This window comes from Salvia hispanica, chromosome 5 (genome assembly GCF_029641045.1).
Source record: "Salvia hispanica isolate PSC_SH4W2 chromosome 5, Shi_PSC_v1, whole genome shotgun sequence".
Classification (NCBI taxonomy): Eukaryota; Viridiplantae; Streptophyta; class Magnoliopsida; order Lamiales; family Lamiaceae; genus Salvia; species Salvia hispanica.
In genome coordinates, this window is record NC_142696.1 from 2338771 (window position 1) to 2409971 (window position 71201).

Consider the following 71201-nt stretch of genomic DNA (forward strand, 5'->3'; position numbering starts at 1 on the left):
AGAGCATCTTTTCATACCTCCCCCATATTAAAAAAAATCTCTAAATGAACTACCACTACTTAACCTTTTCCTCCTTTTCCTTCATTTTTTAATGTAAACATCACTATTTTATTACTATTCATCATCCAAATTTCTTTTAGTGCCTCATTCATTGGGTTTAGTCAGAATCTCACCATTTGCCAACCTGGGATTCTCTCTCCCTCTCTCTCCACTAAGTAAATTCATTGAACATAAATTTTTAAAAAATTAGACAAACAAATATTGATAATTGTGGGAAATATATTTATTTAATTATTTGTTGGATTGGGAAGCTTCTAAAGTTTATGGTTAACCTGTAGAAAATTGCAGGGCCCTCTTCCTAGAAATGTGCCTGATTTTATTATAACTGATTACAGCCAAAGATTAATTGGAACCATTATTATTGATTTTAAGACTTTGAAATATGATAAATAGATAAATTAATAAAAGTGTTCCCTTCCTGACAGCTGGTTACAACATAAGTAACAATCATAACCACCAGAATTTTTTTTTTGATTTGATTACTGCACAATTTGACAATAAAACATAATTAAAAGTACAAGATTGATTGAAACACAAAGCACAATAAAATTAACAAAAGTCAATTGAGAAAAGAAAAAAGTGCAAGAGCTGTGAATTTCTTATTTTCCCGGAAACTATAATCATTAATAATTAATTACATCCTATATATTACTACATCATTACTCTGGAAATGAAATAGAATTACATAATTTTGTAAATAATAACAAAAACCCCTCAAAAAAGAGAAAAGATTCTTGGATTGGTTGTAAAAATTGATTAAAAATTCATCTCAGTTTATCTACAGCACAGCCTTTTTTCTTCCTGCTGGAATCGTGAGCTGTCATAGCTCCACTTTCATATTTGATGTTTGATTTTGAACTGCAAAATAAGTAAAAAAAATTACATTAAAATTTTGCCTTTTGCCATCATTTTTCAACATAGTAAATATTTTTTTTACTGCCACAATTAATTAATTACCAGAATTCTGGAGAAATCCCATTTGGACAATGCTGTGCAGATCATCTTCAGTGAAGGCTGGAAACTGCATCAAACATAATTACATTCATAAATGTGGTAACTTTTTTTAATCCCAAAATTTGAAATGAAGAATCTTTTTTACCTGGGGTAAATTTTCAGAGAATCCATCTAGTCCAATGCTAGGGAGAGGCTCCACGCTTGAGATGCTTGTACCTTGCAGCTGTTGGTGTTGTACATTCTGGTTATGGTAGATTGAGGAATCCAAAGGGTACATTTGTTGATGCTGGTACATCTGTGGAATCGAAATTGGACCCATCAAATCATTTCTCCCACAATTGGGTGTTCAATTAAGAGAGAGAAAATGAGAAAAATTACATCTTTGGAGAGAAGGTTTTCCATGTTGAAATCGAGGTCTGGATTCACTGATGCCAACTTCATTGACAAGAACTGTTGAGAAACATTAAAGAAACACAAAATTAGCCAAGAATTAATCTCTCTGACACCGACAGCTTTTCAATTTTAAGATTGGTAATAACTTGAGGTCAATTTATTTTTCACCTCGACTTGTCTCTGAAGTGATTGGACGTAATTTATGATTTCATCAAGCATTAGTGCTTTTCCGGTCACCTGAAAAAATCCCATTACACAAAATGACATCTTTAATCAACCCTTTTTTTAATTTCTCAAAATCTGAATTTAATTTGTACAAACCTTATTGCAACCTGGTACCAGATCTTGAAGCAGCTTCATTCTCTCACTAATTTTCTCTCTCCTAACCTGATAAATCAGACTGAGTTAAATTTCAAAATCATGTAAAAAAACAAGAAAAAAGGTGTTTTTTTTTACCCTTTCTGCTAAGCTATGGCTGTCAGTGGCTTGGCCTCTTCTGGCTCGGACATGAATGTAATCCTTCGGCGGCTCCGGCGGCTTTTGGTCGGATTTATTACATTCTTCCTCGTTTTCGCAGTTTTCCGATTGCTTCGATCGCTTTGAGCTCCCGTCGTCGGCGGCTTCCTACAAAAAATTGAATCTTTGAAGCTTTGATTCTTTGAATTTGATTGATTGATTGATAAATGAGAGTTGAATTCGGCAAAAAAATTGAATCTTTGAGTCTTTCATTCTTTGAATTTGATTGATTGATTGATAAAATGAGAGTTGAATTCGAACCTTTGCCGAATTCGATCTGTCTTCTTTGCTCTTGCCTCTGGAAATCCCCTTTCTTTTCCGGGAATTCACCTTCGCCGGAATCTGATCGGAGACGGAGGATTCTCCGCCGGAGCCGGGGAGTTCGCCGGAATTTTTCAGCGGCGGCGGCGAGGAGCGGCCGTTGAGGCTGCGGCTGCCGAAGCGGGAGAATTTCGCGGCGCGCTCCGCGAAGCCCGGATCGGCGGCGAGGGGCGGCGGGGCGACGGCGGCGGCGGCGGTGGAGGAGGGAATTGAGGTCCAAGATGAGTCAAAATGAGGGAATTGGTGGATTAGGGAGGAATTGGGGTTGAAGAAGGATTGATCGGAGCTCCATGGATTTGGCATTGGGGTTTCGAAGTGGAGTGGTTGGGGTGGTGGGATGCCTGAGCTCATCAAGTAGTCTTTGTCCATTTTTTCAAGATTTTTTTGAGCCCAAGAATTAAAAATGTAATCTTTTTGATTCCCAAATGGAAAAAATGGTGGCCAAGATTGAGTTTTTTTGGTCTTTAGGAATGTGGAGTCTTGATGTTCTTCTTGTTGAAAGACTATGTATGTGGGGAGAGAGATTGGGAAGGAAGAGGAAGGTTGAGGGGGAGGGGAAGGGGAAAGGAGGGTGGTGATGAAGTTATATAGAAGAAATGGAAAATACTTATTTTGACCTTTTCTATATTATAATGGAAAAACACATATATACACACGCACAAACAAACCAAGCTCATAAAAAAGAATTTTATGTATTTATATTTATACGAGTGAATATATATAGTAATAGTATTAATTAGATTGAATAGTAGTCAAGTCTTGGATACTAGTTGTATATAAGATATTTTCACTCTATGTCCCTCCCTTTTATATATACTCCATATCATATACTTGTCCTTATTTTTATGTGTTTTTAATTATCAAATTACAATCACTAATTTTTAGTACACAAATAAGTAAAGTCGTTCGTACCAAAAGATTAATAAGCAAAGACAATTATAAAGTTCAAGAATAAAATCCAACAAAAATTAATACAACAATCTACTAACAACACGACAGATAATCAACCGTTGACTCCATCATATATAAAGAAAGAGGCACAATAAAAGCATATGATTTGCATGAGTTAGAAATCAAAATTCATAGCCAGAGATGGACAAGAAACTGATAATCAAAGATCAACAAAGCAAAGATAGCAAGCAAAAAACAACTAGATCAAACCCATCGAGGATGAGAGGGAAACATACAAGGTCCAACTAGCTCGAGTGTGATTATGTCTCTTCATTGATTCTTATAATCGATTTAAACTCTTATATAGATTCACTCATCATTCATCTTTTCTAGTGAGAAAGAGAAATCTAAGCACCGATATCTACTACACGTGCTTAGGCATGAGAAGTGACAATTCTTTTCGAACTCCCAATTAGACTTAAAGTCTTTTGAAAATGATTTTATTCTGAATGTTGATATGGTTTGGCTTTGCAACCTTATTCATTACCATGACAAACACGTACATACAGAAAATTATCAAATCATGAAAATAATACTCTCTCCGTCCCAATTTAAGCAATTGATTTCTTTTTTGCCGTTGTTTTGTGAAGATGATACTAAGAAACAATTAAAGTGGAGAGAAAGTAAAGTAAAAAGGAGAATAATATTAAAGAGAATTGTATTTATATTATTCCCGTACTTACTTTACTTTTTCTCCACTTAAAATATTTATTATCATTTCCTCACATGTGTCGAAATGCGGTCAATCACTTGAGATGGAATGGAGTGAGTAGTAGGTGGATTAGGAAAAGTTTTATATATATTCTCAACTTTTAAAATAGAATACTCACTAGGGAGTAAGAAAAATAGGTGGATTAGGAAAAGTTTTATATGTACTCTTAACTTTCAAAAACTATATAAGTTTGTTTATTTTTATTTAGAAATTTGAGTGAACATTGCAGGCGTTAAAAGCGGTGGAAGAACTAGGAAAGGTTAAATGCCGGGCCTTCAACGTCAAACCACCAAACTTTCCACACTTTCTTGAAATTACCACTTTTTTAAAGATGATTTGGAACATATTAATTGGAAATTAAGAGAAAGATTTCAATTAATTTTTTGGTAATCTTATTTTTCTTAAACGCATTGCTTCTAACTTGGTGGCATAGGGATCACGAATGTTGCGTTTTGATACTTTCACTATTTGTGGGTGCTACTTCTACCTTTTATTTTATTATAGTTTGTTGGTTTAAAAATAATATGCACATTTGACACTTTAGTGATTTTATTTCTAAAAGGGTCTCTTTCCCAAAGATTGCTTTTGTAACTTTGTTGATGAAAAAGGTTAAATTTATTTGTGATGTGTCATATTACAAAATAAAGTTAAAGAATGAAGTGAAAACTTTTAAGGGAAAAGATGGAGAAATAATTTTTTGACTATTTGGGAAAATTTGTAACTTTGTTGATTATAAAACACTACCATCTAGTTTGGGATCATGCAGAGGCAGGGTGTCAAAATAGGTAGCTGCAATTTGAATAAAATATTTTTTACAAAAATTAATAACGCAAATAGATGGTAAACATAATTTAGAAAAAAGAAAAAAGAAGAAAACAAACAGTTTGTGAGACTTTTGTCATGATATTAAAATTCTACTTTATGGATTTTGTAGAATCTTATATATGTATATAGAAATGTAATTGTGTCATTTGAAAATGACCTAATTTTTACATTTATATGAATTGTTGGAAAAAGTAGCTCAATCCTTTTCGTATAAAAAAAAATACTATTATCAAGTATCAAGATTCAAGATTATGATCATTACAAATAGAATTAAATTAGCAAATTGATGAAAATTTTGCAGCATTTAATTAACCTTATTTGATAATACATGTAGCAAATAGTAAGTTCCATTATATCATGTTTGACGACATGCTTACGTTATTAAGAGTAGTTAAAAATCAAGAATCATTTTTTAGTTTAATACTAATGTACATTCTTGTTTAGCCAAAGGCAAGATCAAAGTTGAAATTAAGTAGAAAAAGAATAATTTGATTTCGAAGTTCGAGATTTTATTTATTAAAATAAATTTATAGATATTTCTATAATTTATTAGAAGGTGGCCTGCAGAAATTTGGGCCTCGAAAATCACATAATTTTTGCAGCTTTTGATTCGGCCACAGCCCACTAATTTCATTGGTCAGTTTCTGTTTTAATATTTCTCAATGATTGGAGTCAACAGAAGCTGTCTCACTTGAGGTTAAAGTCAAAGGTGGTTAAAAAACTAGACGCGAAATAAAATTAAAATATTTTCAGTTATCTCGTTTAGCTAAATTTGGAAAACTTGAGGCTAAGTTGAAAACCAAAATGTATATAGACATCAACATGATGGAATGTGTAGATTAGAGAAAGAAAATGAAGGGATGAAGTTGAGTAATAGTCGTTTAATAAGCTTAAAATGATGTTGCTTAGTTTTTAGTATCGTCACATTAATAGACGGTTGTGCTGCTATTCATCTACATCATCAAAATTGTATAAGCATGCGCTAACTCAACATCAAATTTGTTCAAAAAATCATTGTGGACAATTACAAATTTTCTAATTACATGAATTTTTGTTAAGATTCTGATAGTTGCAAGATAAATTAGAATTTGACAAAATTTTATAGTAATTTTCATATAATTAGCTAAATGTCCCAAATTTGTATGGCTACCAATTCATTTCAGTCAAAATCATCCTCTCTTCATAATAGTATTTGAGCATAAGAAAAGATCATTAACTTTCTCATTCAAAATACTACCACAACTTTTTTATTTCTCATTTAAATTAATATACTTTTAAAAATAAAAACATTTAATGACTAATGTGGCGGGTAAAATAATCTAATAAATTTATCGTTGAAAAGTGTGTTAGCCGATTATTTATTTACTACTCATACTTCTTGTTTAATATTTTAAATGTTTACATTTATTTAATAGTAGTACTATTTGGCATAGTAGAAAAACGTTAACGTGTTTGTGCAGGTCAATGATTGTAATAAATTCTAACCTGTATCCGGCTAAATCGGGTTTGGTCGGATTCCCATGCCTAAAGGGAAATACAAATTTACTTAGTTAATTTTCTTTTGTAAAATTTTTATATTAAATGTGTGACTATTTACATCTTGCTTTTATTTTATTCAAACTAAAACTTGTTGACTCTACGGTGGCTTCGTCGGTGCGGTGATCAAAATTCATCAATAGTAGTTTTTAATATTTTTATAAATTGAATCTAGTTTTGGTTATTTTGGTGTAACTTGCAAGTAATTGCATAAATAAATTTATTCAGTTACGAATCATTGTTATTTTTCATAGTCATATAAAAGAAAAGAAAAGAAAATAATGTGTGAATTATATATGATATGCTAATTTTAGATAAGTTGGGGTGGTGGTAGGTGGGTAGAGTTTAATTTAGGTGCTACATTAATATGTTAGGCCCATTTCACCAATAACAAGAAAATAAAAACCGACTTATATGCTTTGATTTGGGATTATATGCAATCGCGGGTTCGGGTCGAGTCGGGGTTCGTTAAGTCATGAAAGCCGAAATACTTCATTAAATATGATAATTAGAGATACCATCGATATTAGATTGTGATTCATTTCGGTTATTAGTTAGACATCTGTTATTAGCGACGATATTTTCTGTGTCTACATTTACAGAGTTTTTTTTTTTATCGTAGATCCGCAGTAGTTTTGTAGGTGTCCTATTAATTATAAATCCATAAATGTACATTTCGATTTTCAAGTAATGTACTGACAAGGATACATGATAATTAATTTATCTCCATATACTACATTCGGAATACATAAATATAAGTTATGTAGCTAGTTTAATAATATTCCAATTTGTCACGGATTCATTATCCCTAGCCACATATATACAATCATGACAATTTATTTGAGGGTGAATTGAAGATATATGTCAGAGAGAAATTATTGATCCAAGCCTTTTTATTTCTTTTGTCCAATCATTATTATGCAAGATTGTTCTTTTATAAAAAGATGGAAGAGTGATAATGTATCATAATTATATAAGTTCGTATGCATGAATTTTGCAAGTAATCTTGGTGATGTGATGAAATTCTAAATTTCTTTCGTTGGCCAATTGTCATAGAAATTTGGCTAAATATTGGTTCAGTCAATGACTTTAAAAATCGATTGAGAAAATGATGAAGTTGTTCAATTATTACATCAAAATATTACTAGGTCGTTTACATGTAATATTTTGATTTACATCATGTCTTTCTCAAATTTTGACTGTCACATCGGAGTATAATTTCATGCAAATCAAAGTTTGTGGTGTAAATTGTATATAATTTTCACTTCATAGTTTTTCCTAACTAATTTTAAAATTGTGTTAGTATATACTAGTATGAGTATTAAAATTTAGAGTAAAGATCAATTTTAGTTCTACGAATTTGGTCTAAATTATTTACTTTTTAGAAAACAGGTTCATAACAAATAAAAGACTTGTCGGAGTGGTCCTTTTTTGACGGATCAGTAAAAAGCTGATGGTCATGCCACTGTGCAATTAGGGTTGATCCTTTTGACAGGATCGTAAAATAAAGGACTACTTCGGCGACATTTACATTTATTATAGACCTATTTTTCAAAAAATGGATATTTTAGATTAAATTTGTATTTTCGTCATATGTTTAAGATCAAAATTGACTTTTTCTATTACATTTAACTAAATTTCTTATTTTATAATATTTAATATACCCATACGCACCAGTGTAATTCAGTTATTATGGGCTGAAAAATAAACATACTGAAGAAAAAATAAATAAAATTATAAAATGTGACAGATAAATTCAAAATTGGAGTTTGCATGTCTGACCCGGCATGGTGCATTAAATTGCTCTCTGCAAAGTGCAAACTCTATAGTATTATCCAATAATATTTATTTAAACACATATGCACTTTTGGATTTATGATACATCAACAATTAATATTTGCCGACCTCGTGAATTAAATTGACCCATATTTATCATGAATTTCGCGTTATTGACTATACTACTATATCATAACCTTAAAACCTAGCTAACCCATAATTTCATAGATACATACGGTATTATTGGATGAAAAATAAAATAAAATGAATATTTGATGAAGGAAATAATATGTATATAGACGTGTTGATTGTTTTGTGTAAAATCATACAAGTTGGGAATGATAAATAAACTTTTTTTTAGCATTTAATAACAATATATGAATATAGATATTAATTTGTACACACATGTGTGTATGAAAAGTGATATTTAATGTAGGATTTAATCATTTAAAAATGTATAAAGCTTCGATGGGTATATTAAATATGGATGCCATTGGTCAAAATGTAACCAATAATAAGTATTAATGGTGATTGAAATTAGCTAAGTGCATATATCTACTTTGCATTGCTGACAGGGCACCGGCACATTCAATTTTATTTTATTTTTTCAATGTACTCCCTCCGTTCCGTTTTAGCAGTTTCATTAACTTTTCTGTCATCTTTTTGTAAAAATGATAAAAAAATAAATAAAGAGAAGAAATGATAAATTAAGAGAGAAAATAATAAAGAGAAGAGTCTTATCTACGTTATTGTCTCTTTTACTTTGTCATTTCTTCACTATAACTATTTTTTTTATCATTTTTACAAAAAGAGTACAGAAAAGTCAATAGGACTGCTAAAGCGGGACGAATGAAGTATTAAATAAAATTATTCTACTCTTTTAATGTGTTTTATAAAATCTTTTAAATCATGACATTAGTAACACCCTTTTCTACTATATTTTGTACCAAAGTAACGTCGTGTGTGTGCATTTTGCTACAAATTTAAAAATGATTATTATTAAAACAATTCAAAAAAGGTCAATTACCAATATGGGGGCGATAAATCCATAAAAGTGCTATAAATGACACCATTTTACATGATAATTCGGTATTGTTTGTATAAAATCAAAATATTTAGGGTATATGTTTTTTTACTCAAGACAAGATGGTTTAATTATACTAAAATTATTATAAATAAACCGGACAATGAAAGTGACTTAAATAACAAGCCAAACATTTTTGCAGTTTGTCAACTTGAGATGGAGTTATAAATCTTAAATAAATCATCAATGTTCCCTTTGCCTATGTCACATTAAGACAAAACTATAGTTTTAAGTGACGGAGTGAGTGAATTTCTAAAATTGAAAGAATAAATTGATACACATTAGTAAGATGAGAGTGAAATTCATAAATTAGAAAATGGATGCAAATTATTAGGGTGAGATTATAATTGAGAAAACAGATTTATTTTTAATGAATAATCCAAAAGTGGTGGCAAAATATATAAAAGCTAACTCTTTTCTTTTGTATTTTGCATAGAAAAATAGAAGCTGGAATCGTGACAACAGAAGACAAAAAATTATTATTCCATAAATAAAATAACATAATTGGCGTCCTAAGTTTCATTTAAATTAATAAGTGTGACAGTGTCGTGTCTTTATATACATGATCATACTATTATATTAATATAATAATGAGAAAGTACTAAAGTTGTTTAAAATTCCCGACAAATTATCTTATATTAATCACGAAAGCAAGCTAGTTTAATTAGGTAATCTTAGACACTAATTAGTAATTAACCCCCAAAATCGGGTGTTTTTAGCTTAATGCTGAGCTGGCGAGTTTATTTTAATGCGAAAAAGAAAAGCATAATTGTTGCATAAAGTAATTATTATCACCACTCTATTATTTCTTTCTTATTATATTTTGTGTATTATTGAAATAATTTAATCAATGGTCGGTGATTGTTTTGTGAAAACCGGGGGCGGTGTAGTATAAACCGTTGTTTAACAAAAAAATTAATTTATATTCCATATAGGTTTGCGTTAAAACGACAACACCTCTTAAAGTTAAAGTGACACTGTGACACCACATATCCAGCAATATTATAAATGCTACATAATAATATTATAAACGCTACGCAGCAATTTATAGAAAAAATTGTTATATACAGTGTTGTATATTGCCATATGACAGCTTATTATTCGTCCACGTGTACAAATAATTGACTAAAAATGGTGGTATGATGTTATTTTAAGTGGTATTGTCATTTTAACGCATCCCTCCATATATAACATAAAGTAAATTAGTTTACTGCGTATTTTTGTGAACTTAATGAGTAGGAATTATTATAATATACTACGTATTATGTAAATTTAACTTATCATCTAAAACAAACAATATGGAGAAATTCAAAGACGTAAAAAATGGATACGAATTCCTCCACTTTTATTTCTTCGTCTTAGAGGAAATTTCTAAAATCAGAAAGCAGTGGAATAAAATAAAATTTCTAAAAACACAAAAAAATATTACTTTTTTGGATAAATTTTGGGAAAAATTTGTCATTTTGTCGTCGATTGCGTAACTTAATTGTGATTATATTAGTATAAATTTGGCATTTTTTTTCAATTGTCTCATCGTCTCAGAGTTGGGGAAATTATGTTTGATGTAGTAGACAAAGCATACTATGTGGAATATATGTTTGATTACTTAAAAACGTTTAATACATATAATGAGCGTCGTCGACTTTAAAGCAATTAATTAATTGAGACGATTCTATAATAAGTAACTGGGCCGGATCTTTGCAATTCGGGTTCGGGCAAGATCTGCCTATTTGGGTCAGATCTCTGTGACACAGATTGGGCCGGATCTTCAAAATCTGAACTTGGGCTTAATTTTTATTTGATTTTTAATGAATTGTTGTGAAAAATAACAGCTACTATGATAATGAATGATTAGTCAATATCTTGACAAAATTTAACAATATTACGAAAAATGTGACCATCGACTAATTTGACATGTCAAGGGGGGTGATAATTTACCATATTGAAAATTTAAATATGTAGCTCAATTTATATACAATCCACCAAAATATGATACTCACTCCGTCCCATAAAGATTGTCCCATTTTTTCATTTCCGTCCCACAAAATTTGTCCCATTTCACTTTTACCATATTTCACTTTTACCATTTTTGATAATGGACCTCATATTCTACCAACTCATTCTTACTCACATTTTATTATAAAACTAATACTTTAAAAGTAGGACCCACATCTCACCAACTTTTTCAACTCACTTTTCATTACATTTCTTAAAACTCGTGCCGGATCAAAGTAGGACTATCTTTGTGGGACGGAGAGAGTACTAAACTACATTTTGAAATCAATCTATCCTATCATCCAAAGTAAACGCTCATCTACATCGAACGGAGCTCTTTCTGAAGCTCCTTGGCATGGCCCGTCATCCCGTTCATCGAGAACGCCTTGATCATCGTTCGATACGTGACCTTATCGAGTCTGCAGCCCCGTCTCTTCATCATCTCGGGCACCACCTTCATCTCTGCGATGCATCCCATCAGGCCGTAGGCGTCGATCAAGCAGTTGAAGAAAACGGTATCGAGGGTGATGTCGGAGTTCTCGACGAAGCGCAGAACAGCCGCGATCTTTTCGAGCTTCCCTGCGTTCCCATAGGCTCGCACGAGCGAACACAGAGTCACGCAGTTGGGCTTGATCCTCTCGGACTGCATCAGCCGGAACAAGAACTCCATCTGCTTGACGTCGCCGCCTCTCCCGAACGCATCTATGACGATGTTGTAGGTGACGAGCGTCCACGTGTAGTGGTACCGCTGCATGTACTGCATCACGGCGCTCATCTTCTCGTAGTTCTCTGTTTTGCCGTAGGCGTCGAGGAGGATGTTGAACGTCTTGATGGTGGGGTCGATTCCGGCTTTCTGGAACTTTTCGTAGCACTTCTCCATCATATCTATCTGCCCGCTGCCCCCGAAAGCCCTGAGCGTCGAGTTCATGGTCCAGACATCGGGTTCGCAGTGGGGCTGCCTGAGCATCTGCACGAGCACGGATTCCATCTCCACGAACCTGTTAGTAGCAAACGACTGAAACGATGTTTTCACATCTCAGACCAAATGTAGAGAAGGGAAGAGAGAATTACTTCTTTGCTTTTCCATACGCATCGATGAGAGTATTATACGTGACCGTGGATGGTCTGATCCCGTGTACTTCCATTTCCGAGAGGAGAGAGTTAACTGCGTCAAAGTCATAAACGTGCAGGCAAGACTTTATGAGGATGGAGTACGTGTACACATCGGGTTGACAGTCGGGGATCTTCTTCATCTGCTCGAGAATGGAATACGCTCTATCGAAAAGGCCACTCCGGCTGTAGGCAGACATAAGAGCAGTGTAAGCTTCTCGGTCCGCCACACACCCTTCATCAATCATTGCCTGAAACAAGGTATGAGCTATCTCGGGTTGCTTACATTTTCCGAGCATGGTGATGAGCTTCACATATATACCAGCGTACGGCTTGTACCAGACTTGCTCGCGCAGGAGTTCAAAAACCTGAAACATCACGAAGAGTCAGATCAATCAAATTTCTCGTCCTCAAATTCATGAATGACTCGAGGTAAATGAATCACTCTTAACACCTCACAGACCGTCCCAGCTCACTTCTTCACTCAATTCTCGAATCACACTTCAAACTAACAAACATCATCAGATTGCAGTATTTCCCACCTAAGGCGACCCGAATGCAATACATACAACACTCTATCCAGCTGAAACACTTCAATCTCTCACAGTTTCAAACTCAAATACTACAATATCTCAAATATGACACACATATCCTGCCGCAAGCCATTTATATCACTCATTTCTTGAATCATCGGAATCAATATTTCACACCAAAGAAAACTCTTCTATCTCCTATTGTCCACACTCGATATCTGACACACACTACCACAAAACAGATAATGAAGAAACAAATCGCACCCGCCATATAACATTCAAGTTAGCACAATTCATCAATTCTTCACTAAAAACTCTTCAACAGCATGAATCAAACAAAAATGTAGAGACTTTACGCCAAAGAACAAGCCTAGAATCGAAATCAAATCAAGGGCAGTTCTGAAATCAGGAAAAAAACATCCATAATACGATTGCAGTATTTCCCACCAAAGGCAACCCGAATGCAATGCAAACGGCACTCTATCCAGCCGAAACACTTCCATCCACACTGAAATAGTACTACATACATTCTTGAATCACACTCTGTTTCACACCAACTGCATCCAAACTAGCTAAGCTCTAGCCATTTGTATCACTTCGATTGTTGAATCACCAGAATCCATATTTCACACCAAAGAAAACTACATTCAAAACTTTCCTATCTCCAATTCACTAATTCTTCACCAATAAATCTTCAAAAACCATGAAACAAACGAAAAGGTAGATACTTTAATGCCAAACAACAAAACCAAAATCGAAATCAAACAACGTTGAGTTCTGAAATCACACAACAGACCTTGAGAGCAGACTCCCAACGCAAAGCAGTGATCCTCTCATGAAGGGCATCGAGAACAGATTTCGGCAACAGCCTCTTGGATCCCCCCTTCTTCTTCTCGATCACCGCTTTCGTAGCTTCTCTCCTGAGAATAATCGAAATGGCCTTTTTCGACGCTATCTTCCTGTTGGTTTCCTCCTTCCTCTCTCGATTTTCCACCTCCTTCATCTTGGCTTGCCCCAATCTCCTCTCAGCCGTAGTGACCATGTTTCCACCAGCATTTGACGGCTGCGGGTCGGGTTTCATGCTGATACTGATCCGGGATCGGGCATGGTTCGGCCGGCTGAACGACGGCGGGAAGGGATTGGTGGGGCCCGGGAGAGACGCCATGGCTGATGAAACTCAAAAATTCAGAATTCCAAATTCTAATCAGCAACAACAACAATCGAAAGGAGTAAAACTCAAAATTTCTAATTTCCTAATTCTAATTAGCTACAACAATAATTGGAAGGAGTGAAACTCAAAATTTCTAAATTCCAAATTCTAATTATCAACAACAACAATTGAAAGGAGTGAAACCCAAAATTTCTGAATTCCAAATTCTAATTAGCAACAACAAAAATTGAAAGGAGTGAAACTCAAAATTTCTGAATTCCAAATTCTAATTAGCAACAACAACAATTGAAAGGAGTGAAACTCAAAATTTCTGAATTCCAAATTCTACTTGGCAACAACAAGAATTGAAAGGAGTGAAACTCAAAATTTCTGAATTCCAAATTCTAATTAGCAACAACAACAATCGAAAGGAGCGAAACTCAAAATTTTTAAATTCCTAAATCTAATTAGCTAGAACAATAATCGAAAGGAGTGAAACTCAAAATTTCTGAATTCCACAGCAACACCAACAATCGGAAGGAGTGAAACTCGATTAATATTCAAACAATAGCTACAATCGGAAGGAGTGCAATCATCGGGTATTTTCTCGAATCCCTTACCAACATCTAATTCCAACGTCGCAGCCTCAATAGACAATATCACAAAAGAAAAAAAAAAAAAAAACAAATGCTACAACAAGATAAAAACCCCTGTTTCAAACTATAGCAACATGAAAAAGCCTAATTCAAAAAGGAAAAGTCTGATTCAAATAACAAGAGTAGAGTGGAAGAGGTGAGCATAATTCAAATTCATACGGATTGAGCAGATTTACCAGCTGAAATTGAGTGAAGAAGACGACGCAAATTGCCAACTAAGGAAATTTTGATGCATATTTAATTTGTTCTAATATTAATTTATTTTAAATTATAGAATTTGATTTTTATAAAATTAAAATTTTTAATGTATTAAAATAATATTAAATATCTAAATCGAAATATGCAACACTAAATATGCGTAAAGTGAGAGAGATGCTCACGTCAGGAAAGAGTGACATATATTAGTAAGAAATTAATTTATTTACACGTTGATTTCATTTGGCCAATATCGGAGGTATGTATTTTTTGGAGTAAAGGCCAAAATTGGTACTAAACATATGATCATTTTACGTTTTTGGTCTTAAACATTATCTTTTGAATTTTGTGGTCCTGAACATATGGGAATTGGATCATTTTGGTCCTCCCATCAACATTTCCGTTAAAAACTAACGGTCAACGGATTTAATCCTGATTTTAATTAAATTAGATTTTTAATTCTGATTTTTACTCCCTAATTAATTCTCTAATTATTTTACTAAATTAGCCCCATTTCTTGACCCTCTGCCGCCACCTCCCTCCGCTCGCTCTACTCCATCTTCCCATTCCTCCACACCTCCCCTCCCTCCTTCTCCATCTTCCCCTTCTCCTTCCTCGTCTCTCTCCTCACATTCTTCCTCACCCTCTCCTTCTCTATCTTTGCCTCTGTTTTCGGCTTAGATTCTCACACTAGAAAGTCCCAGCGCCCCCGCCGCCAAATCACTCCTCCTCGCCGTCATTTTCCTGCTCAGATTCTGACCAAAACATTTTTATCAACATCACCTCACACATATCATAGCAAATATAGCACTTTTGGAGAAATCCAATTATTCCATGAGAATTAAACGGCCAACACAAGATTTTCCTTTCCACAAAATCACTGAGGCCATGATCTGCACTACCTGAAAATTAGGAACCAAATCAGTTTCAGCGAACCCTAGCAATTATCTATTACTTTCACGTTACACATTCCCTCAAGAGAGTGGGCAGAAGTTCAGATTATCAAAGGCAGATTCTTCACCACACAAGAAGGCGACGCCGCTGCCTGTGCGTGTCCGGCAGTGGCGGCGAGGGCGAGCAGCGAGGGGGAGCAGGGGCTGACCGCGACGACAGCGGCGGCTTCAGTCTACATCGCGACCGCACAGCAGCGGCAGCGCCGGATGATCGTGGCTGACCGCAGCTGCTCGTACCAAACTCGGCGGCGACGGAGAATCAGTGGCAGCAACGGCGGACGGCAGCTGCGTGGGTGACGGAGACTGCGAGAGAGAAAGAAGAGAGTGAGATGGAGAAGGAGGGTGGCTTGCGCTCGCTGGCGACGGTGAGAAGAGGGCGGACTAATTGGGTTTTCTCCAAAAGTGCATTTTGCTAATTGGGTTTCTTCAAATTAGAGAATTGATTAGGGAGTAAAAAATTAGAATTAAAAATCTAATTCGGTCAAAATCGGAATTAAACTCGTTGACCGTTAGTTTTTAACGGAAATATTGACGGATGATTAAAATGATCAAATTTCCATATGTGCAGGACCAAAAAATCAAAAAGATAAAGTTTAGGACCAAAATCATAAAATGACCATATGTCCAGGACCAGTTTTGGCCTTTACTCTATTTTTTATTGCCACAAAATAATTTATTATCTGATTCCTTAAAATAATGGCAATAATAATAATGATAATTATGTTAATATTAAGCTAATCTTTATTTGATAGTTCGTTGTTGATGAATATGTCTAAAGCAGTGCGCGGCGTTCAAATTTAATTACAACTAATACCCCATCAATCTAAGAAGAAAATGATGATCAAATTTTAATCTTTTGGGGGAACTAGCCAAGTATAAATAGATAAAATAATTGTGAATAATAAGAGCATCTGCAATGGTGAGAAATTCGTCCGGACGAGGCCTCCTCGTGTCCTCGCGCTCCTCTGACCACTGCAAGTCGACGAACGACGTCACGGACGAACGGGTCGAACGAAAGTTCAACCACAGACGATGCGTCGCCCGACTAATTGTTCGGTGCCTTGTCCGCCCATTTTAGGCCCACGGACAAGGACTAGCAACGCATTTTCTCTTTTTTTTATATATATTTTTTGTTCAAATGTCACTCACTCACTCTTCCAAAAGGATTCCCTGCGAGGACCCAAATCGGGCTACGGAGCGGATGATGATTACTTTAGCGGACTAGATTCTCATTGGTATTTGTGCAATGCAAGAGCAGGCTAAAGAGCAGGTCCCGAGGCCCACCCACCGCCGGACATACGTCCGCCAAGAGCATGACGTAGCTCATGACCGGTCGTGCAACCCCGCCGGTCACTCGAGGTTTACCGTATGGAGTCAATGAGAGATTACGGGAGCGGAGAACATGCGCAACCAACAAGTCCATCATGCACTCATGTCCGACATGGTCGAAAAAGTTCGGGCACGTAGTCGTCATTGAAATTGTATGTCTTTTATTTCTTTTTACTATCTATAATATGTGAAAATTAAAAAAATTAATAAAAATTGATAGGGCGGACACTAATCCGAACCACTGCACGAGGATTATCCGGACTAAAAAAATCCCACCGCACGAGGACCATTCGGACTAAAAAATGCTGATGTGGCAACTAACAACTACTAGTCATCCGGACACTAGTCTAGACCATTGGGGATGCTCTAATAACAATACAATGCCATGAAATAAGAAGTATAGTATTAGTCATAAATTAGTAGTTATGTAAAAATCAGAGAAAATTGGATACCCTTACTTTGAAATTACAATGAAAATTCAAGAGATGTGATATCGCCGCCTTCTAAAATCATAGTTTACACATGTGACAGGTTCCTTCTTTAAGTAAAAAAGTTCAAGATATCCTTAGTTTTAATATTGTTTGATGAGTACTGATGATTTGGCATTTTGGCTATTAACAGACAAATTAAATGTGAAAATTCAAATCGTTACACTTTATACGTCATTGAATTTGTTGTGCATACAACAACAAAATATTCTATATCACTTCTTTGTTTTTCTACGTAACTTATATACTCCCTACTTATATTTGATTTTCAACCCACAAGAATTATATATGATTTTGTTGTGCCTCTTTTTTAATGGCCAGCTTTTATAGTAGTATGTTTTTGTTGGATCTTTGTTCTTTTTATATTTTGAAGCTCCGATCCTACCTAGTCAATTTGTTGGCTTCATCGACTTTACTTATTTACCAAGAATTTGAATTTTAATATTCCATTAAAATCGCAGGCCAGAGTGCATTTAAAAAATATATATGAGCGTTTGGATTTAATTAATTCATATAATCTTGTGCTACCACGGTCATATGATATCGATTTAATAAATGGATTATATAAAAAACAAAAATAATTTCCAAGCAAAGAGTACAATTTCCATTTTCATTAATCAATTCATGAAATAGGTAGTTTAGTAAATTAATTTACGTTGTGTGTGTTTTTATTAAGCAAATAGTACAATTTGCACCGCCCATTGTTTTTCAGAAAACCATAGGTCCATGACCACTACAGTCTACAAATGTTCAAAACCATTTCACACTAAAAATGTTAGTAATTCTGATTGAGTGTAAATGAATGTGCATGTGCCAATAGTACCTAAAGAGTTAAAAACAACCAAAGTAGCTTATTAGTGACAGCCAACGAAATTCATTCCAAAAATATGGTGTGCATCTGCTGTAGTCTAAAAAACATTGCATTTTCATTACACGGATTATAAATTACAATTTCAACATCAACCAGCCATTTTCTCAAGAGTTGAATTGTGACGACAACCGGGATGAAAGAAGCCGATGATACGAAAGAATCCGATATGATCCGGGACGAGGAGGTGCCGGAGGAATTCAAGTGCCCCATCTCCAAAAAACTTATGAGAGATCCCGTCATTCTGCCAAGCGGACTGGTTTGTTCTCAATTACAACTGTGAATTAAATATTTATGGTTCTGTTCCTAATATATTTTGTCATTTCCCTTTGATATTTTAATGTTGTGCTATTTTGCAAGTAATTTCTATGTTTCTTCATTTCTTTGTGAGGTACTTGAATTTTTTTTTTGCTGTTACTGAATGTGGGATAATTGACATGTGTGCCATCGTTGTTGTTGTTGTTGTTTTTTTTTTTTCTTAAATTTATATAATTGCATTTTCTTGAATTTGGATATTTACTTAATTTTGGTAGACATATGATCGTCCGTTCATCGAAGATTGGCTTAAAAATGAGAGTCCCTTAATTAGAGATTGGGATGAATGCAGAGGGTGCAGTCACGCCTCTAATCCCAAATCTAGTGATTCGTGACATGATATCTAGCTGGTGCCGGAATCGGGCAATTACTACATATGACAACAACGAAGGAGAAGATTATGTGGAAGATCTTGTGTGCGCTCTAAGAGAAGCCAAAGACGAAGATGTGCGTAAGAGCACTATTGGCATCTTCAAGAACATATGCGTTGATGATAAAGTGAACAAGCGTGTTGGAGAGGCTAGTGATGCGATTGTCGATGCCACAAGGCGTGGATCCGGGAGTCAGGAGTTGAGGATGCTCGCTGTTGCAACGCTCAACATATTGGCCACACTCGAGTCGAACAAGCTGCTCATTGTCAGATGTGGAGTCTTTTGGCACCTCACGGATCTATTGCAAAGTCAGAAAGAGACGGAAGCGACAGAGGCTGCACAATTGATTCAAAAACTGTGTACCGTCCCGAGCAACAAAGTTAGAGCAGTAGATGAAGATTTGATCCAAGTCCTCATGGGTGCTATTGATCATTATGTGTTTGAGGACACGTACCCCGTGGTTGTGGACATTATACTTGATGTTCTTAAGTTACTTGTCCACGAAAGTTCGGCAAGATATAAGATGGAAGAGCTCGATGGAGTGCATTGGTTGTTCCAGAACATAGATTATACTGCCAATCCGCTCACTAAGGAGCATTGTGTGGCCATCCTGGACACGGCCTTATTTGCTGATGAATACGTGAGTTCGTGGGGGGTGGCGATGTACAACGAGGAAACCAAGTATCGTACGCTGGCACGCCTCGTGGAACAGGGAACTCCTGCAGCCCAGTCAATGGCTAGCATACTTCTAAACAAGTTGAACACTGAATATCCATATGTGCGAGTATTCAGTTTTAATAAGCATACGTGCTATTATGATTTTAGGAACAGGTAGTTGGCGTGTTAGACTACTTTCTTTGCTACATATTCTGATGCATTGAACATGATTGTATTGTGATGCATTGAACATGATTGATTTGGTTGAATTGTTATTAGTAGTACAATTTTTTTAATCTTTGGCCACACAAATAGACTTGTCAAGTAGGCCGGGCTTTTTCTAATTTTGCTAAGTCCGGCCTGAGCCCACTTGCCATGTGGGCCCGGGCCGGGCTTTGTTTAAATTTTTTGTTTTTGTATTTTAAAGATATCCTACGCAAAAATAAAACACATAAGTTGTAGTTATACCTCATTAACTAAATCTAAACACAAATAATGTGTTTAAGTCCATTTATTGACTTTGTATATATTAACAATATTTTTCTTGTTTTTCATTCTATTTAAAAGTAAGTGTATAACTAAAGGAATAACTAGACCTGCCCAAGGTTTACCGAACCGGCGGTTAAAACCGAAACCGTAACCGTCGGTTACGGTTCCGAACCGAAACCGTCGATTTTTTGAAATGTGGTTCGGTTCAGGTTCAAAATTTTTTGAACCAAAACCGTGTCGGAACGGCCGGTTCCAAATCGGAACTGCAAAAAACCGTCGGAAAACCGTGATATCAAGCCAGAACCGCAAAAAACCGCAACAAAACCGGCGGTTCGGAACCGTGAAAAACCGTAAAAAACTGCCGGAAAACCGCCGGTTCTGAACCGAAACCGAAATCGTAACCGTAAAACACCCTCGCGGTTCGGTTCCGGTTCAACAATTTCCAAAACCGGAACCGGCGGTTCCCAATTGTAACCGCCGGTTCCTGAACCGTGGGCACCTCTAGGAATAACCAATATTGTTGGTTTTGTTAGTTGATGATGACATATAGGTTGATCGATGCTATATTTTTAAAACTACAAGTAGGCCTGTCAAATTGGGTACCCGCGGATACCCGATCTGAAATTTTCGGGTCCCGATCCCGAAATTCCCAAAATCCAATACCCGATACCCGACTCGAATTTGATTTCGGGTACCCAGATACCCGACTCGGGTACCCAGTCCCGAAAAATCGGGTATCCAGTCCCGAAAAATCGGGTATCCAGTCCCAATTGTGATTTTGATTTTTTTTTTTTAAATTAACTATAAACTTTTAGAATTTATTTAATATTATTTAATTTAAATTTAATACAAAGTTGAAGTACTAATATTCAAATTAAAACAACTACAAACTTTTAGATATACAAAATTCTAATAGTAGCTCGAATTTAAGAGAAAATAACTACAAACTTTTAGAAATACAAAATTCTTGTAGTAGTTCGAATTTAAAAGAAAATAACTACAAACTTTGAAAATACAAAACTCATAAGTTATACTCCATATTAACATGTTTCATCCATCCACAATAAGTCAATAACATAAAAAAATTCATCTATAAATATCACAATTCAATAATTCACAAGAATCAAGATCTAACAATAACATCATCAAACATTTCAAAATTATAAATATCACAAGTCAATGAAATTAAAATGTAATTAAAAAATTAAATTATATATCTTATATACTAACTATTAAGTATTAATTAAATTATAGTTAAGAAATTAAATTATATTTAATTATAAAAAAATATAATTTATTAATTTTAGAAAATGAATCGGATAAATCGGATAATTCGGGTATACCCGATTGGATATCGGGTAACCCGATACCCGATAATCTAAAATTCTCACTACCCGATCCCGATCCGATACCCGAAAAATCGGGTTTCGAGTATAAAATTATCCGACTTTTTCGGGTTTGGATATCGGGTATTGGATACCCGATATCCATTTTGACAGGCCTAACTACAAGTATAAGAACTTACTAACAAATTTAAAGAATTCTATAATTATTCATCAAATATTAAGGTTTGAATATGTAATATTCTTAAAGTTAAACTTCATAACATCTTTTTTTCATCGTGGATAAAAAAATATAAGAAAAAATTAGATGTAATTAAGATTAAATGTTGTAGTCCCGATTTAGTTGAAAACTTATGTTGATATTAAACTATTACTATTTTAGTTCATTCGGAGAAATCTAAAAAATTGGAATGATACAGACAAAATTAACATGTCTCGTGCACAAGATGACATGCATAAATAGAGAATTATACTACTGATATTAGTGATTAACCAATTTGTTGGCTTCATTGATTTTACTTATTTACCAAGAATTTGAATTTTAATATTTCATTAAAATCGCATGCCAGAGTGCAATTTTTTTTTTGAGTGAACTTCAAAAATGGTCCCTGGACTATGGGTTTATCTCGAAAATGGTCCCTGGACTTTAAAAATATCACCAGTAGTCCCTGGACTAAGGGTTAATATCAAAAACGGTATTTTGAGACGAAAATGCCCTTTTGAGGGGTTTTGAGGGGTTTGGGCAATTTGGTCTTTTTACACTTTTAACATTTTAAATCTGATATTATTTTAGTTATGTACTAAATCTGATATTATTTCAAAATTATCATTCTTCTTCCCTTTTGTCATCCTTTACTTTGTTTCTTTATTTCAATATTAGATTTAATTTTACAAAATTAAATTTTAAATTTCAATTTTTAAATATCAATAAAAATTTTTAATTAAAACTATTAATTCATGGACACTATAAATATTGATTAAAACTATTAACTTTTGTTATTTAATATAATATTAAGCTGAATTGAAGAAGTACAGAAAAATAATATTAATCGTGATGGAAAAATAAGAGCTATTCTATTTAGCCTTCGGTTGTTATAATTGCTTGTGATTGAATATTATGAAGTCGACTAAAAATTTTGTATAGGAGTATTTTTGTTGAAATTTTCTAGTCATTTTGATTGATTGTTTTCAAATTAATAAACGAAAATTATATTAGTCTTACAGTAGACGCATATTTATTTCAGAATAAATCGTGTTATATTGTCTATTTATGATTAAAGCTATTAAATATTGATTAAAACTAAGACGTTATTATATCTTATTGATTAAATATTAGACACTATCAAATATTGATTATGACTAATAATTTTTGTTATTTAATAATTTTTATAATTAAAAAAATTTATTGATATTTAAAAACTGAAATTTAAAATTTAATTTTGTAAAATTAAATCTAATATTAAAATAAAGAAACAAAGTGAAGGATGACAAAAGGGAAGAAGAATGATAATTTTAAAATAATATCAGATTTAGTACATAACTAAAATAATATCAGATTTAAAATGTTAAAAGTGTAAAAAGACCAAATTGCCCAAACCCCCAAAACCCCTCAAAAGGGCATTTTCGTCTCAAAATACCGTTTTTGATATTAACCCTTAGTCCAGGGACTACTGGTGATATTTTTAAAGTCCAGGGACCATTTTCGAGATAAACCCATAGTCCAGGGACCATTTTTGAAGTTCACTCTTTTTTTTTTTAAAGTATGAGCGTTTGGATTTAAATAATTCATATAATCTTATGCTACCACGGTCGTATGATATCGATTTAATAAATGGATTATATAAAAAACAAAATAATTTCCAAACAATTTCAAAACTGTTGAAAAGTAAAATGCGGAAAATAAAACTCAAGAACTCTTGAAGGCTACATTTTGATTGATTTTGAATTGTTCTTTGTGATACATTGTACATCTCTATTTATAAGACTAGAGAAGTAAATGTGTCTAGGAACTTATGAACTTGAGACTCTACCATAATAACTATATATTCCCTTGAGACCTCAAAGGTACTCTTTCCCACAATCTTGAGACTCTCAAAAACTATTTCCAACACTCCCCCTCAAGTTAAGTATCGAGTTTTTCGACACTTAACTTGCACGATCTTCACTTTGATAAATAGTTTAAACTCATATTTAGGAGTTCTTCCATTTTTCTGATGACAGTTTAGCTCGTGTCTAGAGCCATCTTCGGCAGTTTTAGCTCATGCCATTAGGAGCCATCTTGGCAGTTTTAGCTCGTGCCATTAGGAGCCATTCTGTCAGTTTTGACTCATGTCGAGGAGTTACGCTTTTGGATTGTAGCATCCCAACATGGAAAGATTTGAATCTCACACCTTCAACCCGTCACTAGGAATCTCCGGACCACCTTCCACCGTGAGCTCTTCACGATGGCCTCTGCCTTCTTCTTAGCGGCCTATATACTGCCAATAGATGGCGACCGCAGCTTTCTGAATGACATCGGCTCCACAACAGCATCGCCATTTTTGACGGCCCATACTCTACGGCGACGGGCTGCTTTCGCTTCTCTCTCGAACTTCCAACAACGGCTCCCTCCCTTTCCTGCATCCGACTCCGCCTATCTCCGGCTCCATTCCTGGTGGGATTCCCTTCACTGGTGGTGCTCCTGTTTTGAGGACGAGTGGTCCAGTACTTGGGTCAATTTGTCACCCTCTGGATAACTCGTCGTCTTTTCCGTGGCAATCTTCACCCTGAAATAGGCGACCACCTATGCCGAACTCTGCGGGGCCTCTGCTCCTTAGATCCTTCTTCTCCGGCTAATATTCTTTTCTTGGTTACACCTCAAGATTCTTTGCTGCTTACTTTATTGGCTAATGGCTATGGATGTAGGTTCAATAGCTCCCCATTCAATTCTGCATCAGCAACAATGCGACGCTTCTCCTTCTCCGGTCGTGCTCAGAGTGCAACACTGCTTTCCCTCACAGGCCTATCTGACTTTGCCGGCAGCAGCTTCCTTTCCGGCAGCTATTATGGCCAGTGATACTTTCTTTTCTCCAAGACTCTTCTCAGTCGTAGCAACGTGCTGCTACGGATCGATCTTCTCCGGTTTTCATTCCCACCAAGGCCTTCATAACAACGGTGTGGCGACGCTATCTCTCTCCCCCTCGCCACGCAGATGTTGGCTGCTCTGCCTCTTCCTCAGCAATTCTCTCCTTGATTCAGAGATGAATCGTTTGACAGTAGCTGCTCCTCCATTCCTCCGATATCAAATCGGTCTTCTCTGCTCTCTCTCGTGTGTTTTAGCTCTTCTCCCACCGGCAGATCTTTGGCCTTCTTGGCCAACATAGATTTGGGAGGAATTGTTTGGTCGGATACTTCCTCTCCCCCTCGGCCGGACAAACCGAGGACTCCTCTGTTTTCTTCTCCGGCGGTGTTGTCGCTCGATCTAGCCGTTACCTCGCCATGGTCAGGCTTCGCCATTGATGCCCGTTTGAAATTTAACTGCCGAGAACTCACTGTCATCGTCTCAGTTCAGCCAAGCGCCAGCACCGCCAGCTTCAGACGCGGTTGCTGCCGCTGCCGTCGTGACGCCGTTCCTGTTGGGTCTTGCTATGGTATTTTATCCGTAGCTTTTTCCAATCTCTTTACCTTCATTTGTTCTTCTCTGGGTGAACAACAGTGATGCCTTCTCAGACCCCTTTCTGGTAACCTTGATCCTCCTTTCGCGACAGTGTTCAGTGTTCTGCCACTCCTCTCATCTCCTCCGGCCGGTTATTGTGGTTGGAGAGGAAACGTCCAATAGAGTGTACTTTCTCCCCCTCTCTGGTTGGACGACTCCTATCTTGTTTGAGGGAGATTTGGCTAATGGTGTGATTTTGGAGTAGAGCTGAGTAGCGTGGGTTGAAGGCAAAAGATTATCTAGTTTGGCGCTGAAAAGTTGATTTCTTTGGTAGGCAGAAACTTGTTGGTGCAAATATATTTTTTTTTTTTTTTTTTTTTAGATTTTGCGGTTTAGGCTGAACACAGATTCAACCAAACCTCTCTTTTTTTTTTCTTTTTTTTTTTGGTTTTGAACAAACTAACGAAGGATCGTTAGCTGCTCTGATACCATGTTGAAAAGTAAAATGCGGAAAATAAAACTCAAGAACTCTTGAAGACTACATTTTGATTGATTTTGAATTGTTCATTGTGATACATTGTACATCTCTATTTATAGGACTAGAGAAGTAAATGTGTCTAGAAACTTATGAACTTGAGACTCTACCATAATAACTATATATTCCCTTGAGACCTCAAAGGTACTCTTTCCCACGATCTTAGACTCTCAAAAACTATTTCCAACAAAAACTAGCTACACAGTAAACAATAGTGTAATACTAATATAGGAGTATATTTTTAAAATCTAAAAGTGAACATAAATATGAGTAGTATTCTACTGCAATCACCACGTCAGTGATTACTATTAGGGCATGCATCAATCTAGTTGGAGTTAAGTGTTAGGTACATATCTCGTGAATTATTGTTAAGTCAGTAAAATTCCGCCAGTCAAATCTTATGTGTCCAAGTTAAGTGTTGGGTACGTGTCTCGTGAATTGAAACCTGTCAACGCAGAAAAACGAAGATATTTAGGCCATTCGCAATGCTATCTTTTATCCGTCTCTTAACCGTCTCATCTCTTCATTATTCATGGGTCTCACTGTACATTTCAGCTCACCTCTTAACTAAGAGACAACACCTGCAACCCTCCATCTCTTAACCATCTCTTAACTATTCATTCAATTTCATTTTTTATTTTTAATTCCAACAAATTCAATTAATAAAAACACACTTCATTAAAATAAAATAAATATTACAACTTAAAAGCCTAAAAAATAGAAAAAAATAGAAAAAAATACATAATTTAAAATCCTAAAAAATAAAAAAAGTACATAATTTAAAATCCTAAAAAATAAAAAAAAATACATAATTAAAATACTCTAAATGAAACTATAAAAACTATTCCGCCGGCGAATCATCATCCCCCGAAGTCGGCGATGCAGCTATACCAAGTTGAGCTCTCATATACTCAATTCCGGCCATATGGGCTGCAACTTGGCCAGGATTCATTTTTGAGAGGTCCGCCATCGTGGCGACTAGGTACATATTAGGGTGTGCGAGCCCGTGCCCGTGCCCGTGCCGGAGCCCGAGCCCTCGCCCGCCTGGCTTGGTCCGCCGCGGCCCATCCCTCTCGCTCTCGCTCTCCCCCTGGCTCTAGCCGCCTTCGCCGCCTTAGTCCCTTGCGGCCAACGTCGTGCACCGGAAGAAGACCCCCCTACATCATCGGTTGGCGTGCCCTCACGTGAGGTGTTGCCTTCGCCGCCATCACTAGACGAGTAGTGGCCACGCGCCGTGCGCTTCGTGCGTTTCGAGCCCGACTCGACACCGCCAGCCCACCTGTCAAGGTGGTGGACTTGCGACCAAACATCGACAAGCTTGAAATCTTTGCCGACGTCGTCTTTGAAGACCCGCAACGCCGCTCTTAGAATGTCGGCTCCACTGGCTCCGCTCTGATAATTCGCCTCTTCTCCCCTGTATATCGCGCAATTTTTTTTGACATCTCTGTCGCTTCGCTCCCAATGACTGCGGAGCATCTTCACGTTGTGGAGAACGGTATTTGTCGGCCTTCGTGCGTTGTAAACTTCAGTGACTTTTAGCCAAAAACACTTGTGGGTTTGTTGATTCCCGACGACAGGATCGTACGAGACGCTGATCCAAGCGTCGTACAAAGCCAACGTCTCGGCTTGGCTGTATGCATGACGGCTGCCGTCTCTCACAACCTCTGTATCCGCTGCCTCCTCTTCCTCCTCGGCATTGACGCCGAGACTGAGGCTGATCCTGCCAGAGCCGGAGCCTCCACCAATTGGCCAGTCGGGCAAACTGCGTTCAGGCGCCAAAAAATTCTACGGAATTTGGGATAATCCCGGCGATTGCCCGTACCTCTGGGGGAGGGGAGGGACGATAGTATGCATCCACATCAAAATGTGGTGTTTGGTACGCCGGCGGGGTGGTCGAGCCTTGGGTGCCCGGCGACGAACCGGGAGTACCCAAACAGTTGTACATGCTCGCCCAATCGTCGAACGAGTTCAAGTCGAACCCGACGGAGCGCCGCCTGCCGGAGCCTCCGGAGCCGCCGCCGCTGGAGTTTCCATCGCCGGACATTTTTTCAACAATTTGAGAGTAGTGGGCCGGCGAGTGGGCGTCACGCAATGCTCCAGCGCGCGCCACGTGGGCGCGTGCGTCGTCTCGCCGGCTCGAGGCCGGCCTCGCCGGGTCGCGTCGCGCGACGAGATGTCTCGTCTCGTCGAGACGAGACCGAGCCTGCATCGAGCCCGCGTTGCGGATGCTCTTATCATTTGAATGTTGCATTACATTAGATGAAAATAATAATTAAAAAAAGGAAAATCGATCTGCAAATTCAGCATAATGTTTGTTTGTTTTAGCCTTTTAGGTGATATAAATTAAAGTTTCATAAAATATAATATATAAAGAATTATACTAGTACTAATGCAATAATTCCATTTTCATTAATCAATTCATGAAAATAGGTAGTTTAGTAAATTAAATTACTTTGTGTGTGTTTTTATTAAGTAAATACCCGCCCATTGTTTTTCAGAAAACCATAGGTCCATGACCAACTACAGTCTACAAATGTTCAAAACCATTTCACACTAAAAATGTTAGTAATTCTGATTGAGTGTAATTGAATGTTCATGTGCCAATAGTACCTAAAGAGTTAAAAACAACCAAAGTAGCTTATTAAGTGACAGCCAACGAAATTCATTCCAAAAATATGGTGTGCATCTGCTGTAGTCTTAAAAACATTGCATTTTCATTACACGGATTATAAATTACAATTTCAACATCAACCAGCCATTTTCTTAAGAGTTGAATTGTGACGACAACCGGGATGAAAGAAGCCGATGACACGAAAGAATCCGATATGATCCCGGACGCGGAGGTGCCGGAGGAATTCAAGTGATACGGGATGAATTGAGGGAGAGTTTGATTGGCACTTTTACAAACGTAGCCATCCACAGTGATGCGGTCAAGATGCTGGTTACACACAATTTAGTTAGGATTTTTACTATTACTGACCCGATGGATACTTTGAAGATAAGCTATCGGATTGCTTCCACGATGGATACTAGGAGGGATCTAAGCCTTCGGATAGCTGAAGCGAGGGATACTAGGATGAATATAAGCCTCCAGATAGCTGCTGCAACCACTCTCGACAAAATTAAGGAGTGGGTTCTTTTTGTCGATTCTCATCCCAAAACTGGTAACAAAATCATGAACTACCTCGATGAAATGTTGAAGGCACGCGATGCTCGGGCAGTGGAAGAGAGCATCGGCGCAATACTGAATCTGTGTTCCCTCTCGGGTAACATAGAGCATGCCGTTGAAAAAGGTATGGTGGAGACGTTGTTGGGAAACATCAGGAGCAATGTGTTTGGGGATGATATGCTACGAATTCTTGCTGTGTTTTCGACCTGCAGGAGTGCGGTTATTGAGATGGCCGAGCGCCAGGCCATCACCCACTTGTCCACATTCATGAGGAGAAATTCTAGTCCGCAAAACGAAGAGAATTTCGTGACCATCCTTCATGAGATCTGCTGCATCTGTCCTGGCACGTGGTACGAAATGACATCACTAGAAGATGATCGTTGTTTGTTCCGTCCCCCCGGTCGTTTCTTCTCTCGCCTCGTTGAAAAAGGCTCTCCAACCTCCAGATTCAAAGCTAATGGCATACTGGCCAGGATATATCAGGACGAGTGAACCAGATTCGATTCAACAAAGGTACTAGTTAACTTAGCCTTTTCATTTTCAATTCAACAACACTCCTATTGCTTTTGAAACTTGAAAATGGATTCACTTATACTGGCAGCTACATGGACAAGAGGCAGAGTTGTCATTGCTCCCGTTATAATTAATTATTTTGGTTGAACACTAAATGTTGATGTTTTAGTTATTTAAGTACTGGTGCTACTTTCTTATCATTTTCTCCTCTGTCCCTATCCAAATACAATGGTGCTTTAGTTATTCAATTCCTTTGCGTTTATCATCGGTTATCATCAATCTATGTATATGCTCAGGGCAAATCTATAGATATAATGAGTTAGTTGGCTTTGTTTTAGTCTAAATAAAGGCCCAATAAATATAATACTACTAATTAGTTTTAGTAATTAGGACTAATTGACGACTTAGATACAAAATCCAATTTCTTACTACACCGTCATTAAGTCTTAATACATGGAGTAGTATATTTATTCTTCAACCAATTCATAGCAAAACCATATATAGAGAAGCAAGTCCTTTGACATTTTGGTAGTTAATTTAAATGGATCAATAAATAGGTAAATGTTCAAAAATAATCAACATAAGTAAATTACACCCCCTTTTTTCGATGAGAGAAAAACGTCCAACAAAAAACAAAACAACACAACAAAAACAAAACTAACCAACGTTCTACATCAAGCACAGAGACACTATACTCTAATCCAACAAGAAAACAACATCAAGTGATCGACTAAAATCGGAGGTTTATGATAAGAAAAAATGAAATATACTCCCTCCATCCCAGATAATTCGTCCCAGTTTTCCATTTCGGTCCGTCCCACATAATTTGTCCCACTTCACTTTTACCATTTTTGGTAGTGGACCTCATATTCCACTAACTCATTCCTACCCACGTTTTATTATAAAACTAATATATAAAGGTAGGGCCCACATTCCACTAACTTTTTCAACTCACTTTTCATTACAATTCTTAAAACCCGTGTCCAGTCAAAATGATCCGAATTATCCGGGACGGAGGGAGTATAAAACAAACTAAAATGGGATTACATTCTTATACCCTAATCTCTTTTGAGTGACTTTTCATTCTTCGTACCCAAATTTCTTGCATTCTCCATACCCAAATTTCTCTTGAGTGAAAGAAAAGTGGGAGTGAAAAAAATGGAGCTGAAATATGAACAATCATCATCTACTTTCCCATATAAATTAACTAATTCTCTAACAGTTCTCTTCTCCTTGGAATAGTAAAAAAAGCGCTTATCATGTGATAACATCAACATGCCACCATTTTCATAAATTTTCATAGGTTGACAACCCATTTTGTAAGCATAATTATAACCACGAGAATGCATGCCATATTCTTCATAATAAGGCTTCATCTCAAACAATTTTACCTTGATCCAACATTTCTCCATTTGTTCATATTCCCTCAGCAACCATATCTCATTAATATATGGTTTATTACTATGATAACACAGGCAATCCCCCAAACCATACAACTTCCCATCACCTGGACTCAAACCACACACTTCCCCTTCACATGTAAATGTGATTTTATTAAGAGGTGCGGGAAAGGTGCTAACACGTTCTGTTTCAAGATCAAAACAACAAACATAAGGAATCCACGTCCGACTTTCAACTAACCAATGGAGATTGCCTCTAAAAAATGCACCACAAATGGAGGAGTTGCAATAACCACCATACAAGGGGAGAGCGGCTTCAACGACTCTCCACATTGATCCTGCTTTAAGAGTGTATACATGAAATCCGGATTCAAGGTCAAGATAGACAACTTTATGTTGTCCGCTTATTTTGCTCACTCCAAATCCAAAACGATCTCTCTCCCGAACCACACGCCCATGGAGCTCAACAAAGTCACGGGTCATGGGATTACACACGCAAAGATGATCATCCATAAAAGCATTTTTTACAAGAAGCAGAAGCAGACCATTGGCAGAACATTGTATTATTGATTCTCGACGAAAATCAAACTTGGTGATTGGACCATGCTCAGTAAGAAGATTACTTGAAAATGGCTTGAACTCGTCGTCCAATTTGAAAACATGAAACCAATTTGAACCCCGCTTGGTAGTGGAAACCGCTAGGGCGGGGCTGAATCTAGAAAAATAAGACGTGACAAAAACGTCGTTCTCAATGAGATTAAGCCATGATTTACAAATGCATTTGCAAACGGCAATGCTTCGAAAAGAGAGTCTCAAGAGGATATTTGTGATGATTTCTAATGGTAGGTATGGCTTCATATTTTAATGGATGAATTTGGTCTTTCTTTAGAGATCACTCTCTATTTTTCTGTAAAAAAAATAAACAATATATATAAGCAGAGATTTACGAACACTAAAGAAATCTTAAAAAATTGTACTATCATTATTAACTTCAACCAACATATAAGTGCTACTCCCATTCTAATAGGAGACGTTTTAGGAAGCATTCCAAAAACAATATTACTGAAGACACAATATCATACTAATATGAAGTTCGAGTGTGCATCACTGAATCCTCATAATTGAAGCCTTGGTTCGGGTCGGGCTCTGTGGCTAAGAGTTCAATCGATAGCTCTGCACATTTTGTGTGAGCTCGATCAAAACCTCTGATGTTATGTGATTTGCAAGGTGCAAAACACATCCCCATATAAAATTATAGAAGAGATATGTTTGAAATAAAATTCAAATTTATAACGAAAGTTTACAGTGATTAAAATTGTACACCACCGCTCTCTTTCTCTCCACCAATTTTGATTATTCTCACCAAAGATAATGTCATATTTATAAGATTTATGGGCTAATTATGTATCTTGTTCCTTATTAGTATGATATTACATATGGATAGACATAATATGTTGTGTGAATTAGTGTGGTTATATTTTCTAAAGCGTGTTATGCATTTTGAGAATATGTTACTAACTATGCATTTCGGAAACGTGTATCATGTTTCATATTCTCCAAAGTTATAAGACTTATTTCGAGATGTAAAAAATGTGGCACATTTACTCAATTTTGCAATTTAATTTTCAGATTTTTATTGTATTTTTATGATATTTTGGATTCTTCGGATCAAATTTCATAGTAGTTTGGATTTTTGGCCAACTCGGATCGGATCATTCATGTTCATAAAATTTGGAATTTTTTGGATCGGATTGGGCCATCGGATTGGGCCAATAATAAATTCCCAAAAGGGATTAGGCATTTAATCAAACAATTCAGTCAAGAACAAATTCAATAGCACAAATATTTTGGCTATATAAAAACCAGTCTATGCCCAAGGCATCACCACCTTAATTTTTTTTTTCTGAAATCAAATCATCAAAGATATGAGAAGAAGCTTTTAGATATACACACTCATACGCAGTGGCGTATCCAGAATATTTAATTCGGGGGTGCGAAATATATAATAAATAATTATATAACTCTTAAATAATTGTACATCTTAAAAGACTATTCAATTTTTAAATTGCATGTTTTAAAATACAAATAACACTTATTTTATAATACAATTATACTAACAATTTACGACAAATTCACTCGATGTGAATATATAAATTGAGATAATTATATGTTGTTTACCTAAACAAAGTACTCCTTAAATAATCTTCAAAATAAAATTCTATAATAAATACTACGTGTAATACAATTTATTTAGCAATATATGTTACAATAATCATTCGATATGATATAATCCTATATTGTTTATCTAAATAAAAACTAAATTATCAAAAGAATTGTATATTTATATCAAAAGATAATAGGATAGAAAGAAGAAGGATTGACAACTTATTCAGTCTTATAAATTATTTAGCCAAAACACAGAGTACAAATTTAGATTAAAAAATACAAACTATTCATTAATACTTCCTCCGTCGGCGAATAAAAGTCTCATTTTTTCATTTTAGTCCGTCCGCGAATAAGAGTCCCAGTTCACTTTTACCATAAATGGTAATAGGGTCTCACCTTCTACTAACTCATTCCACTGACATTTCATTTAAAACTAATATATACAAGTGAGACCCCTATTCCACTAACTTTTTTCCACCCACTTTTCTTAATATTTTTTAAAACCCGTGTCACCCATGAATGAGACTCCTAATGGCGGACGGATGGAGTATAAATTAAAATTGTGATAAAGAAATAAGTGTATAAATTGAGATAAAAAAGAAAAATAGACATAAACCACAAATAGAGTAAAAGAACTTGATGTCATGTTGAACCTAGAAATGAGAGTGGTAGGACTCGACATGCCTACCAAATGAAAATTTTGTTGCTCTACCACCTGATCTCATGCAATTATAGTGACTTATACCTCAATATTAATACTACTACTATTAACTACGAAGTTATGTTGTACCCCCAAATCACCCCCTGAATACGCCACTGCTCACGCTACACTAATAGAAAACCATTCTCTCAAATGGAATAAGACACAGAATGTAAGTTTGTAATATTTCTAATCATGTTTAAAGTTTGAAATATCATAATTTTGAGCCAAAGTTCGTAATTTTAGGATCAATATCCCAAAAAATAATGACTAAGTATGGAAAATTCCTTTGCATTTCATTCTTAAAATATTGTCTGTGTGTGTGTGTTCACCTCAATCTCAATAGTCTAGACATGATCTAGAAAATACTCCATGCGATGAAGCATTTGAAACTCAAAAAGAGTAATTTGGAGCTATGTTGTGAAGATACAATCTCCTTCAAGGTGCCAGGGAGGTTCAAATGTCCGCTCGCCAAAAAACTCATGAGCACCTTGCAGGAGATCGCATGAGTATTGTCTTAAATCTTAATCATGTCTTGATTATCTAGTTTGAGGTCGTAGGATGAATACAAGTCATATTCCAGCCCAATCTTTTTAACTGCAGAAATTAATTTTAATTATTTTAAATAATGTATCCAATTATATTAAATTTTAATCTAATAAAATAATTTTAACTAAAATCAACTCGTTCTTCGTATTGCTGTATTGTGTTTATTTTCTTAGTACTTTCTACTAATTTTGAGTTTATTTGCAGACTCTTCCTCATTTTTTTAGGGTTGATTTTTTCTTTTTAATCAAGAAATATTAAATTTTTATTTTATATAATTGAATTTTTTTTCTCATCCATTTTAATTCAATTACAGCTACATACTTCAATCATTTAAAATATGTGTAAATGACCAAATTAAATAAACGGCCAACTAAAAATTGTCGCCACACTATATATCATTGCACATAAAGCCAATTTTATCTCATTCATTAAATTTTTTATATTATCCATTGTACTTCGATGGACCTACTCACACACACACACACACACACATTTTTTATTCATAGTATCATGTTTAATTATAGTAATAAACTATTGTTTAGATTAGTATACCACCATTAAACAAATTTTCGATAATATTACAAAATCAATTTTTCTACGTCACATTTCAGATACACCACGGAATATTAAATCTGTTCTTGAAACTTGATCTCGTTTCATTATTGAAAAAATAAATATTTTAGAATTGTATTAGTACCAGTTTATTACTAATACATTTAAACTCCATATAAATTATATAATATTCCACTTCGTAAAATATTGAGCCAGAAATATTACTTCTAATATTTATCATATGTCACATCAAAAAACCCTTATTAAACCGGGTACTTATGATTCATATCAATCAATCTGCACTATTTATTGTCCTACCATTTAATCCATCACAGACATTTTAAAATTTAATCAAGTACTACTATTATGTGGGTGTTTCTTTTAATGAAAAGTATTTTACCCAAAGTTAATTGTACTTTATTTCGAGACAAAAATAAAGTTGATTGTACTAACATTATCCCGACATTATGAGAAAGAACTAGGTTAGGAGGAGATAAGATTTGCTCAACTTATGAATTTTTAAATTTTATACTTTATGTCCAATACTTCACTCTAACTTTAACATTCCACAACTTAAAGACACAGTGCCATCACATCACTCAATTTTAATATATATACTAAGATTTAGAAAAATAATTTATCAAGCAAACAAAGTTTATGGTGTTTAAAATACAAATATCATTTTCTATTTTATTCTATTTTTTATTTTATTTCATCTTCATCAAAATTTCATCAAAATTCTTTGAAACCAACAAATGGGAAGGATCTCATTGCAATTTTCTACATTAAGAATTTAAATATGGGCAAATAACTGAAAAATCCATAGCCAAATTTTTTTGTCCTACAATTTTATGTTAATTTATTATTTTTCCCATATTAATTATCTATTGCTCATTTGTGATATGTTGTAAATTCAGCTCGCATTCGAAATTGATGACATTACTATATGCTCTATATTATGTGCTATGTTGACAAAAAATTGAAAATTCATAAAAACAAACAAAAATTTGGAAAAATATGAACCGTTGGATTTAACTCATAATATATTTTCTGTCGTACTACCTCTGTCCACCAAAATTTGTCTCACTTTTCCATTTCCGTCCGTCCCCCAAAATTTGTCCCATTTCACTTTTACCATTTTTGTTAGTGGATCTCATATTCCACTAACTCATTCATATTCACATTTTATTACTCCCTCCGTCCCACTTTAGGAGTCCCGGTTGAGTTTGGCACGGATTTTAAGAAATACAAAGGAAAGTTGGTGAAAAAAATAGTGGAATGCGGGTCCTACTTTTATATATTAGTTTTATAATAAAATGTGAGTGGAAAAAGGTAAGTGGAATGTGAAGCCTATTACCAATTATGGAATATTTCAACCGGGACTCCTAAAGTGGAACACCCAAAAGTAGTAAACCGGAACTCCTAAAATGGGACGGAGGGAGTATAAAACTAATATACTCCCTCCGTCCCAGATTAAGAGTCACTTTTTGCCATAAAAGTCCGTCCCAGTTTAAGAGTCACATTTAGTTTTATCCATATTTGATCATTCAATTTTACCCCATTATTCATCAAAATTACATCAAAATGTCATTATCTATACTTAAATAAACCAAAACAAAAATTAAAAGTCAAAAGAGACCCACCTTCAACCAACTTTACCATCTCACTTCATTTATTACACACTCTACCATCTCACTTCATTTATTACACACTTCAACTCTTTCTTAAAACCCGAGCCATAACAATAAGTGACTCCAAATATGGGACGGAGGGAGTATAAAAGTAGGATCCACAAATCCACTAACTTTTTCCACTCACTCTCCATTACATTTCTTAAAAACCGCGTCCGGTGAAACCGGGACGAATTTTCGTGGACGGGAAGAGTATCTATCTGACGGTCCATCCAAAACACACAATTGCACGTGGGATAAAGCTAATGTGCGCCGTCACACTCACGAAGTGCATTTGCCGCGTATGTTATCGATTTCACCAAATGGATAACGCTTCCACAAAATAAACAAGGGCTCCTCCATCACTACACGACAACACCTAAACTAAAAAACAAAAATTAAATATTTTAAAATACTCTCAAAAAATACAGGAATATTATATTATATTAATATTCCCCTGCAATTAATCATCTCGTACGGGCTGCGGAGGGCGCAATCAACCGTCCGGCGTCAAATCCGACGGCCCGGCACTTAACGCCGTAACCTGCGTCGACCGCGAGCGCTTTCGACGGAAACGACGCCGTCGCGGCGTTGGTCGTCCGCCGGTACGGTCCGAGCCACTTGCTCTGCATGAAGCGGTGCTTCCTCCACGGCGGCAGGTGGAGCCCCCGGCTCTTCAGCGACCGTTTCGCGGCGTCGCTCGCCGATCTCAGGATCTGCTTCAGATCGTCGATTTTTCCGACGAAAACCCTCGGCAGGAGCTGCAGCATCCGCTCGTAGGCGATCGTCGGCCGCGCGATCTCAAATTCCGCCGCGAAATCCAGATCGACGAAGTACCGCGCCGGCGACGGATCCGCTGTCAGGACGTCGATGAATTCGTAGCTGCCGGCGGTGAGTCCGCCGCAGCTCGGCCACTTCGTCTTGCAAATCGCCGCATTGTAGCCACAATTCCTCAGAAACAACATCACATTCCTCCGCAGGATCTGCTTCTCCGGCGATCCAGCGCCGCAGGAGTAGATCTGAACCGCACTCGCCGCGCGAGCAGCGAGCGCGTTCCTGAACTCGTCCGTCCGATCCACCGCGATCGGAGTGATCGGATCTGAATTCCGGCAGCTCGGCGATTCGGAGGGAAAATCGGTCTCCGAATCGGAGCCGCAGCAGCAGTCCGGCGACGATTTGAAGCCGAAGAAGAGCTCGGAGAGGCTGTCGCCGTCGTCGTCGGCGGCGGCGCTGTGCTCGCTTCCGCTGCTGAATCCGACGATCCGCGCCTTCACCTTCTCATCCAACGGATCAGTGACTCTCTTCATCCTCGTCAAACTGTACATTTTTGAAGGGAGAAAGCTAGGGATTTGGGATAATAAATGGGGATTAAGCAGGGGAATTTGGGGGGAATATTCGAAGCATGAAAATAGGGAGAGAGGAAATGAGGTTTTATATTGATGGTGGTGGAAGAGGATATACTGGGTGTATGCGAGTCCATTCGCGTGCTGAATTTTAGTGGTTGGAGCATCAAGCATATCCGTTTCATTGTTCTCCCTCGGCACGTTGTCAGGCCCTGATTGGCCCACGTGGCGACCACATGACTTATCTGGCACGAGCGATCCACGTGTTTGCACGAGGGCGGAGCGAATTGGGATGGGTGTTTGATTTGTTGCATGGAAATTTTGTAAATTATTTACGATTTTTATAAGAATAATTTAATTATATGTGTATTTATCTTGGACATATGTATATGCACGTAATCGAGCTAGCTCATTTTCTTATTTTAAGAAAGTCCAAAGAATGTTTTGTAACCGAGTAGTTAGTGAGTGAGTTTACGTGATGGCATTAATGATTAATAAAGGGTAGGTGTTGCAAGGTAATAAGGATAAGAAAAATTAAATGTTTTGATGTGACATTGATAATTGATATCGATAAGTATTAATCATGTGTAGGGTTAATTTGGCTATGTTTATAGCATTGTCTAACACAACAAGTAAGTAACATAAAAGAAGGATGTGTACTTAATTTAATGACTTACTACTAACATTTTATTTTGTTTGCATTTGTATATCTCTATAGGTTCGCGACAGTGTCATAGGCAGAAGCCACTTTTTTCCCACATGCGTTACTAGTTAAAATAAAAATAAAAATAAAAATTCAAAGTAAATAAATGTACTAATTAGAATAGCACATAATGAAGTCATGACATTGTTAGTTTAAATTAAAATAAAAGTACAAAGTAAATAAGTGTACTAATTAGATGAGCACATAATGAAGTCATGAATAGGGGCCCGCTGCTGATACAGGATATGGATAAAATTACTTAGCTTCGAGGAATAGGACATGAGAAATTTGTCTTATATGTGGAGAGATGTTGTATTTTTCAAGTCCTGAAAAATAGGAAAATTCATTTTTTTTTTGCTATTTGAACTAATCAATGCTACTGATATTTTATACTCAGACACACCAAAATTTGATCAAAATCAAAAATTTTCAGACAATTTAACATTGATTTTATCTTACATACTTTTTACTTATAATTTGTTTAATTTGTTAATCATAACGTCTGGATTTGGATGGGAGATAGTGATATACTACTAAACATGGATATTGGATAATGCAAATAAATATATATGGACTGAATCTTGGTCCCATTATCCATCTCATCATAGTTATTCTTCTTCATAAAAAATAGAGGATAACGATTTCGAGAGATGATGAACATGGCTCTTGGTGAAAGCTAAGGGTTAGCAGAAACTAGAGAGAGAGAGAGAGAGAGATAACTTGAAAGACAATTTGGAATAAGATAGACGTGTTGCTCGTGGAGGTGTGACACCATCTTAGATATTAATTAGAGGATTGTATTTTGGAATTAATAAGATTATTACATTCGCTTACGTGTTCAAGATCTTTCCATTAAAAAAAAGAAGAAGAAAGGCGTGGAGTTATATAGTATTGTGATGTACAAAGTTCCTATTGTTGAATTTTATGTGGACTGATATATTTAGTTATGTTGGGCTGACTCAATTATAATAAATGTGAGGCCCAACAATTATGTGTAAGCAGCCCAATGCTTACTCCAGCCCGTCACTCTCTTGTCTCAACGATGGCCGCCACGTGTCCTTGCTCACTCGGATCACGAGCCACAATCGTTGGATCTGTGGTTATGTTAGTTTGTGAGAGAAATAGAGGAGCCGACTCCTCATCTCTCTATTCTAATTTCTTTACTCTCTCTTTCACTCAAAAGTGTGATTCTCTCTTCCTTCTTTCACATGGCCTAGTTAGTCGTTGTTGCGACCTGAGCCATTCTCTGACTTGCTTTGCCTTAGTGTCTTTCTATTGTTACTTAGATCCGAGAGGATCTTGTGTTGTTGTTCTAACCTCTCTATCTTAAGTGTGCAGGTTCCTATTGGCAAGAGCTTGGATTCCAGATTGGTCAAGAATCAATAGAATCAACTAGGATCCCAATTAGGGCTTACAATCTGTAATAGATAGTTAGTTAGCTTTGTAGATTACTTGTAATCTTGTATTGATTGCATTGTAATTGGCTTGTAACTCTGAGATTAGCCATCTCAGATCATTTGCAATAAAAGAGGTTCCGGTAATTAGTGAATCCCGAGTGATCTGATCCGAATAAACTTAATATAGATTGATATTCCTATATATAGATATATCTGCATAAACAATGTGAGAATATAGACGACTTTAATCTATAATACATCTTTGATTGATATTCTCCTACCGATATTCTTAGAATACTTTATATGATTGAATTACTTTTTAGTATAGCGTGTATAATTTAGAATCTATCTAGAATTTTGCATCACTCTTGATACTCACATTTTTGCATCTATGAGTGATTCTGAGCAATCTTCATAGAAATTGGAATACGTTCTTTATTACTTCTCGGCAGCGAGTTGTTATTCAATTGGACAACATTTCATTTCAAAGTATCCGAATTAGACTCTTAGCTATTGTGATATACTAGTATGTCTTGTTATCAACTTTCTATTGTTGAGTTTTCTAGTTTGTAGTTCTTCCAATCTTCTTTTTAGTCATATAGCTTTACATGTGGTGACTTACTCAGTATGCGGTCGACTGACCCACCGCGGGCCAACGAGAGCCGGGAAACACCATTAGTTTAGGTAGTGTGTAATGAGAGCTGATAGAAAGAAATACTAGCATGTACTTGTTGGCTAAATTATTGTATTGTCACCTTGTGTGCTATATATCGCGCATCACAATTGGGGTCCGATTGAAGCCCTTGCGTGGGCGACCTTGATATATGAGACACGTGTCTATGTTCTGTATAATTTCATGAGTTGTTCGAGCGAGTAAGGTAAAAAAGACGTTGCATAGCATTTTTGGAAATTTTTGGAAATCCACTTCTTAGCTAAAGTAGCTCTTTCCATTTGATTCTTTATTTTGTCATCAAATTAGAGTTTTAACCTTTGCCACTATTATATTCTGCATTTTGTGGACAGTTTCTTGGATCTCATGATTTTGAATTTAATAAAAGACATACATTACCCAGATGAATGTCCTTTCAAAATAAATAAGTTCATTATTTATTGGCTATGAGATCTTTTTTCTTTTTTATTAGTTTTACTATTATCTATAAAAAAAATTGTCTGAAGAGTCGAATCTTTGTAACTCGAATTTGGGCACTTTTATTTTGTTTTTTAAAGTAGTAATATATACATATTGAAATTGTGAGATAAAAATAATAGTCACTACGGTGTTCAATAGTATGATTTAATGATTAGTGATCAGTCTTAGACTATATTCACCCATAATGCAATAAAAAAGATTAGATTGACTACTTTTACATGTAAACAATCAAATTTAAATTTATCTGCAAATAGTGCATAAAAAAAAAGTGACGAATTTATTATAGGTCGTTCATCCACAGATAACTCAACGAGTTGGATGAAAAAAAAATCTTTTTTAAGCATAAAGTGGAGTAGTTCACAAATTTGGGTTTAGCTTAGTTTGGGCCTCAAGATGATGGCCCAACCAAATTGGATCACCGAAACAAATAGGGCTAACTATATGTTTATATATACAAATTGCAATAACTAATTTTCATTTTTGGCTATTATTTTTTAATGAATAGCAATGTTAATATAATAGCTAAATATATAAAAATAATCAATATAAGTAACTTACAACCTCTATAGACTGAGATTGAGATTTCTGTTTTTTATTTTATTCTCTCTCCACTTTAACTACTATTATATTTTTTAAAATAAGTGTAAAAAAAAGCCCAGCTAAAAATGGAAGGATAGGAGTACAACATACATGTGTTACAAAATAATATATGCATCTCTCCACCTATCTTTGTACCAACCATTTGCGTCAAATTAATTTAAACATCTTAATTCATCAAGTCAATTTAATTTTGGGCTAGCCCTATACTCCTATCCTAACACTATACTACTTTGCTTATTTAGTCAAAACCAATATTCAACCATATCTTAAAGAACTAAATTATGACTATAACATTAACAATGCTCTTAAAAATTTAATTTCACGTAAATGGAAATATTTTTTTTTGGGACCACCCATCACGGTGTTCTATGCCAATTCAAAATATCTCCATGCTAAGTTTTTTTGTTGTTAAGATTTAATTATTTTACTACATATATGTATATTAAATTGATAGCATTAATTAAAAGAGATGGGTAATAATTGGCATCGTACTAAATCTGCATTATGTATATTATAAGCAACAAAATACCAAAAAAGGAGGCGCTGCGTTTTTATTCATTCAACTCTAATTAGATTGCGCTTATAGTTAATCAAAATTGAACAATACCTAACTCAAAATCATGATAGCCAAGCTTTTAAACCTTAAATAGTAGCACTCAAATTATTTTTCCCATATACTATATTTAAGCTTTATTCCTAATTGATATTATTAGAATTGAAAATAAAAATATAACTAAGAATTAGTTTAGGATTTATTAGTTATTATTTTGTGCCTATGTATAAGGCTTTCCATTGTATTTTGCATCAACACTTTACAAAATGTAGTCTATAAATGAATTTTCCCGTTTTCCCATATCTCTCTCTATCGATACTTTCAATTTCTTCTTCTTCTTCCTCTAATGGAGATTTCTCCATTATCTCAATCCAATTAGACAATTCTCACAATCCAATTCTACAATTCTAACACATTTATAGACTACATTTTGTAAAGTGTTAATACAAAATACAATGGAAAGTCTTATATATAGGCACAAAATAACAATTAATAAATCCTAAACTAATTCTTAGTTATATTTTTATTTTCAACTCTAATAGATATTATAATAATTTCAGTTATTTAAATTTCGAGTGCATAGCTCACTCATAATGTCATCCATTTTAGTATATTATTACTAAAATGACATGCACAATAAACTGACAATGAAATATCAAATAAATAATAAGTAAATTGAAGTTTGACTAGATACCATTGGTGCATTTTAGGCTTTTCAGCATATTCGTGTATTTATTTCCATCTGATACGCTGCAATTGAGCAATAAATATATAGCAAAATATATTAAATATATTTTTCAAACTCAGTAAAGTCTAACTACACAAATAATTGAAAATGACCTAAATAAATTTCATAGGATATTATTCTGAGTTACTGAAAGAATTAGTAATAAATACTTAGTCCACGATTTATTACCCCCACACACATATACATACGATGACATACACACACTCATTTACACATTTTATGTATAGTAAAGTTTTTTTGTGTTGTGGAGAATATATATTAAACTATACTAGTTTTTATGAATTCCTACAATAAAAAATAAAATCGTCCCAATATTTGGTAGTCCTCTACTCCCTCCGCACCACAAAGATTGTCTCATTTTTTCATTTCGGTACGTCCCATAAAGTTTGTCCTATTTCACTTTTTACCATTTTGGTAGTGGACCCTATATTCCACTAACTCATTCTTACTCACATTTTATTATAAAACTAATATATAAAAGTAGGACTCACATTTCACTAACTTTTTCAACTCATTTTTCATTACATTTCTTAAAATCCGTGCCTGATCAAGGTGGGACAATCTTTGTGGGGCGGAGGGAGTATAATTTTTTTATTGTTCGTCCACTACCTTATAAATTAACCCACATAGAATCTAATTACTTATCTCCACAATTTTTAAATTTTGAAACTTAAAATATAGTCAACTTTGTCCTCTAGATTCTAGAATACCAAATATTATAAATTATAATTAAATAATATATATACGCCCGGCCATTCCTCGCAAACGACGTCGTGGCGTAAGCATATACTTCAGCATTTCTTCTTTACCACTCCCGTATTCTTCCTCTCCAAGAATGTTTGACACCATCCCCTTTATATATATATATATATACACACACGCCTATGTGTTTCTGTGTGTATATATATTATTTCAAGCTAGTCAAATACAAAATCCTAACCCAGAACAAAATCAACCTGACGAATTAACGATTTCTCTCTCTATCTCTCTCTTAAATAACTGCAATCAAATTGAGTGAATTCTGCCAGAATTGCTGGTTTTTGGAAGCCTCTGCCATGCACGACGGAGATATCCACGGCGGCGACGGTGCGGCTGCGCTGGATTTGAAGAATCTGAAGGTGATCTCGCCGCTCGGCCGGGGCGCCAAAGGCGTCGTATTCCTCGTACAGACGGAGCGCGGCGAGCTGCTCGCGCTCAAAGCAATGCTGCGATCCTCCATCGAGAAGAAGAAGAAGATCTCGAGCGCCGGCGACGGCAGCGAGTACCGGAGGATCTGCTTCGAACGAGAAGTGTTGGCGTCGTTTCACCATCCTCTGCTGCCGCGGCTGCACGGAGTTTTGGCTACTGATAAGATCGTCGGATACGCGATCGATTACTGCTCCGGCCGCGATCTGCATTGTTTGAGGAAGAAACAAACCGAGAAAATGTTCTCCGATGACATCATCAGGTAGATCTATCTCTCTCGGAATTAACGATTTCAATTTTCCGGCGTCGTTGTTGAGATTTCTCATTTGATTTTCGATTCAGATTTTACGCGGCGGAGCTGGTGCTGGCTCTGGAGTATTTGCACGGTTTAGGCGTGGTTTACCGAGATCTGAAGCCGGAAAACGTGATGATTCAGGAGAACGGCCATTTAATGCTGGTGGATTTCGATCTGTCGACGAAACTCGCTCCGAGATCTCCAGAAATCCGCTCAGTCTCCTCCTCCGATTCAGATCCGCTAGCGAAGAAACCGAAACCGAAACCGAAGAAGAAGAAGCTGTTCAGTTTCCGGAGCCGCCGCCGCGACTCGGGGATCTCGCCGGAGGAAACCGAAACCGAAACCGATTCCGACCTCGCGAGCACCGCGTCCGACTCCGTCGAGAAGTCGAACTCGTTCGTCGGCACGGAGGAGTACGTCGCGCCGGAGGTCGTCCTCGGCGACGGGCACGACTTCGCCGTCGACTGGTGGTGCCTCGGCGTCATGCTGTACGAGATGCTCTACGGAGCGACGCCGTTCCGCGGCGCGAACCGGAAGGAGACGTTCTACCGGATCGTGACGCGCGTCCCCGATCTGACGGGGGAGTCGACGCCGTTGAGGGGCTTGATCGGGAGGCTCCTCGAGAAGGATCCGCGGAAGAGGATCTCCGTCGCCGAAATCAAGGGCCACGATTATTTCAAGGCGGTTGATTGGGACGTGATTACGGAAATGCCCCGGCCGCCGTTTATTCCGGAGATAACGGACGTTGGGGACATGGACGGGATTGACGAAATTGACGTGGAGAAATACGTCGAAGGCGTGTTTGAGGAAAAAGTGGAAAATAATACGAATAAAAACGCGTGGGTTAATAAGAATCATCCCACGCAAATTCAGAATGATAATTTTTTGATTTTTTGATATTTTTTTTCTTCATCATATATGATTTTTGAAATTATATTATTAACAGATTATTATTTTATTATTTGTAAAATAGAAATTGATTTAATGTGTAGTGAATTACTTATATTTCATGACATTGCATGTGAATGTTTTTATGATTTTGAATGTGACTGAGCTTACTATTAGGACCACTTGTGTTAATTACCATCAATTGATATACTATTGTACATTATTGGGAAAAAAATAATAAAATTTTGGTTTAATTTTAGTTTGTGCTGAAATTTTGAAGATTGGGTAAAAAATTTATGAAATTTAATGTTATTGTTGATGTTATCACCAATGGCGGATCTAGGGGGGATCGCCCCCTCCGTGCGACTATTTTCCCCTTATCGGGACGTGAAATTACCATGTTCGCCCTTCCGTTTGTCTCCGGCGTCGCCCCAAACAACGAAAAAAATAGCCATGTCCACACTAAATCAAGCTTATACTACTCCATATATTCCGCCTTTTCCGTTTCCGGATCCTAGATCCGCCACTAGTTATCACGACTATGGTTTTCTGTTTGTAGTTTTTTTTTTATTTTTTATTTATTTATCGATTTAGCATGTTTCAAATTGATAATATGTTTAATTTATCTGTTAGATGTATAAGAAAATGATTAAAAAAAATTTCATTTGGTCACATCATTGTAGAATTTCTCTGATGATATATTAAACATAATTTCATCTAAATTAGATCTCATGAAAAAATGACTTAAAATTTATGATTTTTATAGATGGCCTTTAAAGTTTGGGATTGAACAATAATTTGACCATAAACCATAATTTTCTAATAGTTTATATTTATCTATCTAATACTCCTAGTTTGGTTGGTAAGTAATTGGAGTAACTTTTAAATTTAAAAATGAGTGGCCAAATGCGACGGAGTCCTAATTCACTTTATTTAACTAGAATAAAACAAGACCAAGTAATAGTTTAATACTACTATAATTTATTAGAGTTTTGGCAACAAATTAAGTCGACAGAAGTGACACATAATTTAATCATACATAGGTACAATTACAGTTGGGAAATCATGCCTTGATCGTGATCATCCATCCCATCCATAACCTCTTTTTCCATGATTTTTGTCACATGATCACATTTATATTTCTTATTCAATTTAATCATAGTGTCATATACCATACCACGTGTATCAATTTAATCAATCTATTGCATATTATTTGCAATGTATACACAATAAATACTACTCAAATCACATCATAGCTGCCAAATTTGAACTAATGAGTCCTCTCTTTTGAATTAAATATTTTCATACTAATCAACGTGGAGATTGCAAGAAAGCATGGGTAGATGTATGCTCCATGATTTGAAAGTAGTTGAGGAACATAATTTGATAGAATTTATTTAGTGAAAATGATTTGCAGTCTTAAGTCTTTTGATAGAATTTATTAAGTGAAAATGATTTGCAGTCTAAGTCTTAAGTCTTAAGTCTTGAGTCTTAATGAATGAATATGAGAGAACTTTTTGAATTATTTAATTAGATATTATTATACTATAATTTTGCAATGTATTTTTTAGAAAAAAACAAAATGGAGTTGGTCTTATTATTAATTTGCAGATCGAGAGAATGACCATGACATTTCCAGCCGGCTGTATAGAAAAATCAGACCATGTTGGTGTCTAGGTTCGGCCGGCCCTCTTGCACCCCCTCCGAAATCCATAACTAATACAGTAAACGAATAAATATTTAGAAATTGAGTGCAAATATAGTAGCAAAAATAATAAATATACACATAAAAGAGAATAAAAGACATACTAAATATGACTAACTAAAATGAAACTTTTCAAAAAGAAATACAACTCAATCGCAATGATACGAAAAAAGTACTATGTGAGCTCAGTTTCATTTAATCAATGTTTATCGATATTTATTTTGTTTTATATATTTAATTTGATTATAATATTGTGTTTGTTGAAATCGTCATGATGTATGAATGTGGCAAACAGCTCAGTTCATGTGGCCAAACAAAATTCTTATTTTTGCAACTGTTAACAATATAGCTTCATAAATACCAAAACAATTTCCACCAAACAGGTCGCATGCATTGGCCTCACACCTTCAATTGCATCACCTCATATATGTAGTATTCAGTTTAGTTGAGATTGTTTTATGCAATGACATTTCACCAAAAATAATTTAATATCTATGACTATTTATTAAGATGAATTGATCTATATTTAATTTGCTTGACCAGTTAAATCCACATATGCTCTATCATAGTACTCCCTCCGTCCCACAAAAATTGTCCCACTTTGATCGGGCAAGGGTTTTAAGAAATGTAATGGAAAGTGAGTTGAAAAAGTTAGTGGAATGTGAGTCCTACTTTTATATATTAGTTTTATAATAAAATGTGAGTAGAAATGAGTTAGTGGAATATGAGGTCCATTACCAAAAATGGTAAAAAGTGCAATGAGACAAACTTTGTGGGACGAACCGAAATGAAAAAAAGGGGACAATCTTTATGGGACGGAGGGAGTATGTTTTTGCGATTTAATTTATTAAGTAAACATCCCTCCCGTAGTCCAATGTATTGGGGATTTAGGAGCTAGGCTGTCAGGATGACTTAGTTTTCTTTTTAGACTCGATATTCCACATTATAATCCTTAAGTATGTAGAATTTTTTATATTGAAAAGGTTTTTATAATTTGTGTTTTAAAATAAACAACATTTTTATGTGCTAAAGATCATAATCTAGTGCTATATAAAATTTCATGTGATTAGATTTACTATGTTTTTAATTATGTGGCATTATCTGAATATGTTGTATATAAGTGTATTATGCAATGATAACATATCATATCTCTCAATGCCAATATGCACAAATCAAGAAATTGGATTAATTAGGTCATTTGATGGTGGAAAACTTAATTGCAATGATACTTCAAGAAAGTTTTTTGGTACCAACTTTATTTACTTTAAATATGATAAAGTCCAAAGTGCTTTGAATGTTCAATTACATCGATTTCAAGTCTAAGTTTATATTTCATGTTACAAACCTAACCTTGCACATGTAATGAGTACGAAACTTCTCTTCCCTTTATTGCAAATAGTAAAAAGCACTATAATTATAGCAAAATTAAATTTGCCAGCAAATTGAAAAAATAATTTATTTGAACTCATTTTTTCACCTCCATTATGCTCACAAGTCATTATAATAGTACTACTAATTAAACCAAAATTTTTAATGCAGTAATAAATACGCCACCACTACCATCACCGTATATGTTATTCAACTTTAACTAACTTAACGAAATTGTTTTACTAAATAATAATCGATTCATGCATTAAATATAACCATTCATTTATTCTTTAAATTATATAGGATAAATAATAATGTCAAAAAATTCAACATTAAATATAAGTAGTCATTAATTATATTTTTTCTTTGAATTTTCCTGAACAGCCACACAGCATATCTTTATTCTATAAACACTAAAAAAATGTAAGAATAACACAAGCATTGAATATATATATTAATGAATGATTGAAAGTGTATATTCTATTTGATGATTATAAAATTGCTTATTGAGAACTAGTTCTTTTCAAAAAAGTTGTTTCCCGAGACTTGAAAGGTTGCAAAGAAGAAGAAATCAAGATTCATATTATAAAATAAAATCAAATAAATTAGCAGAAACATTGGACTTTTAGTCGACAATTCTCCTTGGACGTCACACAATGAATCTTTCTTTGGTCGAATAAAAATATTAATAATACGCGTGGTTTACTTATATATGTGAGATATTAGAATTTTGAATGTGTATATTCACCTAATCATTAAGTCTTGTTGGAATTGACCAAAATATAGTTGCCAATTTGGAGTAACCCTTAACTCCAAATATATCATACGCAAAATATTCCAACCAATAACTTGGGTACAACTTCATTTCTATTGTTTCCCTTCAAAGTTAAATATTGCCAAGAAGTAGGACCAATTTCATTTGTTTTTTATGGAACAAATAGAAATTTTAATAACAGTGTTATAGTTAGGGATGTCACTTCCGTCTGAAATTCATGAACTGACTCAATAGCCCGACAATTTTAGAGTTACGACTGAAAATTTTAAATAAAAAATATCTTAATCTGGATAATTTGGGACCCGATAGGATTGATCCAAAGCGAATGAGTTCTCAAATTTCAAGTTGTATACTATATTCAAGCTCAATGTGTCCGACAGGCTAGCCCAAATCTAAACTTTTAAAATAACTATATTGACACTCCTAATTATGGTGTATTCAAAATTAAAAAATTTAAGGTACTAAACTCTAACTACTCTATAATTAAAACTCACAAATCAATACCCATTGGGTTGATATTCTAAACATTGGAATTTAGAAATGTTTGGCCCATACTTTACAAATGTTTGTTATTCACAAAATTGGCCCAAAATGCTAATATGTCAATAATATATTGAAGCCCAATTAGTATTTCTCTTTTCTTTGAATTAGCCCAATTATTATCTCATAGGGCTGTTTTATGAGACTAATTTGTGTTATGCGGTTTGCACAAGAACTTGCCAAAAATATAGAAGCAATTTCATTCGAAAATTCATGTTGGGGCATTTATGTGAAAATTGAATATTGAATACTTTCTGTGATTACTCTAAAGTTGAGATCATTTTACTAAAATGTCACGAACAAAATTGAATATTCACATACTATGTAAATCTGATATTTTGGATTTAAGTATCACTAATAAGGATGTTAGTGATGACTTTAAAAATACGTAGACTATTACAGTGACATTCAAATTATATACTGTATTTGTTAAAAATAAGTACTAATATAGTAGGATCTATTGTTATGTTAAGACTATAAATTTTGTCCTTTACAGAATATAAGAGAATTTTTGTCAATAGAAACTTGGTAATCCTGTTGTCCAACCATCAAGTGCCACATCATAGTTTTCTATTCCCACTTAGATTTTCATCAACAATATCAAAAACTAGGCCAGTCATGTTATATTCTTGATTATTCATACGGGAATCGTTACATTCACAATATTATTTGGGCTTTTATCATTATTTATTTTTATCGATATATTTCACACGTAATATCAGCATCATAATATCAATATATGCATGTATATATTATTAGTATGTATGCCCGACACAATATTAGATTTGTCAGTATGTATTAATATTAGAAAGAGTTGTGACAATGTCGAGCTAATTTTAAATACCGAACTAGAGACTAAATCTGGACCATCAGATCTAGTTTTTTTTTATGAGATGTGCTGCTGTGAAAATTTTTTCCTGCTTCATTACAAGCCCATTTTACTTCATTGTATAGGTTTATTACTTCATTCTGTACGTATTACCTTAAAACTACAACATGTTTTTACTTACTTTCAGTAGGTTTTGAAATGATTCAACATATGATTCATTCAAATTCATTGACGTGAGTTTTTGCTTGATTAACATTTAAAAATGCAATTTATTCAAGTGAGTTTATTACTTCATTCAGAAACGTTATTACTTCATTGGATAAGATTTTTATTTCATTCCAGTAGGACTTCAAATGCTTCTACACATACTTTATTCCAATAATTTATTACATTATTCCATGTGTTTATTAAACCATATTAGCGCCATAGCAGTGGTGATAGATATTGTAGAGAGAAAGAACGGCACGCGACGGCGAAACCACATTTACATACTGGAATGAAGTAAAAACCTACTGGAATGAAGTAAAAACCTACTAGAATGAAGTAATATATTCTGGAACGGTTTTAAATGTTCGTAACATGTTAGTATGACTTATTTACCTTCGGATGAATTAAAATAGGCTCGTGATGAAGGCGAAAATAATTTATAAATTTCTGTATCTTATCCATAAAAAACTAGATCTAAAAGGACTAATTTGGTAGGGTTCGGTGGTTCGGTCTTTAAGAGTGGATTTGTGGATAATGGGACTCTATTAGAGCATCCCCATCCGTGCTGGAGGTGGGCCTGGACCCACTTTTACTCCTTGTCCTTAGGCAAGAGCACAACACCCACATCCGTGCTCTTCCGCAAGGACAAGCTCAAGGGTCTCACTATTCTATTATTCAATTTAAATACTTCGATTACTAAAAGTATTTCTACAATATAAAAATACATTAAAATATAAAAATTACATAATTAAATCCTAAAAAATAAAAATTACATAATTAAAATCGTAAAAAATAAAAATACATAATTAAAATGTGAATTTTGGTAAAAAAAATTGAAAAATAAATTAAAAGTGTGTAGAAAACGGATATAATTTATTGAGAAAATATTTTTAAAAATGATTTTTTAAATTAAATTCGAATTTAAAAAAAAAAACAAATTGCCGTTGGCCAATCGCGTGCCGCCACGTCAGTCTGCTCAGCGGCACGGACGTGCTCTTATTTAAGAGCACCGCCCTGCCGCTGGCAAGGACGGACAAGCTGCATTGGCGGACGAGCTCGTCCTTGCCGCTGGCAAGAACAGACGGATGGCTTTTTTGTTACCGATGTGGATGCTCTTACATGTCACATACTTGAGTATTATCGAAATATGACATGCACAATATCAATACTATTAGCACCTATATTATCAAGATATTTCTCATATGAAAGATTATTCTCATGAGCGAACATATATTATATTTTGTTTTTAAATAAAATCTTACAATGATTCTAAATAAATAATAATATGATAATGACTCAAAACTATCTTTTTTAGTTTAAATAATTTAACAACCTAATCTTACCATTTGAAAAATAGCTCAACATATGCCACAAACAATATCAATAATGATTTTTCGTGTCAAACAACATATACATCAATATAATAGGAGTAGTATAATGAGATACACAATGTCAGTCTATGTCATACAAAATACTTAGTACTATTATTAATTTATTATAGGTATCGAAAATTATATTAATATAATTAGATTTCGGAGTATTAATCAATTGCCACATGGCATGAACAGATGCCATTAAATTAACATTTTAATGAGAATATTGGTTATTCATTCCAATTTAGATTATCGCGATTATACAGGGTAAGTTTCAATATGAAATAGTATTTTACCTTAATAATGAATTATTACCTTTCAAAAAAAAAATAGAAATATTGCAATTATGTAAACTTTCCCGCGTGCACAAAATATACAATCATTAATATTGGAGTCTCAAACCTCTATATAAACCCCTCCATAAATATCTCTCTTCTCCACAGAGCTCCACACAACCAGCAATGGCAGCCGCTTCAATTTCATCCTCTCTCCTCCTCCTTCTCATCGCCGCGGCTCTCTCCTCCTCCCCAGCGCTCTCGCACACCTGCGAATCGCATCAATTCTCTCACCGCAACCTCACATACGCCAATTGCACCGATCTCCCCACGCTCAACGCCTCTCTCCACTACACCTACGACGCCGCCGCGCGGACGCTCTCCCTCGCCTTCACCGCCGCGCCTGCGTCGCCGCGCGGCTGGATCGCCTGGGGACTCAATCCGACCTCCACCGGCATGGTCGGCGCGCAATCGCTGGTCGCCTTCGCCGCGGCGAACGGATCTGCGGTGGTGAACACGTACAACATCACCTCCTACGGCCCGATCTCGGAGTCGCCGATCTCCTACGGCGTGCTGAGCAAGAGCGCGGAGTCGTCGTCGAGCGGCGGCGCGATCACGATATTCGCGACGCTGGCGATTCCGCAGGGGAGCGGCGCGGCGGTGAATCAGATCTGGCAGGTCGGATCGGCGGTCGTCGGCGGCGTGCCGGCGAAGCACGCGTTCGCGGCGGATAATCTGGCGTCGAAGAGCACGCTACGGCTGGATGGCGCCGCGCCTGCGCCGTCGCCCGGCGGTAAGGTTAATGGAGGCGTGAGAAATTGGGGGAATGGATTTGGATTTGGATTGTGTGGAATTTGTGTGGTGATTGGGGTTTCCATATTTGGATTTTAAATTTGGATTATTTGACAATATTATTATTTTTACACGTCCTGGTTTTCATAGTTTTTGTAAACGACAGTTTTTAATTTTTTTGAAAGCAAAAGAATACAATAGAAGACACGATAATATAAATTCATTTTCTAAGTAGCAGTATAAATTTTCATTTTCATGAAAATGATAGTAACACGAATAAGCTTGTTTATTATGGTGACGACGTTGAATTGTTATGACTCATTATTTTAGTTGGAGGGGTCTCATGCCCAAGAAAAAATTCAATGGTCTCGGAATACCACGGTGCAAAACATATAGTTCTATGAATTATATGAGATGTGAAATTTCATATCAAATCAAATTTTTGCCGTTAACTTATTGGATGGTAATTAATGTGCATATACGTGTGTATATGGAGCTATAATATCTATATACGCACGTGAGAAATTTCTAGAATTGTGTGTGTCTATGTGTCATTCTAGTTGTAGATGAGATCAATATGCATATCTATTTGTCAAAATACTATTGGTAGGGTATACCACATATGCTTTCCACTGTGGTATATCTGAGACCACTGAATTTTTTCTCCTCATCCCCATATGATTATTTATTTAGGATCAATTTGCGATATTCTATATCATGTCCTACCAAACATAATATATATTCAAAGGTGTCACTTGGTTGTTGTGATTTATTATCATATAATTATCCATTTAATATTAAATTGTATGATTATATCTCATGAACCAACATAATGCATATTCAATCACGAGTATAATCTTTCAAAAATTACTACTCCTATGAAATAAGTATAATCTTTTAAACTGAAAAAGATCGAAAGAGTTTAAAAATATATATCAAACTCAAATTGATTGATTAATACTATAACTCCGTATTTATTTTATGGATTGCTAATAGTTCAACGCTTGAATATATGACTGAATTATTAAAACACCATCTTTAGCAAAAGGATCGCTAAATTTTTTTGGCTAAACTTTTTTTAAATGGTTATAAATCGACAATAATTTAATCATTAACTTAAGGTTTTCAGGTGCTATATTGGAAAAATATAAAGAGAAGTAATGGAAATTTGGGCCACTTAAAATAAACTAGTAGTAAAAAGAATTGAATTTTGTTACTCTACTTTTGACATTTTCTTCAAGATTTTAGTGCTTCTCGATTTGTCATATTCCTAATTGTCCTACAAAATTAGAGCGAAGCCCACAACTATAGGAACTAAATCCCACGTTTTGCCCCATTTCCATGTGCTCTTGATTTTTAATAGCAAAAGTAGACAAAGAATTGAAACAAAATTATTTGAATTTGTTTAAAGTGAAATGATATTCAGTTTATGGTTATATTTTATTTTATTTTAGTTTAGTTTATGGTTATATCTTGATAGGTTTGTGTTAAAATGACAACCCCTCTTAAAGTGACACCGTGACACCACTTATACATCAATATTATAAACGCTACACAGCAATATTACAAACACTACACAGCAATATTACAAACACTACACAGCAATATTACAAACACTACACAGCAATATTACAAACACTACACAGCAATTTATAGATTGCTGTATAGTGTGTCGGATATTGTTGGACAAGAAAAATTGCTGGATAAAGACAAACAAATTGTTGGCCGTCTTTTTCAGATTTTTTTAAATTTTTTTTTACTACGTGGCAGCTTATTATTCGTCCACGTGTACAAATGATTGGCTAGGAATGATTGTATGGTGTTATTTTAAGAGGTGGTGGCACCCTAACATGCCCCTATCTTAATATTCATAATTACAATTTTAAGTTTTTACGATTTTTATTTTATTGAGAAACATTCATTTCTACAAGTTTCCATCAATAAGATTGTGAATCGCTTACAAAAATAATCAATTGAATATAAATTACTATTGTAGTATTGTGTAATTTCTTTTGTCAATCATTCTTTGTACCAGAATCAAATTTTGATTTATGACTATAATCCATTTTCAATTGTTATTCATATTCTTACCAAAAATGTACAATTTCCAATTTTTTTTTAAATTTTATTATTGCAATATTCATTTTAGTCAAACATAGGCTGCAATTTAAATGTAATGCGATGAAAAATTAACGTTGTTATGCCATTATATATTGAGTGTTAATTAAAAGTGAACATGATATATTTGAAACTTTTTAACTACACATTATACTACTATTTCATGTGGATCCTACATTTTCACTAACTAATTTTTTTTTCTCGTATTTTTTTAATTTCGCATGAAAACTTAAACTATTTCCAAAGTGTATATTTTTAAGAAACTGGAATAATATAAATTTTAATATTTCGCAAGTCATATATTTCTCAAATAAAATTTCTGATTTTGTCATTGAAAATTATAATGTTGCCGTTCATATTCAACTATACATGATCTATAATTATAATTAAATCTTTCTGTCGTATCACATTTCATTTATATAACTATAATTCTTTTCTCAATTAAATTGTCATAATCTTTAACAAATAATTACAAATTTCCTTTAATCCAATAATGCAATAATCATTTCAATCAAATATATGCTATAAAAAGGAGTAGAAACAATAAAAAAATAAAACACACAAATCAATCCCATCGATCGTACATGCAATTACAAATATGTTCAAACTTCAGTTCATCTTTCTAGTCTTTGTCGTGTGTCTAGTCTCTTTGAGCAATGCGGGTTGCTTTTTGCGCCACAACGAGAAAGAGATTCACGTTATCAACAGAACCCCCGACAATATAGTGGTGCATTGCAAGTCTAGAGACGACGATCTCGGATTCCACACACTTGTCCCGGGTCAAGACTATAACTTCAAATTTTGTGTGAATATTTTTCGGACAAACTTCGATTGTATCGTGGAATGGGGTAATAAGAAAAGAGGGTTTGATGCTTATACCAACACTTGGATGTTAAATAGCTATCCATGTAACGGTCGTAAATGTATTTACGACATCAAAACAGATGCTATATACCGAGATGGATCGAAGAAATACCCTTGGGAGCCCAAAAATTAGTCTTATATATGTCCCCTTTCATGCAATATTAGTCTATATAAAGGTTTCATTGTGATGTAAGAAACTTAGACTTTATTTGAATAATGTTTTTTTGAGTTTTATGACTTTTTCTCTCTTGATTTCTTTTTCAGAGTTTTCAATTTATTGAGAAATTTGTATGATTTATCAAATGAATTTTTATGCTTGTTTATTACGTCAATTACTCTATCTGCGACTTATTAGACGATTCTTATGTCTCGTTCGTGATGTCAGTCATCCCTCCTATCAAGACAAATGCACCGCGTTCTTCACAAATTTCTATTTGTTTCATCCCATCTAGAAGTAATTTTCATTCATATTCCATATTACATCGCGACTATCTCATGTACTATTCGGATAAGAATATTTTTCATTTTATTTTATGGAGTGCATGTTGAACTATTAATGATATTCCCTCCGTCTCCGATTAAGAGTCACACTTTTCTATTTCGGTCCGTCCCCAATTAAGAGTCACACTCCATTTTTATCGTAAATAGTAAGTAGGTCACACGTTTTATTACTCCATAAAACCAATATAAAAAAATGGGTCCAATATTCCTCTAATTTTTAATACTCCCTCCGTCCCGGATGACCGGACATGAGTTTTAAGAATTGTAATGAAAAGTGGGTTGAAAAAGTTAGTGGAATGCGGGTCCTACCTTTATATATTAGTTTTATAATAAGATGTGAGTAGGAATGAGTTAGTGGAATATGGGGCCCACTACCAAAAATAGTAAAAGTGAAGTGGGACAAATTATGTGGGACGGACCGAAATGGAAAACTAGGACGAATTATCTGGGACGGAGGGAGTAACAACTTTTCTTTACATTTCTTAAAACTCGTGTCAGGTCAAAGTGTGACTCTTAATCGGGGACGAAGGGAGTATATTGCAGTACTATAATATTCGGATAAAGAAGCACTTCCTTCTAACTTTAGAAATTACGCATGAATATAAAGGGTTAATCACCAGTTCAATATCATTAAAATCCAATAATAGTCCATAGTAAATTTAATTTTTTAGCAAATTGCCAAATAATTTATGAAAAATGGTTGAAATGTGATTCTTCCACAATTTTCAAATTCTTAAAATTAAACCATGAAGTTTGAGGTTTTGGTGAGTATCCCTCCTCCTTTTTGGGGAAATTACGCGTTGACGCATCAATAAATTAAAACACGTTGTGAAGATAACGTTGGACAAAACGATAACGTCTAGTTAAGTTCGTATCGACTTTGGATCAATGTATCTTAATATCGACTTTGTTTGAATGTAGTTCGAATCGACTTTGTTTGCTCAATCGACTTTGGATCAATGTACATCACAATATAGGAGCACAAATTTCGTCACGATTGCATCATCCTTACATCCATACATTATTCTGATTTCCATTATCATCATTTTATGTCGACCTGGACTTCAATTATATTTTTGTTTCCTAAATAATAATTAAAAATAATTTTATTATTTTAATACTTTCATATAAATTAATTCCCTTTCATTGATAGAAACTGTTTCATGGAGTAATATGTTCTCAAAAATTAATCTTTAATGTACTTATTTATCTTCATGTACTGTATCAATAAAGTCATTAGCATTAAAAATCTTGAGATCGACCATAGAAGTATCAAATCAATTTCATCAGCCCCACCGGAATAGTCTATTACAAGAATTTAACAAAAAAAGAAACAAAAAAACATACTATCTGAAAATAAGATTTAAAGACACGGTTTGATATTAATTCATTTTCTCTTTTTTCTAAAAGAACCTCTGTTTCTTTTTTTGAAATGTTTAAATTATGTTTCTCTCACTAATTTTATTTAAAGCTACATAGGGGACATCTAATGAATTTAAATTACTTTGTCACTTAAAAGAGAGGACACGTTTATTTTTAATATTATGGTACCTCAATTTCACGAGATTCTCAATCCCCTTTTGGCTAAAGCACTCAAACAAGAATTTCTTTAATAAGATTTAATAAATTTTCTAGCAATATCAAAATCATTTGAATATGACTCACTTTCCCTTTTATATATACTATTGGAGTATTATTTTTTTTACTATACTAGTGGAGTATTATTTTTTTTACTACTAGTACTTACTAGTAGCTATTGAATATGACAATTGATGTAACACTACTATAACTACTACTACTACTATATTCATAATGGACACGAAATTATTTTCAAAATGTCAATCAAATAAATTGAAGTATCACATAAAAATCCAAGATAAATGAGCATGTACTAGCAACAATTTCTATAATGTGTTTAACATGTTGAAAAGACTATGTAACAACTGTCCTTTTGAAATATAGTTCAAAAATAGGATGAAGACAAGCGTGAGAATAGTGAAAGTGAAAGCATTTAGTGGTGAGTGACCAAAGTTAAAAGATGATAAAATTAATATGGACCAAACACCTCAAATCATACCATCTTTTAACTTTCTTCTTGTATGCCCATACAAGTAAACTTGCTACACCTCCGATGGGGGTCGGGGATGCAAAGGAATACTAGATCGAGGTTGTTCGTGGGTAACCCGTTATAAGCAAGAATCGTTTGCTTTATTGAAAGCTAGCTATTCTCGTGTGCAATGATGTAATAAAATATAGGATTAAAAGTATAGGTACAGATGAATCGGAGAAAATGAGCCCTAGATCAATCAAGGTGTCCACTTTCCCATGTCCAATCCGTTTTCGTATGTAAGAATCATGTGTTTTATTTGAATCTTGTATCAACTGATGAAATAAAATACTCCGTATGAAATTATGAAGGCTCGATACGAAGGAATCGAGGGAGGAGATGGGCCCAAGATCAAAGGCAACCCATGTGCAAGTAAGAATCATATGCCTTGTTTGTTGATCAATGGAGCATTATTCTAATGGAGGGATCACATATTATAGTTGCAACAAACACCAACTTAGATACTTGAATTAATGAAGCCTTTTGTATCTATAGGTTGTATGCCATACTAACTACTACAAAAACTACATTGTACATGTGAAAATGTCACAAATTCAATGAAGAAAGTGAAATAAATAGGTAGTATATAGATAGGCAACAAAATGGCACAAAATGATCAAGGTTCTTGCCTAGAGTGTCCGTTGTTGTATCCGTCGTACGAGTTGGAAGATTTTCCGGCCTTTTTCCTCTTCAACACGACGACCCAAGTGATGGCCTCCAACAACAAGGCAATGCCTCCAAGAATCGCAATCACAATAATGTATGCGCGCTTCCACTTGGGGTCAGGCTGCAATATGGCGAGGCCTTTGAACACGTTGATGATGCCCAGAACCGCAACTGAATATCCTACTCCGTGATGGTAGACGTTCCAGTATACACGATATTTATGGTCCTTCTTGGGCCTCAGAAGCAATGCAAACACCTACATAACGCCAAACGAGCAAAACTCAGCATCATGGCGAAAGATACAGTTCAAACGCGACATAACACATCCAGAAAGTGACAGAAACACACACATTCTTCGTAAATTATGCATTCCGTAAATCAAAAAAACAGAGATAGCAATAAATTCTTGCTGAATAAGAAACTACCTGCAGGGTTGCAAATACGAAGAGCGTGATCCCAATGTTGCGATGGACTGAATAGGTAATGGACTTGGACTCGCTCCCGAGTTTAAGGCCAGTTCCCCAGCCAGCAACTCCAATGGCGTAGGCAGAGACCTGGCACGAGACGTGCAGGTAAAACCACGCTGGATCAGCCGACGGAAACACCCTCAAGTATCGCGCCATGACGATCCCAGTCGGGAACATAATCCCCCAGCTCACCACATTCAGCACTCCATGAATCTGCATCCCATTGTCACAAACACACAATTTAAGTCAGTCATCTTCATCTCCAACATTTCCCCAAATCAATAAATCCCTAATTCTACCTACATTCAACCTAATCTGTCAATTCCATCACTGGAAACCAAAAACCAAACATATACCAAACTACTTCTGTATCTCCAGCATTTCCCCCAAATCAATGAAGCCCTAATTCTACCTACATTTAACCTAATTCGTCGATTCAATCGCCAGAAACCAACGATGTTCAAAATTTCAAAATCAAGCACATGCCAAACTACCTGAACATCTAATTCTACTAAATCACAATGCAATTTCTCATGATTCAAACGAAATTCACCAGAAAAAGAACTCACATTCCTCTTCTTCAATTTGGAATCGCCGTCGTTGGAAGCGCTGCTGTGCCCTTTCAGCAAATCAAGGCTCCCCTTCGCGTTCAAATTCGCCGGCTGAAACTCGTGCTTCGCCGGAACGCCGCCGACGACGGATCCCCCGACCTGCCAGACGTGGTTGAGCACCGTCCTCCCCTTCTCCGGCAGCACCACGGTGGCGAACAGCGTGATCGCGCCTCCAGCCGAGGCCTCCGCGGAGGAGTCCTTCACGTCGAACCACACCTTCGACTCCCTCAGCGGCGCGTAGGAGGTGATGTTGTAGGTCTTCACCGCCATCGCGCCGTCGGCCTGCTTGAAGGCGACGAGCGCCTGCGAGCCCGCCATGCCGGTGGCGGTGGGGTTGAGCGCCCAGGACACCCAGCCGTCGGGCTTCGGAGGCGCCGCGGTGAAGGCCAGGGAGAGCGTGGATTGGGCGGAATCGAAGTCCCAGTGGAGGAAGGAGTTGAGGGAGGGGAGGTCGTTGCAGAAGGCGTAGCGCTTGTTGCTGGTGAAGGATTGCTTCGTGCACGTGGCGGATTGTGATTGGGAGGGCTCAATTAGCGACGCCGTGAAGAGGAGGAGAAGCGCCGTGAGCAGAGGTGGCGACGCCATTTTAGTGAAGCTCAGAAACAGAGAGAGAGAGATTTGAAGAGAAAAAGATTGTGATTTTATTCTTTATTTAAATAGAGTGAAAAGAGAAAATTTAATTATACTAATTAATGATTATGATTAGGAATCTGTGTATTTAAGTTAATGATTTTGCTTTTGGTAAATTAAGGACTACTTTAATTAGCCATAGATTTTGCTAGATTTTGACTATATTTATTAGGAGTAGTAATTACTCAATTTCGGTCCATCCCCAACTAAGAGTTGCACTTTATTTTTTACCATAAATAGTAAGTGGGTCTCACATTCCACTAACTCAGTTCACTCGCATTTTATTACAAAAACTAATATAAAAAATGGGTCTCACATTCCACTATATTTTTCAACTGACTTTTCTTTATATTTCTTAAAACTCGTGTCCGATCAAAGTGTGATTCTTAATCTGGGACGGAGGGGTTATTTATTTTCAGTAACAAATATTTGCGACTTTAACGGTGAAAAATGTTTGAGTTGGAAATTACTGAGATATAATGACATATTATGCGTGCAATTTAGTGGGAAAAATCATTTATTGCAGTCAATTTCTGGTCATTTTCACAATTTTTGAAATTAGCCGATTTGACATTTTCTAAAATTGTCCTTTGACCTTAGATTTGGAAAAATTAAATTTGATATGGCAGGCGGAAAATACACCTTGTCGAATCGAATCCACGTCTTTGATTTTATAAATTAAAATGTGACACGTTTGTTACATTTTGTCGGCAACGTCTTTAATTTTTACACATGTATAGCCACGTCAAAAGATACTTTTAACGTCGGAATTTTCATTATGGAACAATTGAGAAAGTGTTGAATTTACGAACAATTGGTTATTATTAAAAGTTATGGAAATAATAAGAAATTGACCAAATTTAATGATTTTTTTAGAATTGATCTTTTATTATATACTCCAGTGTGTTGTTTAGTGTTAAATAAAGAAAGCAAAAATAATTAAATATACTATCCTAAAGAAAGAAAGTTAGTTAAATATATTAATTATGATTTACTTTTTTTCTAAAAGTAGATATATGACATTATATTTATATACCAAAAAAGGTGTGATGTTCAAAAGTCATTTCCTTTATGTTAAAAAATATTTCACACATTTAATATCTGTAATTTTATATTCTTTACTACTTTATTGTTAATAAATCTTATATTAAAAAACGATTCAACTAAAATGGGACAAATGTAATATTTTCCCATTTATGAAAAATAGTTTTTTTTTTTGATTCACTACCAAAATTAATCTTTGTGTATTTACATCAATTTATCTCTATAATAAGATGAGTCTCTTTATTTTAATTCTTTTTCTCTATTTTTGAAACATTATTCAGTTTACATAAATATGTGTAGTTCACAATCATTCAGTGTAAATATAGTAATTGTTATGAACGAATGGAATAGTAAAAATATGATCAATAATGCAAATAGATCTTTATTTGAACGATCTATCTCTCGATACTTGTTTACTACTATTTCGGAGTATTTTTTAGTTGGGTGCTCATATATTTATGAAAACTGCATGCAAAATGTGTATTTGAACCAATGGAGTACTACTATTACTACTACGTCATCACATAAAGCGATCATGGTCATGGCTATAAAGCATCCACAACGTAGCTCATCGTTGTCTCGAGCTCGTCTCACTAGGACGAGACAACGGCGAGTTGGCGTTGCAGATATTCTATCATGTCTCATCCCGTGGAGTCTCCTTCATGTCACAGGGCGCATTCCTAAAGAGCGGTGAAGCCCACTCGCCCCCCTCTGCCCAGTGGACTTCTTTTTCCAATTAAAAAAACTATTTTGAAAATAGATTTTATTAAAAATATAATTTTTAATTATAAAAAATTAGTTTTTGATTATAAAGAAATTAATTTTTATTTTAAAAAATCTATTTTCAAATAAATTTTTTAAAAGAAATAAAACTATAATATCATAATTATTCATTTGAATAAAATTTAAAATTTTACTTAAAATTAATTTATTTGTGAATATTTTATTTTTTTAATGAATCTCATATTTTAATTAAATTAAAAAATAATTTATTAAATTTTATAATAAATAAATTAAAATAGAAAATGAAATAGTGGGGCGAGATCCATGAATAGTGAATGGAAGAGATGGATAAGAGATGAAATTTTGGAGAAGTTGTCTCTTAAATAAGAGATGAAATAAAAAGTTTTGTGGGACCCATGAATACTGAGGCATGAGATGGATAAGAGATGGATAAGAGATGATTTAGAAACAACGTTGTGGATGTCTTATACAAGAGGAATAAATATAGACGCCCGGACAAATTTGAATCCAAGAGTTGTTACTAAAGAGAATTTTATGCATCTTCCGTCCCTGAAAAATATGAATTATTTTCTTATTAAACTGTCCTTGAAAAGTATAAACTTTTTAATTTTAGAATATTCAACACACTCATTTTATTTACAATTTATATTATTACACTACAGAACCAAAATGATGTCGAACTCATTATCCGCTAACAATATCTACACCACCCTTTCATTCTCTTTTCTTTCTTATTTTAATAATTAACTTTAAAATTCATATCGAATCAATTGTTTATACTTTTCAATAGATGTGGAAGTATAATTTGTTACTACTCCTAGCAAGTAGCAATCACTCTTTGTAAATATAGGTAAAATTAATAGCCCGTATATATGGATATCTAACTATTATTGCATATATCTTTCTTTCTTTTTTTTTTTCTATTTTTATCATTGACTGGACATGCAACCTGAATACATGATAATGTGCCGGTCGCATATTTTACCAATATAGTCTTTTGATTCCTAGTACTACTATTTACCAATCTAGTCAAAGGTGTCTCAACCCTGTGTAAATTTGAATCTAAACGTTGAGTATACTCAAAATAGTAAAGTTGAATATAATTAAATGTTCAGTTAATCAAGCTAAAATGATTGGTTTTATATTTACATATATATTTATTTATATGACTTGATTATCTTGCTCAGTTAAATAACTCATTTTTTTAACAAGAAATTTTGTATGATTACAAATAATGACTTTCATAACAAAAACTTGACTTGCAAAATACTATCACTACAGAGGGAAACTTTTTCTTCATGTAGTTGAAAGTTGAAACTAACTTCCGATTTCGAAAACCATAACATACTAACATTAACCCTTGGATTACTCATGTCCCGGAATTACAAAATGAGACATTATTTTATGAACAAATGGAGCATTTCATAGTAAAAACTTGTGGGTTGGAGAGAGAGAGAGAGTGTGTGTAAGAAAACTAACTTCCAAACAATGTAGGACAAATCCATCATATGATTATTTCATAAACATAAATAAACTTCATTTCCATGTTTCACGACAGCATATAATTGAAAATAAAAATAATAATGCAAGAAGCAGCTCAAGAGGGAGACAGAAAGAAGAAAGAGATCCGGGTAAGAGGAACATACTGGAGCTCATCTCGAGCAGCAAGACATCACGCCGCTGTTCTGCTTTGACAAGTCAACCCCGTTGGCCAGGCTGACCCGGTTAACCGAGAGGTCGGCCTTGTACGAGTCTGAGCTGAGTATCTTGCGGCTAACCTTGTCATAGATCTCGTGTATGACGATCTCAAACGCCTTCATCACATTGGTGGCGTCGAGGGCTGAGGTCTCTATGAAGAACAAGCCTTCTTCTTCAGCGAGGCTCTTCCCCTCCTCCACACTCACCTCCCTGATGTCATCCAAATCGCACTTGTTCCCCACAAGCATCCTTGCCACCGCAGTGTCACAGTGAGCTGCACATCGTTGTAGTAAAGGTCAAAAAACAGCTAAATGATTGCAACCGTGCATAAATGGGACTAGTGTGGAGGTCAAGTTTAAAGCAAGCATGGTTCTATCCTTGTCATAACAATAGAATCTCGAATCAAGTTTCCGAAGGGGGAATTACTTTGAGTGAGAGAATAATCCAAGTTAATCCAGAATTTACTTTGACGGATCAAATAATTTTGAACTTGTTTGACTATCTTATAATTCAAATACGAAATCTCATACTTCATCTATCTATCCTATCATCAGATGTTAACGCTCCCTAATAAGCTAATATTCGATCCTTAAGCCTGCAAACAACAACGAATCATCATCACACACTCATATCTCAAATGCCCTTCTTGAGACAGTAGTTACTAGTTATAATCAAGCTCAAAATGCTCCGATTCAAGTCTCTATCAGAACACTACATGCTTGATTGATGATAATTGAAAAAGTACTTGGCATAAGTGCAGAACTATAGGAGCATTTCTTGAGAATATGATTCTTAAAGCAGTTAAAGGTAGCAGAGTATAAAGCCAGCAATGAGTTGAAAGAGTAGCACGTCTCGATCTTAAATCCAACCTCCATATACACCCAGTTTCACTCGTTTTATATGAAAATTACAAGCCAAATCACTAAACAGAGCCACTATATATGTTTTGTATGCAACCCCTACCCGCTTTACAAGCCTTGTAGTTATGCTTTCCAAGTCAGTGTCTTCACCAAACTCAGACGTAAATGTCGTTTATAGCTTTTAGGTAAGGATTTAATAGCCCATACAAACTTATATCTACCAACCAGTTGTATTAATGGTATTACAAACAAATCAAAGTCGCCTATCATAACTAACATTTATCATGACAGGTAGGTGAATATATTGTTCCAACTATAATGTAGTCAGGCACACACACTGGCTTCAAGCAAACAAGATTATCTGTCCATTGCTACTAAATCGGGAATTTATTTCGTTCTTAGGCATAATGCATCAAAATTGTCCTAAAATCAGGCAAGAACTTCCTCTGATAAATAAATTTCTCTTCCATCTTACTATTTCCTTGTGATCATTGAGCCAATTAAAGCAATGCCATGAAAAATGATTCTGTTGATCGCGTTTTAGTCATTTTCGGAGAAATCCCCCTTTCTGCATTCATACATCTAACCCTAAGCATAACTTACTGCAAGCATAAATAAGATAAATGCAATTCAAATAAGCAGTCATTCAATTTTCAATCCTAGACTCATCTACCTGAATCAATTATATCAAATTACAACATACAAAAATCAAGCAAATGAGAGAGAGAAGCATAAACGACAAATGCAGAGACAAATTCAGCCCTAGCAAACCTACATCTGCACATTGAATCCAAGAACACGCAGATTAACCCAAAGCAACAGAAAACACACGCACAAACAGAGAGATAACACAATCACATGAAATGTGGAGACAAATTGAAAAAATTAGAGCATTAGCAACTCAAATTTGCACAAGCAAAATCAAAACCTAATCAATAGCTCCATAAATCACAATTCCCCCAAAAATCAGAAATATGCAGCAAATAAAAAAAATTAACAAATCCGAAGTCAACAAACGCGAAGAAGAAGGAGAAGAGAGAGAGAGAGAGAGAGCATACTATTGAGCTCATCGAGCCAGCGTTTGGTGCTCTCGAAAGTGGTCTTCCTGGTGATATCGTAGACAATGAGCGCGCCGACGGCGCCGCGGTAGTAGGCGGAGGTGACGGCGCGGAAGCGCTCCTGGCCGGCGGTGTCCCAGACCTGCGCCTTGACCTCCTTGCCGTCGACCTGGACCACCTGCGTCTGGAACTCGACTCCTATGGTGGCTTTGGAGTTGTGGTCGAACTCGTCCCTGGCGAAGCGCGAGAGAAGGTTGGATTTCCCCACGGCTGAATCGCCGATCACGACTATCTTGAAGAGGTACTCCTCGCCGCCGCCTTCCTCCGCCATTGCCGCCGCCGGATTCGCTTGACTGTGTGTGATTTATTAAGTGAGAGAGAGAGAGAGAGTGTGTGTGTGTGTGTTTTGAAGAGAGGGAAAGGAGTGGTCGACAAGAGTAGAATTTTTGCATACATCCTCGCGCGACTCGCGGCTCTAATTATTTAATTCCACCTAAATTGATTTCAAATATTTTTTAAATTTGAATTTTGAAACTTATAAGTTAAGATGTAACTAATGTTTTGGTTTTAAAATGGTGTCAATTTTTAATGAAATATAAAAAAACAGAGTCATTTTAATTAAGACTGATGAGAGATTGATTTATTTTTATTTTTATTTTTTATTTCAAGTCTTTCAGGGTAGATGTTGCGAGTTTCTGGTGATGGATGCACTTTGAAATATTAGAAATTGTAGCTTCGCCGAAAAAATGATCAGGATTAACTTATTTTGGCACGATAGACTAGTGTAGAGAAAGAATAGGTGTGACTCGTATTCCACCTAATTTTTATTAACGTTTTTTAAAATCTGTATCAGATTAAAATAAGATTTAAATCTGGGACCGAGCGAGAACATACTATAAAAGAAAGGATTACATGCTATTATTATAATAATCAATATCATTGACCTTCTATAATGAATATGTACTTTTATATTATGCTGAACATATCAAAATTTCAAACTTCCATTTCATCATTTTCATGAATTATGACAAATAAATTCAAGTTTGAATTTAATAACTCGCCAAAGATTCTGGTTTCAATCATTTTCTAGATATATTCTTTTTTTGCTTTACAGGTAACATGTAACTTTTGATTTTAGATCGATGAAACCCCAAAAAGGCTTCCAATAATTATAAAAGGTCGGTTGAAGAAAGTCTAAAGTCATGGGCAAAAATAAATTTCTACAATTTCTATAATTAATATTGGAGTGGTTGCATATAATAATGATTTCGTGCTCAATTTTGGGTTCATACTAACACATTTTTAGTTTAGGCATCACAATATTTGGAATTTGAAAGTCGTAATCACAATTGCAAATCAAAAGTCATAAGTAAAATTATAAAAAAAAATAGAAATAAAAGGAACACAAAAAAAAAAGAAAAAAATTTTTGCTCACACCTACATTTTCAGCAACTATTATCATTCTTATATATTTTTATCAATGTTGTAAAACAAATAAATTGATACTCCTACTTAAATTTGGTACATGCAAATCACTTAAATTTTTTATGAAAACAAAGTTTCATTTTTAGTTTTGTTTTAAAAAATCAATAATAAGTTATTGTTGAGCTTGTGCCATAGTTTTCAAAATTTGAATAATAAATCACAAATTTTTCAAAAAGAATTCAATCACCCCAATTGATAATTTTTTTACTATTATTTTTCGTTTCTTAGTAAAACGATGTTGTTTAGTCGTTCACGCCATCAAATTAATACATTGTCTTTATTTATTTACATTACATGTATACACAAATTTGGCATTAGATTCGCCTCCAAAAATTTATCATAAAACAATTAAGAATGTTAAAAACTTCATAAATCAAAATATAAAATAAATCAGGACAAAATTTCATTATTTATTCCTTTTGGGCTTTTACTAATAAGCCCAAAGATTTACACCATTTCATTGGGCTTTGACTAATAAGCCCAAATCTTTATATCGCGTTTGACACGTGTAACGTGGAACACCTCCGCCGTGGAATTGAGGGTTTTTAAACCTCTTCCACACATCGCCGCCGCCGCCCTACTCCATTTTTCCATCCTCCGGCGCTCCGGTCTCGACCTCCGTCATCAGGAGCTGAACATATTCTGATGCGTCTGAGCTCCCGCCGTCGAAGCATCACTCTTTGCCGGAGAATTACGTGATTTAGCTCAGCCACAAGCTCATCTCTGCCATCTCTGTTATAATTCGTCGATTTCCCGTGCCATGGCGTCGGTGATCGGATGTTTCTCTCTCAAATCTACTCATCGAGGTAAATTACCATTGATTTTTGCAGATATTGGACTCGAATTTCAGCTGTTTTAGATTTTCTTCTTCGGAATCTCTTACTTTCATGTTCATAAATTAGGCGGAAATTTGATTGAGGAATGATTGATTTTCTTCTTGATCTAATAAATCAAAGTTATTTAACGACTGATGCCAGTTTTCGCTGCTATGATGCAGGAGTGCTTCCAAAATGGAGATCACCTAGAGCAGCTGTGGTTCCCAATTTTCATCTTCCGATGCGCAGCAACGAAGTTAAAAACAGGTAATTGCGCGATCAATTTGATCATAGTGAGTGATTTTTTTGCTCTTGATTTCCTGTTAGCAATTGATAACCTAGTTCCAGTAAAAGAGTATCATGTTAGCAAAGCATATAATTCAACCAATTGTTGGATAGATGATTATGTTTTAGTGGTAGCAAAAGTGAGCTATGGAAACCATTCAAGTTGCTGTGATGATGATGATGATGATAGTACAATAGTGCTCACTTATTCACTTGTCCATGTGCATGAAAACAGCATGTGAGGGAAAGATGCTGACTTATCTCCAACCATTTGTTGTCTGCATTTTGTTTCCTGTTTTGCTGAATATATTTTCTGTCAGTTTGTCATTGATTATGTTTTTTCGAATATCTATGGAAAAGAGTTTGATTAGTTATGGTGAATGTTGAGTTTTCTCATTATCATTAATAATAGTATGAACAAAAGCTTGCATCTGTTGGATTTCTCATACCCTTGTGATGTCCTTGTGCTTATTGGCATTAGGAAGTTTGATTTACCACTTCTACTATCTATGATGTGAGGTTTAAAATACAGAATCTCAGTAAAATTGAATTGAAACTAGCACAAGAAAGTGGTTTTATATAAGAAGTCATAGAAAAATGTTTTCATAATGTTGAATATGACATGGATTTGAAATGATAATCTTGAAAATTCATCATTGGTAATATCTCTAGAAAGTTCAAGTTCGTAATTTGGTGGTGCAAAGGGTGGAAGGAATGTATGCATAGGAAAGATGTTGCTCCTATATGTTATTCCATATCCAAAGGAACCAGCTTATGTAATGTGAAGCTACTGTTTGCAGGACTAATGTCGATGACATAAAATCGCTCAGATTGATTACAGCAATCAAGACACCTTATCTCCCGGATGGAAGATTCGACCTGGAGGCATATGATGCCTTGGTGCACATGCAAATCGAAGATGGTGTCGAGGGGGTGATTGTTGGTGGCACCACTGGTGAAGGCCAATTGATGAGCTGGGACGAGCACATTATGCTCATTGGCCACACAGTCAACTGCTTTGGCAGTTCCGTTAAAGTCATTGGTAACACCGGGAGTAACTCAACACGAGAAGCCATCCACGCCACTGAACAAGGCTTTGCTGTTGGTATGCATGCCGCACTCCACATTAATCCTTACTACGGAAAAACCTCCTTGGAGGGTTTGGTCTCTCACTTCGACAGCGTGCTTCCCATGGGCCCTACAATCATCTATAACGTACCCTCACGGACAGGCCAAGACATTCCACCACGTGTGGTTCACACCGTTGCACAGAGCACCAACTTGGCAGGCATCAAGGAGTGTGTTGGGAATGATCGGGTGGAGCAGTATACGAGCAATGGCATAGTCGTCTGGAGTGGGAACGACGATGAATGCCACGACTCGAGATGGGATTACAGTGCCACTGGAGTAATTTCAGTTACAAGCAATCTGGTGCCACGTCTGATGAGAGAACTCATGTTTGGAGGTAAGAATCCAACTTTAAATGCAAAACTGTTGCCTCTTATCCAGTGGCTTTTCCGTGAGCCGAACCCAATTGGTGTGAACACAGCCCTAGCACAGCTCGGGGTCGTGAGACCTGTTTTCCGGTTGCCCTACGTGCCCCTTCCTCTAGCCAAGAGGGTCGAGTTTGTGAACATAGTCAAGGAACTCGGGAGAGAGAATTTCGTTGGAGAGAAAGACGTCCGGGTCTTGGAAGATGAAGACTTTGTTTTGATCGGTCGGTATTAGATGCTACGTTTGGTGAAATATGGTCTCCTTTCGACGCTGTTCTTTTGATCTGCTTGCTTTGTCCTAAACAATAATTTAGATTTTGAGTTTTACTCTTGTTGTTGTATGTCAAGGTAAAGTTAAAAACACATATATGCTACAAATATTATATTATTGCATGACACTTTATGCTGATAAAAATGAAGTATAAGTAAGTACTCCTATAAATTATAATGTAAATATAAGCTACTCCCTCCGTCCCCGATTAAGAGTCACACTTTTCCATTTCGATCTGTCTCCAATTAAGAGTCACACTTCATTTTTATCATAAATGGTAAGTAGGTCCC

At 35.3% G+C, this 71201-nt stretch overlaps 9 protein-coding genes, 1 long non-coding RNA gene, 1 other non-coding gene and 1 pseudogene across 12 annotated transcripts; 6 read left to right on the forward strand and 6 right to left on the reverse strand.

Moving 5' to 3' along the window:
* Positions 1–604: 604 nt before the first annotated feature.
* LOC125187572 (transcription factor bHLH62-like) lies at positions 605–2810 on the reverse strand. Its single transcript, XM_048084191.2, has 8 exons — positions 2185–2810; positions 1864–2031; positions 1729–1794; positions 1576–1644; positions 1393–1464; positions 1160–1309; positions 1018–1081; positions 605–918 (listed from the first exon to the last, which is right to left on the reverse strand). Exons 1-8 carry the CDS (start codon positions 2611–2613, stop codon positions 881–883), a joined length of 1056 nt encoding a protein of 351 aa, XP_047940148.1. The 5' UTR covers positions 2614–2810; the 3' UTR covers positions 605–880.
* Positions 2811–11280: 8470 nt separating this feature from the next.
* LOC125197942 (Pentatricopeptide repeat (PPR) superfamily protein) lies at positions 11281–14794 on the reverse strand. The gene is made up of 4 exons (XM_089057873.1): positions 14749–14794; positions 13563–13933; positions 12195–12601; positions 11281–12121 (listed from the first exon to the last, which is right to left on the reverse strand). Exons 2-4 carry the CDS (start codon positions 13929–13931, stop codon positions 11443–11445), a joined length of 1455 nt encoding a protein of 484 aa, XP_088913999.1. The 5' UTR covers positions 13932–13933; positions 14749–14794; the 3' UTR covers positions 11281–11442.
* Positions 14795–19002: 4208 nt separating this feature from the next.
* Positions 19003–24635, forward strand: LOC125197941 (U-box domain-containing protein 9-like). Its single transcript, XM_089058649.1, has 2 exons — positions 19003–19922; positions 24485–24635. Exons 1-2 carry the CDS (start codon positions 19003–19005, stop codon positions 24633–24635), a joined length of 1071 nt encoding a protein of 356 aa, XP_088914775.1.
* Positions 21963–22062, forward strand: LOC125191490 (U6 spliceosomal RNA). The gene has a single exon (XR_007171166.1). It is a non-coding gene; the product is annotated as a U6 spliceosomal RNA (small nuclear RNA).
* A 5854-nt stretch (positions 24636–30489) lies between the features above and the next one.
* On the reverse strand, positions 30490–31689 carry LOC148924199 (putative F-box protein At3g16210). The gene has a single exon (XM_089058650.1). It carries the CDS (start codon positions 31687–31689, stop codon positions 30490–30492), a length of 1200 nt encoding a protein of 399 aa, XP_088914776.1.
* Positions 31690–36419: 4730 nt separating this feature from the next.
* Positions 36420–37879, reverse strand: LOC125187489 (uncharacterized). The gene has a single exon (XM_048084086.2). It carries the CDS (start codon positions 37791–37793, stop codon positions 36936–36938), a length of 858 nt encoding a protein of 285 aa, XP_047940043.1. The 5' UTR covers positions 37794–37879; the 3' UTR covers positions 36420–36935.
* A 5954-nt stretch (positions 37880–43833) lies between these two features.
* LOC125186918 (serine/threonine-protein kinase OXI1-like) lies at positions 43834–45400 on the forward strand. The gene is made up of 2 exons (XM_048083406.2): positions 43834–44409; positions 44490–45400. Exons 1-2 carry the CDS (start codon positions 44018–44020, stop codon positions 45337–45339), a joined length of 1242 nt encoding a protein of 413 aa, XP_047939363.1. The 5' UTR covers positions 43834–44017; the 3' UTR covers positions 45340–45400.
* A 7138-nt stretch (positions 45401–52538) lies between these two features.
* LOC125187772 (cytochrome b561 and DOMON domain-containing protein At3g25290 pseudogene) lies at positions 52539–53327 on the forward strand (annotated as a pseudogene).
* A 5457-nt stretch (positions 53328–58784) lies between these two features.
* On the forward strand, positions 58785–60131 carry LOC148924200 (uncharacterized). The gene is made up of 2 exons (XR_016130364.1): positions 58785–59023; positions 59096–60131. It is a non-coding gene; the product is annotated as an uncharacterized LOC148924200 (long non-coding RNA).
* Positions 59225–61155, reverse strand: LOC125187019 (cytochrome b561 and DOMON domain-containing protein At3g25290-like). The gene is made up of 3 exons (XM_048083525.2): positions 60487–61155; positions 59876–60130; positions 59225–59706 (listed from the first exon to the last, which is right to left on the reverse strand). The coding sequence occupies exons 1-3, from the start codon at positions 61111–61113 to the stop codon at positions 59401–59403; spliced, it is 1188 nt and encodes a 395-aa protein (XP_047939482.1). The 5' UTR covers positions 61114–61155; the 3' UTR covers positions 59225–59400.
* Positions 61156–64437: 3282 nt separating this feature from the next.
* On the reverse strand, positions 64438–67002 carry LOC125188633 (ras-related protein RABA5b-like). The gene is made up of 2 exons (XM_048085600.2): positions 66563–67002; positions 64438–64918 (listed from the first exon to the last, which is right to left on the reverse strand). The coding sequence occupies exons 1-2, from the start codon at positions 66891–66893 to the stop codon at positions 64599–64601; spliced, it is 651 nt and encodes a 216-aa protein (XP_047941557.1). The 5' UTR covers positions 66894–67002; the 3' UTR covers positions 64438–64598.
* A 1573-nt stretch (positions 67003–68575) lies between these two features.
* On the forward strand, positions 68576–71033 carry LOC125188631 (4-hydroxy-tetrahydrodipicolinate synthase, chloroplastic-like). Of its 2 annotated transcripts, XM_048085598.2 has the most exons (4): positions 68576–68853; positions 69045–69129; positions 69948–70612; positions 70697–71033. In XM_048085598.2, the coding sequence occupies exons 1-4, from the start codon at positions 68808–68810 to the stop codon at positions 70873–70875; spliced, it is 975 nt and encodes a 324-aa protein (XP_047941555.1). In that variant the 5' UTR covers positions 68576–68807; the 3' UTR covers positions 70876–71033. The 2 variants fall into 2 exon arrangements, with proteins under 2 accessions (XP_047941555.1, XP_047941554.1); XM_048085597.2 differs by having other exon boundaries at positions 68578–68853; positions 69948–71033.
* The last annotated feature ends 168 nt before the right edge of the window (positions 71034–71201 follow it).

Coding starts and splice junctions, on each gene's coding strand:
- LOC125187489 (XM_048084086.2), bottom strand. CDS start 37,793: ATGTACAGTTTGACGAGGATGAAGAGAGTCACTGATCCGTTGGATGAG.
- LOC125186918 (XM_048083406.2), top strand. CDS start 44,018: ATGCACGACGGAGATATCCACGGCGGCGACGGTGCGGCTGCGCTGGAT. Junction 44,410..44,489: donor TTCTCCGATGACATCATCAG/GTAGATCTATCT, acceptor TTTTCGATTCAG/ATTTTACGCGGCGGAGCTGG.
- LOC125197941 (XM_089058649.1), top strand. CDS start 19,003: ATGAATGCAGAGGGTGCAGTCACGCCTCTAATCCCAAATCTAGTGATT. Junction 19,923..24,484: donor TATTATGATTTTAGGAACAG/GTAGTTGGCGTG, acceptor CTATGGATGTAG/GTTCAATAGCTCCCCATTCA.
- LOC148924199 (XM_089058650.1), bottom strand. CDS start 31,689: ATGAAGCCATACCTACCATTAGAAATCATCACAAATATCCTCTTGAGA.
- LOC125187019 (XM_048083525.2), bottom strand. CDS start 61,113: ATGGCGTCGCCACCTCTGCTCACGGCGCTTCTCCTCCTCTTCACGGCG. Junction 60,131..60,486: donor CCAAATTGAAGAAGAGGAAT/GTGAGTTCTTTT, acceptor AATGGGATGCAG/ATTCATGGAGTGCTGAATGT. Junction 59,707..59,875: donor TCGTATTTGCAACCCTGCAG/GTAGTTTCTTAT, acceptor GGCGTTATGTAG/GTGTTTGCATTGCTTCTGAG.
- LOC125197942 (XM_089057873.1), bottom strand. CDS start 13,931: ATGGCGTCTCTCCCGGGCCCCACCAATCCCTTCCCGCCGTCGTTCAGC. Junction 12,602..13,562: donor GTTGGGAGTCTGCTCTCAAG/GTCTGTTGTGTG, acceptor GTGATGTTTCAG/GTTTTTGAACTCCTGCGCGA. Junction 12,122..12,194: donor GCGTATGGAAAAGCAAAGAA/GTAATTCTCTCT, acceptor TGCTACTAACAG/GTTCGTGGAGATGGAATCCG.
- LOC125187572 (XM_048084191.2), bottom strand. CDS start 2,613: ATGGACAAAGACTACTTGATGAGCTCAGGCATCCCACCACCCCAACCA. Junction 1,795..1,863: donor GCCATAGCTTAGCAGAAAGG/GTAAAAAAAAAC, acceptor CTGATTTATCAG/GTTAGGAGAGAGAAAATTAG. Junction 919..1,017: donor GGGATTTCTCCAGAATTCTG/GTAATTAATTAA, acceptor CTTATTTTGCAG/TTCAAAATCAAACATCAAAT.
- LOC125188633 (XM_048085600.2), bottom strand. CDS start 66,893: ATGGCGGAGGAAGGCGGCGGCGAGGAGTACCTCTTCAAGATAGTCGTG. Junction 64,919..66,562: donor CTGGCTCGATGAGCTCAATA/GTATGCTCTCTC, acceptor AACGATGTGCAG/CTCACTGTGACACTGCGGTG.
- LOC125188631 (XM_048085597.2), top strand. CDS start 68,808: ATGGCGTCGGTGATCGGATGTTTCTCTCTCAAATCTACTCATCGAG. Junction 68,854..69,044: donor TCTCAAATCTACTCATCGAG/GTAAATTACCAT, acceptor GCTATGATGCAG/GAGTGCTTCCAAAATGGAGA. Junction 69,130..69,947: donor AGCAACGAAGTTAAAAACAG/GTAATTGCGCGA, acceptor TACTGTTTGCAG/GACTAATGTCGATGACATAA.